At 37.7% G+C, this 72,089-nt stretch overlaps 1 protein-coding gene across 1 annotated transcript; it reads left to right on the plus strand.

Annotated features, from left to right (window-relative positions):
- Positions 1–37,758: 37,758 nt before the first annotated feature.
- LOC119086655 lies at positions 37,759–54,124 on the plus strand. Its single transcript, XM_037199175.1, has 10 exons — positions 37,759–37,884; positions 39,525–39,598; positions 43,875–43,962; positions 45,244–45,412; positions 47,792–48,219; positions 49,511–49,660; positions 50,154–50,291; positions 50,378–50,466; positions 51,497–51,689; positions 53,497–54,124. The coding sequence occupies exons 1-10, from the start codon at positions 37,819–37,821 to the stop codon at positions 53,602–53,604; spliced, it is 1,503 nt and encodes a 500-aa protein (XP_037055070.1). The 5' UTR covers positions 37,759–37,818; the 3' UTR covers positions 53,605–54,124.
- Positions 54,125–72,089: the final 17,965 nt, after the last annotated feature.

Below are 72,089 nucleotides of genomic sequence, written 5' to 3' on the forward strand. Positions count from 1 at the left end.
TATATACTAAGTTGTAACTATAACTGCTAGTCTTCAATCCCATCAAAGACCTGAGAAGGAACATAATGGTACCTGAGAAATGGTAGACGGATGCAAGCAACTTTTGGGAATCTTGCAAGAGTAGACCAAGACAGCTGGCAGCCTGGACAGTCACCTAATGTTTCTCAGCATTGTTGGTGCATTCAAATTGGCTACAGGCCTAGAATATCTGACAGACCATTTTCAGAAGCAGGATTTCTGAAAGACCATCTTACCCTGTCTTGGCAGAGTACAGTGGTCGCTTTCTTTGTGTCCCACTTGTCCAGAAAGGACAGCATTGCATTTGTACTGTCAGCCATCAAGGCAAGGGCAGTTCTTTGCCCAGTAGGCCATTTTGTGCCAAGAAGACAAACTTCCAAATGGAAATGTCTTAGAAGCCCAACATTCTCTCGGGATCAATTGGTGCAGCCAGGAGCAATTTTGTCTCACGTCAACAGAATTCTAAGTTATTTAAATGCCATATTCTCTAGGTCTATGAAGTGTTTGAAGATTACCTGCCCATCTGACCTATGTATCTGTAAATCTGGATAACCTAACTAACGTAACTATACAGATGACAGGCATAGGCGACTATAAATCTATAAATCTTATCTACTAAAATAACCTAAGGACTAAGGCTTCACGTAAATAAGGTAAACAGTCTATAAGCAAATGTATGGTGAAGAACGATGACTTCAAAATTGTGACAATACACAAGATATTTATAACAGAGGTAGGAATATATAGTGTGATATGCAATATGACAATAATCTTAAATATATATCAATATACCGAATATCCTAACAGAAGTAGAACATATATAAAGTATGACAGATATAAATTTACATTTGTATCAATATAAAAATGTTTCAAATAAGAGTAGAAATATATGTACATTATAACAAATATAGTTCTGTATTTGTATCAATATACAAATTATCTTAAACAGGAGTATAAAAATAGTTTACACTTGTATCAACATATAAGAATCTATAACAGTACAAATTACAGTGCAAATTGTCTAAGGTTGCTATCTTACTAAGTTTGTTTACTAGTATATACAATGATTTACCATCATATCTTATACCTATCCGTTCCATTTCTTCTCCCCGCCCCCCCTTTTTTTAATACTGAGTTAATATTTTCTTCCACCCCCAACCCTATAACCATCATCCATAACCCTGAGAATTATGAAACCTAAGGGAGAAGGGGCGTCGTTTTCTTAGAATTGCTTCCTGCCCTTTAGGGGGTGATGTTATCTCTGTTGGGTACTGTGAGAGAGCTCAGATAGTTAAATCTCAGTTAGACTAACTGTAGGTTCTGCAGCAAGTTTTAGAGTAATGGGTAAGATTGTCTGAAATTCTGGCAAGAAGTGTAGTATGATGATGATTACCATGGCATCATTCTGGATTGGGTAGAGTTGTTGTTGTTGGGGCCCCATCTTCCTTCTGGAGACTTCTGAGATTGCTATTGGAAAAACTTATTTGTTATCAAAAATGGGAGGTTTGGATTTAAAGAGGACATAGCATGTAAGAAAGGATTCTGAGAAATCAAGAGTAAGCATGGAGAGAATTAGAATTTAGAAGACAATGGTCCCTTTTTATTGGTTTCCTTCTGTCTCACACCAGAGGGCTCTTCTGATACGGGACTGAAGAATCTCTCAATCTTTTCTTTTAGCAATATGCTTGGGTTTAGAGAAGGAATGAGCCAAGTCCATCTCCAATGCCAGCTTGGCTATAATTGAATTGGAACCACAACTTTTCTAGATTGATAGAGAGAAAGATGTTAGACAGTGAGATTTTACCATGTGTAGATTGGTACCAATAGATTCTTCCTTTCTGCTGTAAATATCCGGATATCCAAGGCCTTATGAGTTTTGGAAGATGGGTATTTCCATTATCCTGGAAAGACAAAAACAGAACCCTACCCCACCCTTTGATTGTTAATTTTTTTTTTTACAACTTGTAGAGATGTCACATTGGTGAATGATCTTTTACTTCTCTTCATCAAGGGGGTTTTCCTGTTCGAATCAAATTTTTATTAATTTTGTTGGTATCCATAGCTTTTCTTCTCCTGCAGAAACAAAGGCAAAACCCCTTCCCCAACGTAGAACATATCCAGGTTTCCATTCTGAGGTCAGCACATCCTTGAAATAAACTGGTTGGTTTAGCTCAGGAGTTTTGTCTGTTGTCCAATGTCTCTCCGCAGCTGTTGTTCCTTTCTCATCAGCATTGAGAAAATTCAAGGTTAATAAAGCACTATGCAGTCTATTTCTAGGAGTCATTGTTACCTGTTGCTGTTTATTTAGCATATCCTTTAAAGTTCGATTGGATCTTTCTATGACTGCTTGGCCTGTGGGATTATGTGGTATACCTGTAACATGCTTTATATTGTAATAAGCAAAGAACTGTCTCATTTTATTGGAGACATATGCTGGGGCATTGTCTGTCTTAATTTGTACAGGTATTCCCATGATGGCCATAACTTCTAATAGGTGTGTAATCTCAGAATCAGCCTTTTCAGAACTCATAGGAGTTGCCCATTGAAATCCTGAATAGGTGTCAATGGTATGATGTACATACTTTAATCTTCCAAATTCTGCAAAATGAAACACATCCATCTGCCAAATTTCATTTCTTTGTATACCTTTTGTATTACTCCCTGCAGGTAATGGAGTTTGGTTATAGATGGAACAAGTAGGACATTTTTTCACAATATCCTTAGCCTGTTGCCAAGTGATGGAGAAATCCTTCTTCAAACCTTTGCTATTTACATGGTGTTTCTTATGAAATTCTGAAGCTTCTAGCACATTACCTATTAGTAACTGATCAATCTCATCATTACCTTGTGCTAAAGGTCCTGGCAGACCTGTATGGGATCTGATATGTGTTATATATATAGGATGTTCCCTTTTTCTGATGATTTCCTGCAATTGTATGAATAATGAAGTTAATTCTGTATTATCAGGAATAAATTCAGCAGTTTCAATATGTAAAACAACTCTCTCTGCATATTGAGAGTCAGTGACTATATTGAGGGGTTCTGTGAAGTCCATCAGTACCATAAGAATGGCATACAGTTCTGCCTTTTGTACAGAGCTATATGGACTTTGCACCACTTTACTTAAGTCTCCTGATTTATATCCTGCTTTCCCTGATTTATTTGCATCAGTATAGAATGTGAGGACTCCAGAAATTGGCTTTTGTCGTACAATGTGAGGAAGGACCCATTCAGTCTTCTTTATGAATTCTATTCTCTTGCTTTTGGGATAGTGGTTGTTAATCTCTCCCAAAAAGTTACTGCAGGCTCTCTGCCAGTATTCATTATCTTTCCATAGTGATGAAATTTCCTCATTAGTTAATGGTACTACAATTTCTGCTGGGTCCATTCCTGTCAACTGGCAAAGTCTTAATTTACCCTTTTGAATCAAATCAGAGATCTTTTCTATATGTCTTAAATTTCTTATTGCTGACTACAGCTGTGGGTCAGCAAGCACCTTTGCAGAGCCACAGTTTAATATGTACATGAATTAACCATTATCCTTGATAAAAATCATGGTGAAGGAAGTGGCACCTGTAGGTGAGTTGGAGAGAGAAGCTCAGGCACACAGTTCTAGGGTCAGCAATAGTTCTAGAGATCATTTTGAAATTTGAGAAAATACACTTCTGGGAAATGTGAGATTTCCTTGGTTCCTCTTTCTAGTTGGAAAGAGAATAGCTAATAAGATGAGAACCTTTAAAGTAAGGCAGTATACATTTTTTGATCATTTATGTGATACTGGAATGTAGCTGTAGTTTTCCTGGTCCTGCCTGACCCACAGTCAGGACAAATCTCTCTCACCTGCAAGTCCTGCAGCTGCTCAGACCCAACCAAGTAAACACACAGAGACTTATGTTATTTATAAACTGTATGGCCATGGCAGGCTTCTTGCTAACTATTCTTATATCTTAAATCAACCCATTTCTATTAATCTATAAGTTGCCACATGGTTTGTGGCTTACTGGGGTATCTTAATATCTTCTCATGGTGGTGGCTGGCAGCATCTCTCTGCTTCAATCTTCCACTTCTCAAAATTCTCTTTTCTGCTTGTCCCACCTATACTTCCTGCCTGGCAACTGGCCAATCAGCATTTTATTTATACAGAGTGATATCCACAGCACTGGAATTTCTGTAATTTGAGAAATCCACAGGAAGAGATAAGAAGATTGAGTGCAAGTTATATTTGATTAAATGGTGAATTTGAGCTAGATGAGACCTTTTTTCAAATAAAAAGTAAAATAAACATAAGCAGTCCAACTTACAGAGTTTTAATAACAATTTAAATAAACTGGTAAAATTTCAGTGATAAAGTTATATTTGAATTGTTTCTCTAATTGTAAACTCAATACTCTTATAAATAAGGAACTTCTAGGCTACAGAGATGGCTTAGTGGCTAAGAGTGCTTGTTATAATTCCAGAAAGACATGAATTCCTAGCACCTGTATGGTAGGGTGGCTCACAAAGACCTGAAACTTCTGGGGGTCAAATAACATATTCTGGCATCTAAGGGTATCTTCACACATGTGATGTACCCCCATACACACACACTCAAAGTTATACACACAGGCACACATATGCATGCATAATTAAAAATAAAAATAAACTTAACTCTGTCTCAAAAAATATTCCTAGGTTTTGCCTGCTCATAGCTTTGGTGGCAGACAATAGTCTGGCCTTTACAGCCAAGTTATTTCAAAATTTGACAAAGGAATTAAATATTAAAGAAAATTACATTGTATGTATAAGCACAGAGCTCAGGTCAGACAAAAAGGATGAATAAAACTCTATTTTTAAAATTTATTTATTCAATTTAATTTTACGTATGAGCCACGGATTCCCTTGTTCTTCCCCTCCCACCTCCCACCTCCCCCCGCCTCCCCCGCAGCCCACTCCCCATTCCCATTTCCTCCAGGGCAAAGACTCCTTAGAGATTGAGTTTAACCTAGTAGATTCAGTCTAGGCGCGTCCAGTCTCCTCCTCCCAGGCTGAGCCAAGTGTCCCTGTATAAGCCCCAGGTTCCAAACTGCCAGTTCATGCACTGAGGACAGGACGTGGTCCCACTGTCTGGATGCCTCCCAAGCAGATCAAGCTAATCAACTATCTTATTTATCCAGAGGGCCTGATCCAGTTGGGGTCTCCTCTGCTATTGGTTCATAGTTCATGTGTTTCCTTTCGTTGGATATTTGTCCCTGTGCTTTTTCTAACCTTGGTCTCAGCAAATCTTGCTTATAAAAACCTTCCTCTTTCTCTCCAATTGGACTCCTGGAGCTCCACCTGGGACCTAGCCGTGCATCTCTGCATCTGGTTCCCTCAGTCATTGGATGGGGTTTCTAGCACGACAGTTAGGATGTTTGGCCAGGTGGCCTTCGAATACGTCAGAGATCTATTCAGAGGGCCTGATCCAGTTGGGGGCCCCTCAGCCTTTGGTTCATAGTTCATGTGTTTACATTTGTTTGGCTATTTGTCCCTGTGCTTTATCCAACCTTGGTTTCAACAATTCTTGCTCATATAAACCCACCTCTTTCTCGCTAATTAGACTCCTGGAGCTCCACCGGGGCCTAGCCGTGGATCTCTGCATCCAGATTCCTCAGTCCTTGGATGGGGTTTCTGGCACGACTATTAAGGTGTTTGGCCATCCCATCACCAGAGTAGGTCAGTTCCGGCTGTCTCTCGATCATTGCCAGCAGTCTATTGTGGGGGTATCTTTGTGGATTTCTGTGGGCCTCTCTAGCAGTTTGTTTCTTCCTTTTCTCATGTGGTCTTCATTTACTGTGGTCTCCTATTCCTTGTTCTCCCTCTCTGTTCTTGATCCAGCTGGGATCTCCCACTCCCAGAGGCTCTCTTTACCTCGACCCTTGCCCTTCATTACTCCCACTCATGTCCAGGTTGTTCATGTAGATCTCAGCCGTTTCTCAGTCATTGGGTGATCCTCATGTCTTTCTTGGGTTCCTGTTTTCCAGGTAGCCTCCCTGGTGATGTGAGTAGCAGTCCAGTCATCCTTGTTCCACCTCTAGTATCCTCCTATGAGTGAGTAGATACCATATTTGTCTTTCTGAGTCTGGGTTATCTCACTCAGGATGATTTTTTCTAGATCCATCCATTCGCCTGAAAACCTCATGATGTCATTGTTTTTCTCTGCTGAGTAGTATTCCATTGTGTATATGTGCAACAATTTATTTATCCATTCTTCAGTTGAAGGGCATCTAGGTTGTTTCCAGGTTTTGGCTATTACAAACAATGCTGATATGAACATAGCTGAGCAAGTGCTCTTGTGGTATTATTGAGCATTTCTTGGGTATATACCCAAGAGTGGTATAGCTGGATCTTGGGGGAGATTGATTCCCAATTTTCTAAGATAGCACCATATTGATTAAAATGGATGAATAGAACTCTTACGGGGACTTATCAAATTGGTCCTAGAAACTGGTAGTGAAAACTAGGCCACCCCCCACCCTGTCTCCATGCTCAGAGATTGATGTATTTCTTGCCAGGGGGAGCTTACTCCTTTGAAGTTACATTTGGGAGATCATCTCCTATCCTTCTCAAACTCCAAGATATTCCCCAGACAGAAATTTCTAATCACTCCCCTCTCAAGTCCTTGAAGGCTTTGCAGGAAACGTGCCAAGCCATTAAATGGACCATGAAGGGAACCCTGCTATCCCTCCAAAACCACCCATCAGTTTGAGTCAGGAGACTTGATTTAGATAAAGAGGATCCCTACCTGGACTCTGGAACCTGCCTGAAAAGGACTCTACACAGTTACCCTTACAATTCCAACTGCTGTGAAAGTAGCTGGCACCATCCCTTGGATCCATCACTCTCAATTAAAGAGGGCTACTGAGGATGGTAACAGATGGACCATGGCTGGGACTTCAGACAATTAAAGACAAGATTGACCTCAGATTGTTAAGCCAGAATGCTATGCTTGCCTTGTTCTTTTTTCTGTATATGGGGATGGGAACCTACAACCTTCACTGTCCCCCAATCTATACTTGGAAATTAAGAATAACAGACACAAGGAAGTTGATAATCAATCTAACCCCAATTCCATATGGATCTTTGTTCTCTTTTGCCCAGTTTTTGGAGCTTAGTTAAACTACAACAGGGATGGTTATGAAGACTTATCTTCTGATAGAGAAAAACAGGAAATCAAGGGTGGTGATACTTTGTTTGTGATCTAACAAATAATGCTGCCTGAAGATCAGGCCACTAGTTAGCCATAGAGGCCAGAGAGTGGTGGCACATACCTTTAATCCCAGCACTTAAGATCTCACAACTTTAACCCCAGCAGTAGAGAGGTGGAAACAAGAAGTGATATGGCTGAGTGGAGAAAAGGAATATAAGGCAGGAGGAGACAGGAACTCCTTCCCTTTTGGCTGAGGAGTTGGTGAGGTAAGAGGTGGCTGTGGCTTGTTCTTTGTCTCTCTGTTCTTTCAGCATTTACCCCAATATCTGGCTCCAGGTTTTTATGAAGACCAATTAGGATTCATGCTACAATCAAGTTCTATGAATGGCCCATGAACAGACCTCCACACTGTCAGGGGCTAGGTAATAGGGGGAATTTGTGTTGTGCCAAATGGGGTTGTGGAACTGAGGCTTCCTGGAAGCATCCCAATGACTATATATATACATAAAAGAGGGGTCCATTCCAAGCACTGCAATCTAGGTAACTGTAATCCTATAACCATAATACTAAGAGATTGGGAACAATAGAGGGGTGGCTATGTTCCACTCAACACTGGAAGAACCTGGAAAATAAGACTATTATGCTACCAAAAGAGACACAGAAAATAAGTGTCCCATTCAGAGAAGGCTACCTTCTCAGGCTCCCAACACCCATGGGTCCCAACAGAGACACCTTTCCTATGATGAGGGGAAAGACCCAACCCTGACTGTCTTAGTTAGGGTTTCTATTACTGTGAAAAGATACTATGACAAAAAAGACACAAATCTAAAGGGAGCTGGAGAGACAGCTCAGTTAAAAGCACAATGTATACTTCTTAGATACCGTGGCTTACTATCTATCTGAAATATATCTATGTATATCTCGAAAACTTAACTAGTATGACTACAAGTTTGATTATCACAGATGGCTAAAAATTAATCTGTATTTCTTAATTATACATGACAATTTTAAATGAGCTACACAAACATAATACCTTAAAAAAGAGTAGAAATATACATACAGTATATCAAAATTAACTTTAAATTTGTAACAATAAACTAAAATCCATAGCAATATAAAATATTTTAAGCAAGTTGTTGCTATTTAAAAATAGATTCAATAATCTACTCTTTTATCCTATCATAGCTATATCCTATATTTGTGTATCACATCCCCCTTTCTTTTTTTAGAAAGAGATTGATTATGACCAATAACAATTTGTAACCAACAACCTAAACAAAGACACACATCCATAATTCATTTTTTTGGGAATGGGTCATAGTGTTCTAGGCTACTTCCTGCTGATAGGGGGCTCTGATAGTCTTATGGGAATACTGAGAAAGTTCAAGATAATGGTCAAGTCCTGGGAAGACCAGCTGTAACCTTTGTTGATAGGTACCATCTGTTAAGGTTCAGGAGGTCCAACTTGATCAAATATGATCCATCTTGGCCTGGAACAAATCTACAGCCTCTTGCTTCCTGTGGAAACAAAAGCAGAGCCTCTTTTCCAAAGCAACATATCCTTAGATCCAAATTTTAAAGTCAGGATACCTTTAAAATATATGTACTGATTTAACTGAGCAGCCTTTGTAATTAAATATCTTTCAGCAGTTAAGAATCCCAAAGACAACACAATCCAGATTTTCTGTGTAATAGCCATCTTTACCTGGCTTATTTTTTATATTACCTTTACTGTCTCTTTAAAGACAGTATTTTTTTAAACTTTCTATTTCTTTATATAACTGTCTATATTCCTTTTCTTCTCTCTTCCAAGCCTACATGTATTTTTACACATATTGTAAACAATTTAGAGGTTTATCCCATCTAAATCTGTCTTATTGTTAATCTATTGCTTTAAACTGCAGTCGCTAGTGTTGAAATGGCAGCTTTGGCTGCTGGCTCTGCCCACCTCCAGCTTTCCAACATGGTGAAACTACTTTTACTGCCAGCTCTAGAGGAACCATGCTCATCACTGACTCTGTGAAGCAGTGGATCTATGCTTCCATCTAACACCTTGTACCCTCCCCCTTTTTTGTCTGTACTAGCAAAAGCTATATCTACCACAAACCATGCTGTGTGGCTTGCAGACTCCACTGTGTACAGTGGCAGGGAATCCATCATGCTGCACTCAAGGCCATATGCCATGAACCTGCCATAAATTTGCCATGCTGTAGCTCAGTCCACACATCGTAGCATCTCTGTATCTTGGTGTCTCTATATCTCAGCCCACATGAGACATGAAGTAGAAAGCTGGTTTTGACTCCATTATTGTGTGTTTAAAAGCCCTTTTTAAACTCTTTTAGGACTCATGGAAATTTGAAAGCCCCACGTTGGGTGCCATTTGTTCTGCAAATTCATGTAGGCTTAGATCTTCTCTTAATGAAGCAAGGAGAATTATGTATGACTTAGGGAAGATTTGCTGTTTCTATCCCAACCAATTACAGTTAATTAGAAAAAAAAAACTTGCTATGGTCAGGGAAAATATCAAATAAAGATATAGATCAAATAACTTTCATCAGTCTCTGTTTACCTGATTCCTCCCTGGCTGACCACCTTACTGTCAGCATTAACCTGATTGACGGTTAAGTCTTATCATGATCTGGCTAATTGGGGAACTGTAGCTTGAGTTTTCTCTCTGGTTCCCATCAAGCCCTGACAGACCTTTAGCCCACTTATAAAATAAACATACAGACACTTATATCATTTAAACTGCTTGGCCATTAGTTCAGGCCTATCATTATCTAGCTCTTACTCTTATATTCAGTCCATTTTTATTAATCTATACTTTGCCATGTGGCTTGTGTTTTATTGGTACCTTACATTTTCTTGTCCTGGTGGTGGCTGCAGTCTCCCTCTCTGTCTTCCTTTTCCCTCAATTCTCTGCTCTGTTAGTCCCATCTATACTTCCTGTCTGGCTACTGGCCAATCAGTGTTTTATTTATTAACCAATCAGAGCAACACATTTGCCATACAAAACATCCCACAGCAGGGGACCCTGCATTCTCAACTGCATAGCCAATTACACCCAACAGAGAATAAACTCAATTCAACAACTTGTCCTTAGGACCAACTATGCTCCTTCTAGACTAGGATGAATCAACAATTTGACCCATGCCCATTGAAACAGTCGGGAATGTGATGGGGCAAGACAATGAAGAGGTTCCTCAATGTTGCAATTCTTGCTGAGGCCATCCACATTTAACTAGAATCTGATTTTGTTGATGAAAATCATATGAGAAACTACTCAATTCTATGAAATTTCAGGAAACACCTCTGACATACAGACTTGACTGCTCTATGGAATTTTTCTTGTGTCCAGGGACAGTTGTTTCTTCTGTTTGACACTTTAAAAGTCATTATCCTTGTTCAGGCTCAGGTCTATTCCCACTCCTGTAGTGTTTCTTATTCTGCTCTTCTTTTTGCCCTAGCCACTCTTGAACTAATTAGCTATTTATTTCCTGTACCTGTGTAGAAAGCTGTCTTGCTGCATTGACATTTCAATCTGTTGATACCTCGTATGCCACTGCTGCTCGGCTGCCTCTTCTGTAACTATCCTGCCTCTGAGGTTTATCCCTGGGTTATTATCTTATTTTATGAAAAGGAGGCAAGAATATATCACCTTAGAAAGATGGAGAAACAGTTCTGTGGTTAGTAATACTTGATGTCCTACCCTAATGAATGACCCAGAGTTGATTTCCAGTACACACATAGTGGCGAACAACAATTTATATTTCAAATTCTAGGAGATCAACACATTGTTCTGACCCCTACATATACAAGGCATACACATTGGTACACATACATACATCAGGCAAAAAACTTACATAAAATATTAATCAAAATATATACAATCACTTAAGAGATATCTTTTGTTTGGCCAGGTGTTACATACCAGGAAAGACAATAACTTATGAATGTCTGCTTAGTCATTCATTAAGCCCAACTGCTTTGGTGTATAGAACAAGTCACAAGCATTAAGGCTCATAATTTAGACCAATTACAGCATTGCCACGTACCACCAATCATTCATCAAAGATTATGTTCTGAAAAAATCACAACGTTGACACTTAGGACCAATCATAGTAATTGAAGTTTATATTTTTATACCAATCACAGTCTTGTTCTTAGCAGAAATCAGAGTCGTTTAAATTTGTGTTTTGTCCAATCACAGTCTTGGACCAATCAGAATCCATGGGTCTTATGTTCTCAACCAATCACATAGGACCTGTGCATTCTGTGGTTGCCTGGATACAGTAAAGATAAGAGCAGTTGACTTCAAGTCGGTGGTGAGGTAAGGTTAAGTCAACTGGTGCTGTGCTCTAAGGGAAAATTATTGAGTTATTTTATGTTTAATGTTGTACCTATCATTGAGACAGGGATGGTGACCTCACCAACTGTAAGCTGTGGATTTGATAATAGCGTATTTCAGTTATATCAGTTTTTAGTTTTGTCTAAACTCATGTAGTCAAGTACATACCTACCTGTGGTCTTTAAGCTTAGTTGTCTAACTTGATCTTTATAAAATACCTTTCATTTTCTCAAGTAATACTATTTATAGCACAGTTCACTATCTCTGATACCCTTGTGCCTTACATTGATAAATGGGACCAGAGTGGCTATATTTTTAAATACTGAAATGTTTTATCATGAGGGTTAAATGGAATCAAAACACATGAAGGATGACAAATGATTGATAGGTGACAAATTATTGGTCACTGATAAAAAATTGATGGTAGATTATAGACAATAGATGGTAATGTATAGATAAGAGAAGATGAAGAATTAAGGTAAAGAATAGTTGATAAATTAAAGAATGGGTGTATAGAAGAAAGAGAAATGAAAGATGGCTAGCTATATGATAGAGAAAAGCTAAGGGATAGTTGATAGATGGAAGCTAGACACAGGATAGTTTGAGGATAAATGTCAGATGAAAGACAGTCATAGTACAGCTAAAATATAGATGATGGATGACAGTTACAGGACACCTAGAAGAAAGGTGATAGATGGCAAACAGACAGAGGATAGCTAGAGGATATATAATATATAGATGTAAAATGAATTGATGGAAGATGGGCATAGACATGCTAGAGGATAAATTAGAGGTGGAAGACAGACACAGGATAGGTAGAGGAGAGGTGATACAGGAAGACTGGATAGGATATCTTGAGGATGAATGATTTATAGATAAAAGACAAAGGACAGCTAGAGGCTAGATAGATGGTAGACAGATACAGGATTGCTGGGGGAGAGATGCTACATAGATGGAAAATGATAAATGGAAAACAGTCACAGAATAGCTAAAGGATAGTTAAAAGATAGATTGAAGGAAGTTGTTTGGTAGTTATAGGATTAATGATTGATGGTAGACAGACAGGATAGGTAGAGGATAGATGATCCTTACTTGGAAGATAGACTCGGGATACCTAAAGTATTGGTGTTCCATCAATGGAAGTTAGACACAGGATAACTACAGAATAGATGCAAATATAGATACAGGATAGTTAGAAGGTATATAGTTAGACATAGGAGAGTTATAGAATGGAAATAGACAGATGGAATATAGACATAGGATATATGTATGACAGATTGCAGAAATTTGAGAGCTAGACACAGGGCAGCTAGAGGACACAAGACAGATAATAGATACAGGATAACTAGAGTATAGATGGTAGTTAAATGGAAGACAATATATGGAACAAAGACAGAATAGTTAGAAGATAAATGATAAATGAAAGATATTATATCTGAGAAGTATACAGTATATATAGGTAGTTCATTGAAAATAGATGGAATTTAGGCACAGACTAGCAAGAATATAAATGATACATTGAATGTAAGTGCAGGATAGGCAGATGATAGATTAAAGAAAAGATGATAGCTAGAAAGATAGATACAGGTTAGTAAGAGGACAGATTATTGATGTGCAATAAGTGAAAACACAGGATGGTGTGAATATAGTGGATATCTATGTAAGTATAAATCCATGACAGATGTTATATATTACATAAAATATAGGCAATAGAAGATAAATGATATATAGTAGATAGAAGGTAGGTGCTATATAGATAAATTAGACATATAAATATGATACATACATAGCACATGGAAAATACAGAGAGGATTTATATACATATAGAGACAGGTGATAGAGTTTAGACAGATTTGATTGCAAATAAATAATAGGAGATAAATAGCAGAAATATAGTGAGTGCATGAGGGAAGATAGATAATCAGTTGTTAGATGATAGAAGATAGATAATGATATTTAGAAAATAAATGGTAGACAATAGATGATGGAAATATAGATGGTAGATAATTGAGAGATGACACATGGAAGATAGATTTTAGATGAGAGAAGATGGGTTAAATGGAGGATAGAAAGTTGATATGTGATAGATAAGCACAGGTAGATGATGTAGATTGTAAAGAGATGATTACTTGATAAAACATTGGTCTGATTTAGTTTTAGAATCCATCTGTACCTGATTGCAAATGGAGTGAGAGCAACAACTAAAAATGAAGAGATAGGAATTAATAACTGATAAAAATGGCAAAGCATTCTGCCCTGCCCCCTGTTTTTAGATGATAAGAAAGAGTTGAAGGTGAAGATCTGGTAGAATATTAGAACATTTGCCTAGTATATGCAAGGCCCTGGGTTCAATTCCTAGCATCACATTCAAAATAAAGTAAATGGAAACAAACTAACCCATCTTTAAAGACAAGTATTTTCACTGTTGACCATCTTGTTGCTTGCATATAACTTCAGTGATAAGTTTAAGACCATAAATTATTGCTCACTGTTTTAGGAATGGACTATATTACAGTACAATGATTTCACAGTAAATTATTTCTTATAGGAAGGCTGCTTACTCTGATGTATAGAACAACAGTTACTACAAACTTTGCTGTAGCTGAAAGTTATCCTGTGTCCCAGCCCACCAGTAGTTGGGACAAATCTCTCCCACTTGTGTCCCAGGAGGAAACACACAGAGGCTTATATTAATTAGTCCTGCTTGGCCATTAGCTCAGGCTTATTACTGACTAGCTCTTTCTCTCAAATTATCTCATAGTTCTTATTTATGTTTATCCATGTGGCTTGGTAACTTGTCTCAGTTCTGCCTTGATATCTTCCTTCATCTGTGTCTGGCTAGCAACTCCTGACTCAACCTTTCTCTTCCCAGAAATCTCCTTGTCTGCTTATCCCACCTATACCCCCTGTCTACTGGCCAATCAACATTTTCTTTATCAACCAGAGCAACAGGTTCCCAGCATACAGAGCAATCTCACCCATCATTGCCCCTTTTCTTTCTATTTGAGGGGAAGGTTTGAATCTCAACATAGTTAAATTATATATGCCAAAATACTTATCAAGCAAGAATTATAAATATAATATCTAGTCTATTTGTATTTTGCAAAATTAAAGAAAATATTCTATCTATCCTATATTTGTGAGTCTAAAGTTTCATATCTAATTTATTTTATATTATAACCAAGGAAAATTATAATCTAGTCTTCAACTAAATCACAGACTTCAGAAGGATATAATCTTACCTAAGTAAGCAGGAAGAGCTTTGTAAGCAGTTTCCAAAAATCTAGACTTACAGAACCAGATGGCTGCCTGGACAGTCATCCAAAGTTCCTCTGCAACCTTGGGGCATCCATTTTCAGCCCATAGATGTAGTCTTTCAGGCATTTTTTCCCTCTGTGTCTTGTAGAATATCTGGCAGTTTCTTCTGTTTAGCAGAAACCTGAAGTTCTATTTTTTTCCAAAGTTCAATGTCCACCTTCCTATTGGACCTGCATGTCCAATTCATATGGCATTTTATCAAGCAGTCCAGGCAAGAACAGTTTTTTGCCCAAATGGCTAACCTTTGCCATGAAGAAGATAAACTTCATATGGCATGTCTTTGATGCCTATCCTCTTTGAAGTAAATTTGTACTGCCATGAACAGACATGATTCACTTTCCAGAGAGTCTAAGTTTTTAAAACATTTTAAATGTCATATTCTTTAGGTCTTTGAAGTGTTTGAAGATTACCTCCCTAATTGAATTATATCTATGTATACCTAGAAAACAAAATGACTATAAGTCTGCTTATCATAGAAGACTAATTATTAATCTGTATTTCTTAATTATCCATTACAATTTAAATGAATTCCATAAACATACTACCTTAAATGAGAATATATATATATATATATATATATATATATATATATATATATACATGAATAACAAAATTAACTTTAAATTTGCATCAATAAACTAAAATCCATACTAATTTAAAACATTTTTAAACAAGTTGGTCTCTAAAAGTAGATTCCATAATCTACCCTTTCACCCCGTCCTATCTACCTCATATCTCCATTTTTTCTTTGAGATAGAGATATACAATTTGTAACAAAAAACCTAAACAAAGACAAACATCCGTAATCCATTTTTGGGAATGTGGGAATTTTTTTCTAGGTTTCTTCAAGCTAATAAAGGGCACTGTATTCTTGTGGGGATATAAAGAACATTTTAGGATTACGTTCAAGTCCTGACTAGAGTAGTCTGGAAAGCTGTCTTTTCTGAACCAGTTTCCTTGAAGTTGATTTTAGATGTTGGATGATGTGGGCCATGGTGTCATTGGAGACCTTTCAGTAGAATTTGGCTGGTCAAATAATATTGGCCTGGAATCAATCCACAGGTTTTCATGTTCTGTGGAAAAAAAAGCTGAAACTCTTTCTCAAAGTAACATATCCTTAGACATAAACTTCGGAGTTCAGATACATTTAAAATATATGTGTTGGCTTAAGTCCACAGCTTTTACAATCATATGTCTTTCTGCAGTTAAAAATCCCAAAGACAATAAAATCCAGACTCTCTGTGCTCTTTGTGCTCTTTCCATCTTCACGTGACTCATTTTTTATGTTACCTTTACTTTCTCTTTAAAGACTTTATTTTTTAAAACTTTCTATTTCTTTATATAACTGCATATATTCATTTTCCTCTGTCTTTTGAAGCCTACACATATTTTTAGACACATTGTAAACCATTTAGAGTTTTATTTTATCTGAATCTGATTTATTGTGAATCTATTGTTTTAAACTGCAGTATTATTAGGTCCAAAACAGCAGCTTTGGCTACTGGCTCCACCCACCTCAGCATTTCAAAATGGCAGGGGTAATTCACCTTAAGTTCAGGGAGCCATGTTTTCTGCCATCTTTGGGAGGCAGTGGGTCCAAGCCTCCATCTAGTAGCATGTAGCCCAGAGAAATATTTTGTTTTTACTAGCAAAAGATAAATCCATCATACAGCATTCTTTGTGGCTTGGAGATGTCTCTGTGTACCATGGCAGGAATCTGCCATGCTGATTGGCTCAAGGCCCTGCACTGTAATCTTGCCACAGTCAGGGGACATATCATGTACCTAGGTACACCATGAGTGACATGAACTAGAAAGGTGCTCTTAGCTACATTTATAATCTTTTCTCAAGGTTTCTCAGGTTTTAGATGGAAACTCTTGCCACCACGTGTGGGTGCCAATTGTAGTTGAAAGTTTTCCTGTGCCTGCCTGGTCTGCAGCTGCTCAGACCCAAATAAACACACACAGGCTTATATTAGTTTTAAACTATGGCCATGGCAGGCTTCTTGCTAGCTAGGTCTTATATCTTAAATTAACCATTTCTGTAAATCTATATTTTGCCACATGGCTCATGGCATACTGTCACTTTTGTATCTTACTTCTCATGGTGGTAGCTGGCAACATGTCCTCCACTCTCCTTTCTCTCCTATCTGTTTGGATTTCCTGCCTGCATCTAAGCAGCCTTGACATAGGACAAATGGCTTTATTTATCAACCAAACAGAGTAACACATATTCACATAATATAGAAAGACATCCACTCCAACATAAGCTGTCTTCAGTGTTTTTGATCTCAGCCATTCTGACAGGTGTAAAATGGTATCTCAGAGTTGTTTTGATTTGCATTTCCCTGATGACCAAGGATGTTGAGCAATTCCTTAAATGCCTTTCAGCCATTTGAGATTCTTCTGCTAAGAATTCTCTGTTAATCTCTGTAGCCCATTTTTTAATTGGATTGTTCAGTATTTTAATGTCTAGATTTTTGAGTTCTTTGTATATTTTGGAGATCAGCCCTCTCTTAGATGAGGATAGTATGTGGAGTGAGTAGAAATTTTCTTAATGAAGTAAAATGAAAGAAAAAAAAAGAATCAGTGAAGTTATAGTTAAAATTCTATGAAAGTAAAGTTGCTCTATCTGAGCAAAGTGCAAAAAAAAAAAGAAAAGAAAAAAGAAAGATATCCAGACAGAGAAATTTGCCTACTTTTTTTTTAATGGTATAAATCTCAGAATTATAATTCTTTTTATTATCAATAAAATTAATTTTATTTATAGATCTATTTCTATGTTTTCACTTCCATTCCATTATATTTTACAAGTCTTCACTGTTTCCCACAAGCCAGATTACTGGTGCTTTAAAATAACCCTTGATAGCTAATAAGTAAAGACCCATTCCATTTCACATTCTTCTTAAATTACAATTAGGATTAGGGGCTCTTTATTTTCCATAGCTACATGAATGACAAAAACATCAAATATTATTCATAAAAAATTGGGCCAGTAATATGAATCATTTGGCTTCCATCTCGGCCATACAGAAATTGTATATGGTTGCAGAGATTTCCTTTTTTAAAAGAATTATTTATTGTATGTACAGTGTTCTGTCTGCATATATCCCTGCAGGGCAGAAGAGGGCACCATATTTCATTATAGATGGCTGTGAGGTACCATTTTGTTGCTGGGAATTGAACTCAGAACCTCTGGAGGAGCAGCCAGTGCTCTTAAACTCTCAGCCATCTTTCCATCCTGGTTGCAAAGATTTCTAAGCCTTGTACTTGGGAGATGGAGGCAGGAGGATCAAGAGTTTAAGGTCCTATAGTGAGTTTGGGGTTCAGCTAGCTTACATGGCATCCTTTGTCAAAACAAATGAATAAAACAAAAAATTAAAATTTAAAACTATCCACAGTAGTATGAAGAGCAGCAAGTGACACCCTCTAGTATTGCAACTCTTGTGCAAGCCTCTGATGTTGAGAACCTTAGCCCTATAGGTGTTTCAGTTTTTGTATGGGCCTAGGAAATAGAAAATGTTCAGCCTTCCTCTGTGGTTAGACTTGCAGCTCCAAAGCAGGCTTGGATATTGGAATGTCTCATTCCTTGGCAGCAGACATTTATAGGTCTTGTGTAGGCCTAGGAAGTAGGGGAATTTCTTAGCCATTAACACAAGCCAGCATTATAGCTCTTAGCCAAAGCCTGGAAACACCTCTGACATAAAGACTTGACTGCTCTATGGAACTTTCTGGTGTCCAGGGACAGTTGTTTCTTGTGTATGACACTTTAAAAGTCTTTATCCTTGTTCAGGCTCAGGTCTATTCCCACTCCTGTTGTGCTTCTTATTCTGCTCTTCTTTCTGCCCTAGCCACTCTTGAACTGTTCAGCTATTTATTTCCTGTAGCTGTGTAGGCATCTGCCTTGCAGCATTCACAATTCAAACTGTTGATAGCTTGGCTGTCACTGCTGTTCTGCTGCCTCTTCTGTAACTATCTTGCCTCTGAGGATTTATCCCTGGGTTAAATCCTATCTTATCTCATATTATGAAGAGGAGGCAAGAAAATATCACTTGAGGAGGAGGTTAAATGGTACTGTGGTCAGGAACACTTGTTGCCCTAGCAAACAACCCAGACTTGACTCCTACTACCCACATAGTGACAACAACTATTTGTAACTCAAGTTCTAGGAGATCCATGCAAAAATATACAAAAAATTATATATATATATACATATATATATATATATATATATTTGATTACTAAAGAGATATCTTTTATGTGGCCTGGTGTTACAAACCAGGAAAGGCAGTAACTTGTGAACGTCTCGTGAGTTACTCATTAGGCCCAACTGCTTTGGCTTGTAGAACAAGTCACAAGCATTGAGGCACATACTTTAGACTAGTCACAGCCTTGCCATTTACCAACAATCATTCATCAAGATTATGTTTTGAACAAATCACAACGCTGACAATTAGGACCAGTCTTAGTCATTGAGGTTTGTATATTTAGACCAATCACTGTCCTGCTCTTAACAGAAACCAGAGTCATTTAAATTTGTGTTTTGTCCAATCACAGCCTTTGACCAATCAGAGTTGATGGGTCTATGTTCTCAACCAATCACATAGGACCTGTGCATTCTGTGGTTGCCTGGATACAGTAAACATAAGAGCAGTTGACTTCAAGTCGGTGGTGAGGTAAGGTTAAGTCAACTGGTGCTATGCTGTAAGGGAAAAAATCTTGAGTTATTTTATGTTTAATGTTGTACCTATCATTGAGACAGGGATGGTGAACTCACTAACTGTAAACTGTGGATATGATAACAGCATATTTCAGTTATATCAGTTTTTAGTTTAGTCTGAATTCATGTAGTCAAGTACATATCTATCTGTGGTCTTTAACCTTTGTTGTCTAACTTGATCTTTATGAAATTACTTGTATTTTCTCAAGTAATACTATTTATAGCACAGATCACTATCTCTGATTCTCTTGTGCCATACATTGGCAAATAGGGCCAGACTGGCTGTATTTTTGAATTCTGACATGTTTGATCATGAGGGTTAATTGGTACCAAAGTGTATGAAGAATGGTGAATGATCAATAGGTGATAAATTATCAGTCATTGATACAAAAATAATGGTAGATTATAGACAATAGATAATAATGTATAGATAATAGAAAATGAAGAACTAAGATAAAGAATAGGTGATAAATTGAAGAATGGGGGTATAGAAGAAATAAGTGAGCTGAAATTTGGCTAGAAATATGATAGAGGATGGCTAGGGGATAGATGATAGAAAGATGGAAGACAGATAAAGGATAGTTAGAGTATAAATGACAGATGAAAGACAGACATAGTACAGCTAGAATGTAGATGTTAGATGATAGTTACAGGATACCTAGAGGAAAGATGATAGATGGAAAACTGACTGAGTATAGCTAGAGGATATATAATATATAGATGTAAAATAAGCAGATGGAAGATAGGCGTAGACATGCTAGAGGATATATTATAGGTGGAAGATAGACACAGGAGAGTTAGGGGAGAGGTGATAGAGGAAAATCAGCATAGGATATCTTGATGATGAATGATTGATAGATGAAAAAAAGACATGCAAAAGCTAGAGGCTAGATAGATGGTAGACAGACACAGGATATCTGAGGAATTGATACACAGATTGAAAATGATAAATGGAAAATAGACACAGAAGAAGATAGATGAAAGATAGGTAGAAGGAAGATATATGCTAGGTAGAGGATAAATGATTGATAGTAGACAAACATGATAGCTAGAGGATAGATGATCCACATACAGAAGATAGACACGGGTACCTAAAGTATAGGTGTTCCTTTAACGGAAGATAGACAAAGGATAACTACAGGACAGATACAAAGATAGACACAGGATAGTTAGTGGGTATATAGGTAGATAGACACAGTAGAGCTACAGAATAGAGATAGATAGATGGAATATAGACACAGGATATATGTATGATAAAATGCAGAAATTTGGGAGACAGACACAGGGTAGCTAGATGACATATGATGGTTGATAGATACAGTATAGCTAGAGAATAGATGGTAGTTAAATGGAAGATAATAAATGGAACAAAGACTTAGAATAGGTAGAGGATAGATGATAGATGAAAGATAATAGATCTGAGAGGGATGCTATATATATATATATATATATATATATATATATATATATATATATATTTGCAGTTCATCCATGATAGATGGAAATTAGACACAGGATAGCAATGATATTAATAATAAAATAATGAATGCAAGCACAGGATATGTACATGGTATATTATGATAAAAGATAATAGGTGAAGGATAGATACATATTAGTAAGAGGATTGATTATTGATGTGAAATAAGGGAAAACATAGGATGGCTTGAGTATAGTGGAAAGCTAGATGATAAGTATAAATCCATGACAGTTGTATATAGCATAAAATACAGGCAGTAGAAGATAAGTGATACATGGGAGACATAATATAGATATTGCATTAATAAATGAGAGGTACATATATTATAAATACATAGCAGATAGAAAATAGAGTAAGGATTTATATACATATATAGACAGATGATAGAGTTTAGACAGATTTGATAGAAAATAGGTGATAAGAGATATATGAGAGGAATACAGTACATGATAGAAGTTAGATAATAGGTTGATAGATAATAGATGATGGATAATGATATGTAGAAAATGAATGGTAGATAATAGATTATGGAAAGATAGGTGGTAGATATTTGAGAGATGACATATAGAAGATAGATTGTAGATGAGAGAAGATGAGATAAATAGAGGATAGAAAGTTGATAGGTGATAGATATAGCACATGTAGATGCTACAGACTGTAGAAAGATGATTACTTGACAAAATATTGGTCTGGTTTGGTTTTAGAATCCACCTATACCTGACTGAATAATGAGGCAAACTCGGCAACAATTACTGAAGAGGTAAGAATTCATAAATGTTGTAGATGGCAAAGCCTTCTGCTCTGCCCCCTGTTTTTATTTCAAATCTAGCCAAATAGACTTTCTGAGGAAAGCCTGGCTCTCTCTGGAGAAATTTGGTCTCTGTCTTGGGTTTTACATTCTTCCAGACTCAATTGCATTGGAACACTTAGTCTTAGAATTATTGTTATTAAAACAGATGAAAACAGATGTAAAGCAAAATCATTACACTCAAGCTAATTTGGGTTTACTTTAAGTAATTTCTAAACGACAGCTCCAGGCATGGTATTGGGCTGTGCTGAGGAGATATAGAAATAGATTGGTCTCTACTTTTAAGAACCTCACTGTCAAGGACAGTAACATCAAACTTCATTTCATTGTTTTAAATAGAAATTAGATTTATTTGTTTTATTGTTCATTTATTATTTATTTCAAAGCCTAGCTCATGTGACTTATCACAAAATTTACCTCAAATCCTCAATCCTCCTGCCTTCCTATCTGAGTATTGGGATTAAGGCCATTTGCTGACATATTCTGCTACAGTAGTTATTTTGTGTAAGGAATACAGTGGAATCTTAATTGATGCAAAGGTCTATCTTTCTGTGATCTTACTCCTCCTATTGAGGCACCATATGAAAAATTTGCCTGATCCTTACCCTTCATAAAGTTCACTACTTTTCTGTTGATTATGCTGTTCTTTAATTGTAGGCAGAGGAAAATACATGAAGATCTTCTCAATTTGCAGAAGAAACTTCAGAAAATAGTGGATAAGCTTGAAAATGGATGCTCTAGACAGAGATTCCAAATGCGAACTGCAAGGCGTCAGGCAACTGTTGCCTCTGCATCTACATCCTCACCTTATGATCCAAGAGGTTTGACACAGGCCCATTTTTACCATGTGCCATTGCTGACTTGAAAGCATCACAACTCTTACCATGCTTCAAGTGTCTTAGGGAACAGAGTATTAGTTGGAGGAGACCTTGAAGTACTTTTGGCTACACAGTTTGTTTCTTTTTATTTACATGACTTTGTTTTGTTTTGTTTTTTGTTTGTTTGTTTTATGTTCAATGCATAAAATATTCCCGAGGCTTGTGCAAGAATGGAGCTTACTAAAAGCATATATGGAAAATAGTAATGTTAATTTATGTGGACCTGTAAGATGATAATTATGTCATCGGGCACATTTAGTTAAGGACATGAGATGACTTTATGCTAATAAGCAGATAATCTAACTCTCCTAATCTTAAGTGAAACAACTATTTTCCTGACCACATTATTCCTCTAGGAGTTTCTCTGTTTCTATGTCCTCTCTGTAGTTAAACTTCCCTTAATATTTGTTAGGCCTTGTGTCCACTCTTTCACATTGCATTAATTCTTCTGCACTCTTCTACAATGCTATAGCTGCTACCACTCTTCATTTACTGCACTGAAGCTACACACCCTATTCTCATTGCCTCTTTAGTGAAGACACTCGAGGTATTCTTGCCCCAGAATATTCACTAAGGGCATGCTGTGAGACTCCTGCCCTAAATTCAGAATCACCCAGCACAAGAGTTGTATACCCTGAGTCTTTCTCTTTTTCTTGAGAGTAGAGGAGCTAATTCTTATGGATGCAAAGCATGGAGATAGGAGGTTGTGTTGCTGAATTGCTTTGCTGATTCATATCAAGGAGGAGGGGTGGTAGGGCTGTGAGGAGGAGGAGCAGAGGACAAGATCAAGTGTGCTGCTCACTGAGCAGACCTGGAGATTGGGAAGCAAAACAGGGACTATTGTTTTAGTTTGATGATTCTCCAGTGAAAGACCTTTGTCCAGAAATGAAAAGAGTAGAATTCCAATTTTTAGCTTGGGACTGGTAGTATGAGTCTATATATAGTTCTTGACTTGGGATATTATGGATCCTGAGTTTTGACAGAACCAAAAGGAAACCAATAACTTGGGTGATTTTCAGTTACATCATTTCTTTCTTTATAAGAATTGGAACTCCACATTTGGAGTCCTTTTTATAATATTAATTATAACTTTGGTCTTGCAACATGGCTCACTGGTTAAATGCACAAAGCATGCAAGCCTGATAACTTGAGTTCCATCCTCAGAACCCATATAAAGGTGGAAGTACAGAATCAACTCCTAAAAGTTGTCTCTGAGCTCAGCAGATGAGCTATGGAACTTGCTCTCGCCCAAAATAATTCACAAAATAATAAAATATTTTCCTAAATTATAAGTTTGAGGAATATAACATTGACTGCTAATTATCTTAATATAATACCTCTCCTTTCTTTTCTGAAAAGGAGTGTTAAATATGAGAAAAAAAATTAGCCAAAATGATGTTCCAGTCTTCAATTCCTATGAAGAATTTCATAAGACAGTTCTTCGGGTAAGGGTCCTTTTGTTTGTTGCTTACTTTACATGTGAATCACATACAATACAAGATGCACTACAGCACTTTTCTTTTCTTTTCTTTTTTTGTTTTTTTGAGACAGGGTTTCTCTGTGTAGCTTTGTGCCTTTCCTGGAACTCACTCTGTAGACCAGGCTACACTCACAGAGATCCACCTGCCTCTGCTTCCCAAGTGCTGGCATAAAAGGTATGTGCCACCATCCAGCTACTACAGCACTTTTCATAGTGTAGCTGGAAGAGCATATGCTTTCAAATAATACAAGTGTTATAACAATATATGTTCTTAGATGAAACCTAAGCCACATAGGGACATCTTATGTCCTTTCAAGCACTTTTATTAAGAACAAATTTTGGTTGTATACTGAAATTTGTGTTAAGAGGCCTCAAAATATATCGTTTGAAATCTGTCAATAGTTTTACAATGCATACTTGAACATTGTGATGTGTGCTTCTGACAGATGTTAATAACTTTCCTTCATTATTTTGACTCATGAAAAAAAGTGGACTTTTTTTTAAAAATTTCAATTGAGGCTAGGGGTGTAGTTTACTCACAACATTTGCCTAGCATATACAGAATCCTGGATTCAATACACTGACAAAAATAAAAGTAACAGGAAAGTTTTCACTAACACGTAAAGATTCTGGGACTTGTCAGTTGTTAGTTATATGCTACAAATATCTCCTCTCACATGAATCTTTGGCTAATAATACACTCAAACCAGTTTCAAACCACAAAAGTTAATAGAATATTTGAATCTACTGGTTCAGTTCTTTAATGATTATGGTATGATTCAAATTTTCTACTTTTCATGAGCCATCTTTGGTAAATTATATTTCCTAAGAATTTGTTGATCCCATCACTTTCAATTTTACTGGCATAAAATTGATGATAATATTTTCTATTCATATTTGTTATGGATGAAGCTTCTTTAATGATATCTACTTTTTGTTCTTAAGATTGTTTGTGAGCCTGGAAAGATAGTTCAGCAGTTAAGAGCACTGGTTATTCTTACAGAGGATATGAGTTTGAGTCTTAGCACCCACATGACAGCACATAACTATCTGTAACTCCAGTTTCAGGGGATCTGACACTGTCTTCTAGCCTCTTTGGGCACCAGGCACACACATGGTACACAGACATACATGCAGGAACAATCCACTCATACATATAAAACAAAAATATTTTAAAGAAGATTATGCTTTTCACTTTGCAAATCACTTCATCAGAGGTTTATTACCAGTATTGTTCTTTTCATAGAATTGATTGTTTTACTTTCATTTTTTAAGGCTCTTTTGTATCTTTACATTTTGCTCTTCACTTCCATTCTGTCTCCACAAATTTGATTATTTTAGAGATTTATTTATGTCATAAAATAGAACCTTACATTCTTCTTCTCCTCAGTGGCTTATTTCACTCACTAAAATATTTATGTGATCCATTCATGTTGTAGCTGGTGACAGAATTCTCTCTGAAGGCTGAATAATAGTTCTTACATGTTATATGACATTTTGCAGAGGCTTTTATCTGTCAGTTGCTTGGAATATGTGTTAATACTTCTCTGTGGCTAAATCAAATAGTTGAGTTAGAGAGCTATATGAAAACAAGAAGCTTGATGTCGCATTGGAAGTGTAGTTGTGAGCATAGCTGTCTTCTGTGAAATGAAGCTTATTTAGCTGCAAGTTGAAAATTGTGTCCTCTTTTAATGGCCTCTTGGCTGTATCATTTGTGAGATGGCTTCACATTGGAACTGGATTCACATGTGAGAAAGAACAATCATACTGTAAAACAGAAAGCCAGATCATGGGGAGGAATCATCAGTCTTCTTCTGTAATAACCACCTGTTAGGAACTAACCACAGTCTCATAAGAACTAAATTAATTACTAATGAAGGCAGTTTCCTCAGTGTCCTCACACTACTCTCCTGTTAAAGACTTTATCAGCTCTCCCATTGCACAATGAGGACCAAGCTTCTAATACATGAATGCTTGGAGAACTGACCATATCCTGTAGCATGAATCTTCAAAGCTCTTATTAATAAAAACACACCCGGAGCCAGTTATTGGGGTGAACGCTGAAAGATCAGAGAAACAGAACCAGCCACAGCTAACCTCACCTTGCCAATTCCTCAGCTGATTTCCTTTTCTCAGACTGGAAGCCTCTGTGTCCTCATCTGAATGGATCTCAGCTGAACTGCTGCTCAAAAGCCTAAAAGCTTAGCAGACTCTAGTTCCTGGTTTTCATACCTTTTATACCTTTCTACTTCCTGCTATCACTTCCTGGGATTAAAGGACTGTGTCACCATGCCTGGCTGTTTGCAGTGTGGCTTTGAACTTACAGAGATCCGGATGGCTCTCTGCTTCCAGAATGCTAGGATTAAAGGTATGTATGTCACCATTTTCTGGCCATGTCTGTCTAATGGCTGTTCTATTCTCTGACCCCAGATAAGTTTATTAATGTCCACAATATATTTGGGGACACAATATCACCATAATATCCAAAACATACCAGAGTGCTTCCACCTTTTGTCATTGTGAATAATGTTGCTGAGAATGAAGATGAACAGCCATTTGAGGCTCTGCTTTCAACTCTTTCTTCTGTTTGTCCAGAAGTAGAAACACTAGAGTCTATGGTGTCCTCTAATATTTTGAGGTATGGCCACACAGTTTTCTACAGCTTCTTCATTTTAACCTCTCAGTGACAATACACAGGGATTCACATTCCTTCACAATCTTCTCAAAGATTGTAGACAGAGTCTTGTCTTCAGTTCTAGCTCTTTTCCACTTGTGTTTGCTTTGATTTTTGTTACTGGGCTTGGGTACCAGGGCCTTGAGCATCTGGCAAGTACTCTACCAACATAACCACATGCCCAAGCTATCCGGTTGTGTTTTACTGTGCAATTTAACCTCTACTTTGAAGCTTTCTTTCCCTTTATGCTGAAGATAGGACCCAGGGGCTCATACATGCTAAGGAAGTGCTTTGCCACTGAACTATACTCTCAGCTCCTGAATTAATTTTTTTATGATAATTTCATTTGAAGAACCTTTGCTTATGTTCACATCTCTGCTCTGTTTAGAGTCTTGGGTTCACTCAATTTTTTTAAAATCCTTGTTATCTATGTTTCTATATTTAGCACTTTTTTTCGTGTCTTAAAACTCCATTTTTTATTTCATTCTGCATTTTCCTGTTTCTATACACTCTTCATTTATAATAGATTGCACTTCCCTGTGTTTGATATTTTGTTTTTACTATGAGATCCTTTATTTGTAACTATCTGCCTGCATGAATTCTGTGAGTCTGTTACTTAAAATAAACATTTTATTGCAGAACAGGGTTAAGGACTGCTTTGAATGACATATTAAATTGGAGTTTGAAGACTACACATGCAGTATCTGTATTGTATGTAGCCCTAAATTGAAATGCATGTGGACATCTGATTTGTGCTTCCTAAGACAGCCCATCTTTAGTTGTCCTCTTCTTAGAATTGAAACTGAGGCAGGCACACACATGTCCACATCTCCTTTGAACAATCTTTTGGCATTTTTCCATGTTCTAGATGTCACCTTTGGGGAAACCTGGCTTCACACCATGGTTTCTGACTTCCTGTACTATCTGTTAACACACCTTTGCTTTATTCCCAAGCTCTAAGTCATCTAGAGGTTTCCCAAGTCTCTAACATTTCTTTATGTCCTAATGCCCACATTCATACTAGTCTGTGGTATGTTGTTTCCCTTACTTTACTATGAGCTTGGTCCTAGTATTGAAAGCAAGTTCATTATTTTATTAGCATACATTAACTGCATGTAATAGTCAGTTTCCCTATGACATTTTCATATATTTATATAATTATTTTGATCAAATTTGCATCCTATTACCCTCTCTTGTTCCTTCCCCTTCTCACTGATCCCTTTACTCCTCCCAGCCATTCACCCTTCTACTATCATAGCTTGGAAGAAAAGGATTTCATGACACCACACTCTACCCTGAGAATTAATAGTTAACAGGAGCAAAGGAGAGCAGATCATGAGTCCTCATCTCTTCCTAAGGGTCTCTATGCAATTAATGGTTGCTAAGGGAACAAAAGACATTTTATTCTGGCTGTAGCCACTAGAAATGTACTCAAACACCTATATTGAACCCTCTACCCATGCTCCTATAAGCAGCCCTAATGGAATTTATAGAATCAAGCATGAAAACATTGTTTTAGATTAAAAAATCATTTTAAATGTTATTTATAAAGTAGTATTTGTCTGCATATTAATTCCATTACACAGAAGAAAAGTGATGGCAGTAACCAACTTTATAAGTAGATAGCTAGAATAAGCACAAATGAAAGTGCCCTTAAAAATTCCTAGCATTTAAAAATTAAATATGCTTAAATTGTGACAATCTAGACATGGAATCAAACCTTCCTAGCTTGTGCTAGAGAGTTTAGTGTTAGTTGGGTGAACATTGAAATTTGTTGTCTAAGTGACACATCTTTTGATAAATATCTCATGCTTAAGGTTAAGTAGATTCTGTGTAGAAGGCAGAAAAACAGATTTTTTTAATTAAGTATGTGCCTACTTTATAGATATATAAGTAATATACATTTTAGTATTCTGTTAAAATTATTTATGAACGTAGACATAAAGCTATCATTTTTATTATTGTTGCACTATTTGATTATGTTATTATTCTCTTTACTAGTCATTTGAAAGCATTTCAATTGTACTGAACATAGATGGAAAAATTGTTTTTATATCACAGAATGTGTCACCTCTTCTTGGCCATCAACCAGTAAGTGTTTCCACCTTCTGGGGAAAAGGGTCTTTCTGGTTTGCTCTTTGTGGGGTATTTCTTTTTTTGCTTCATATAACTCATTGATGTCCAACTATGCCCATTTAATTATGGCATCTATTGTAGGTCTAATTTTTCTGTATCTTAGTTTCTCATTTAATTAATTTTAAAAATCTTAGATATATTTCTTTATTTTTATGTGTATAAACATTTTGCCTGAATGTATGTGCACTAAATCTATGCCTGCTTGCTGTGGAGGACAGAATAGGGCATTGGGACCCTTAGAATTATAATCTCAGACAGTTGTGAGCTGTTATGTGTGTGCCAGGAACTGAATCCAGGGCCTATACAAGAGTAACAAGTGCTCTTAATAGCCAATCTATCTCTCCTACCTACCTCTCTTTTTGAAAATATTTGATAACTACTAAGTAGTTACACATAATTTTAATGTTTTAAGGTTTATTTTTAATTTTTAAATATTTTTTAGCTACTGCTGTTTACTAATTCTCAGGGAGAGAGGTAGGGTCTCATGTTTTCCCCCCCTTAGCTACTGTTAACTATCTGTAAATCATCAGGGAGGAACAGAGCCTTCAATTACTGTTAACTACCTGTAATTCCCAGGGAGAGGTAGGGTTTCATGAGAACCCACCTCCAAGATGTGATAATAGAATTGGAAGGGGTTAACTGCAAGGAGGAAAAGGGTCAGTGAGAATGAGAAATCATAAGAAAAGGTAATGGGATAATCTTCCTCAGTAAAGTCTGTGTCATTTGGTGGTGTTGTTATTCATATCTGAGTGGTTTTCACTGTATATTCCACATTACACAAAGTTGCCTTCTGAACCAGAGAGCAATAGCACTTGGGCTTGAAGCATGGGAAATCAATAAAGTTTAACAGATATACTAGAGTTATATTGAAAGTAGATTAGAAACTATTCTACAGCAAACTCCAATATTGTTCACATTTTCCTAATTAATTAAATGAAATCATTATTAGCTGAAATTAATTACTTCTTCCTACTATATGAGGACTTTTTATACTGAGAGTGCTAGCTATAATATTATTCTGATTGTTTTATGTAATTAGTCCAAAAATTTTATGCCCTGTACCATATGTGGTAACACACACACACACACACACACACACACACACACACACACACACACACGTGCACAAGCATGCACACATATATACACACATGCACACACACATACACACACATATGCACACACATGACACATAAGGTAAAGTATCTGGGTATGTGTTTTGAAGGAGAGGCCTTAAAGAATATGTACTTGATTACCTGAGACTTACGTGAATAAAAATAATAGTATTTAGTTTAGTTAGTACAGTGCTTGCCCACCATACACAAGATTCTGTTTTTGATCCCAGCACCACATAAACTGGGAAATGAAGGCTGGAAGGTGAAAATTTTAGTCATTTATGTCTATGCTAAGAATTTGAGACCAGCTTGGGATTCATGAGACAATGTCTAAAATACATAAATAAAAATATTTTTATATAAACACTAAAAGGGAATGAAATTGTGTTATGTTTTTCAGACAGGGTTGAGAAAGTATACCTAAAGCACTATTTTATTATTTTATGTGCCTTTTCAATAAATCTAATTGTTATACATTTTTTATAATCAATTAAAATCTGAGAAGCTACACAGAGTCATTCTCCTGGGTAATCCTTAAGCAAACAGACCTTTCCATACATAAAGTTCATCACGGGAAGAGTTTCTCAGGCTTTAGAAGTTTGGAGACAGGAGCTCATGACATTGATGAAGGTTGGCCTCTATTTCCATCCTGGGGCTCTTGCAGAGATTCATACCTTTCCTTGGGCCTTATCTGCTTTTCTGATGTATGTGTACTATGAAAAGAAAACATGTTTCTTGTCAAGATTCTCAGCAAATAACACTGAGCAGGGTAAATTCCTTTCTTCTTGTGGAATGACTGAGACAAAACTGTCAAACAGAATGTGTTGAAATAGCTATTCAAATTTCTCTTTTGAAAACCTTCTCATTTATTTTGCTGTTATTTCTTGCTTCATAAACCTTAAATACCTTGAACTTTCTGCCCTGTGTAATGAGAAGACTGAATGCCAGAGATAGAAAAAAATAAGATGAGTCTAATCTTTGCCTCTTTATTCTCTCCCTGCCCTTCCCTCCTTTCCTCACTCTCCTCCCAATTTCCATGTATTTGTATGCATACACTCACACATGGGTCAATGGTATGATTGCTAATGTCCACTGTTTTAGTTGGTGATTGATCATAACTCTTATTGCAGCCCAGATTGGTTTTGAACTCATGATGACCATTCTACCTTTCCTCTAAAATGAGTTCTTTATATATTTTGGAGATCAGCCCTCTGTCATATGTGGGGTTTGTGAAAATTTTTCCCATTTTGTATGCTGTCTTTTTGTCTTATTGATTCACTACAAAAGCTTCTCAGTTTCAAGAGGTTTCATTTATTAATTGTTGCTCTCAATGTTTGTGCTACTGGTGTTATATTTAGGAAGTAGTCTCCTGTGCCAATGCAATCAAAGCCATTTCCCACTTTCTCTTCTCTCAGGTTCAGTGTAACTGGATTTATGTTGAGGTCTTTGATCCACCTGGACTTGAGTTTTGTGCATAACAATAGATATGGATCTATTTGCACTCTTCTACATGTTGACATCCAGTTATTTCAGCACCATTTGTTAAAGATACTTCCTTTTTTCCATTGTATAGTTTCAGCTTCTTGTCAAAAAAACACGTGTTCTCAGGTGTACAGATTAATGTCAGTGTAATCAATTTCATTGCATTGGTCTGCATGTTGGTTTTTATACCAATTTCAAGCTGTTTTTATTACTATTGCTCTATAGTATAGCTTGAGGCAAGGGATTGGTGATGCCTTAAGAAGTTGCTTTATTGTATGGGATTGTTTTAGTTATCCTGTTTTTTTTCCATATAAAGTTGAGTATTGTTCTTTCAAAATCTATGAAGAATTGTGTTGGTATTTTGATGGGGATTGCAATGAATCTGTAGATTGCTTTTGGTAAGATTTCTGTTTTAATTATGTTGGTTCTACCTATCCATGAGCATGGGAGATCATTCCATTTTCTGATATCTTCTTCAATTTCTTTCTTCAGAGACTTAAAGTTCTTGTCATATAGGTGTTTTGTTGCTTATTTAGAGTTATCACAGGATATTTTATATTATTTGTGGCTATTGTAAAGGAAGATGTTTCTCTGATTTGTTTCTCATCCGATATACCATTTGTATGTTGGAGAAATACTGATTTTTTTAGTTAATCTTGTATCCTGCCACATTACTGAAGGTAATTCTTCCATGGTAGAGTTTTGGGGTCACTTATCCATACTATCATATCATCGGCTAATAGCAAAGGTTTGACTTCTTCCTTTCAGATTTGTATACCCTTGATCTCCTTTTGTTGCCTTATTGCTCTATCTAGAACTTCATTTACTATATTGAATAGATATGGGGAGAGTAGAGAGCCTTGTTTTGTTTCTGATTTAAGTGGAATTGCTTTGGGTTTCTCTCCATTTAATTTGATGTTGTCTGTCAGCTTGCTGTAAATTGCCTTTATTATATTTAGGTATGTTCCTTGTATTCCTGATCTCTCCAATACTCTTGCCAGATAGTTTCTCAGGTCCTGTCCGGTCCCACTGTCCCTCAGCTGCTTATAAAATAGTCATTCAGAAGTGTAATATTAAATACCAACTGCATGGCCTATGGAAGACTTATTAATAGCTAGCTATTATAACTTACTTCATTTCTATTAATCTATAAGTTGCCACATTGCCTTGGCATTACCAGTCTGCTGGCATCTTGTTTCTCCTTGGGTGGCAGATAGCATGTCCCTCTCCTCTCCTTTCTTTTCACCGTCTATCTGCTTGTATTTGCTGCCTGCCTCTAAGCTGCCTTGCCATAGGACAAGACATACCACAACACAAGAACTTTATCTGGAAAGGGTGTTGGATTTTGTTGAAGGCTTTTTTCAGTATCTAATTAGATGACATTGTGGTTTTTTTACTTCAATTTGTTTATATGATGGATTACATTGACAGAACTTTAGATTTAGAGCTGTAGTGCCTGCTTGGGGCAGGACTAGGCCCTGTGCATAAGCAAGAAAGTGTGTAGCTTGGTCTGTTTAAGGGGCCCCTCACAGTAGGATAAGTACCCATTATGGTACATGAGCTGGCATTTTGGAGCCATTACCTGTGATGGTACACCTTGTACAGCCTGGATGCATGGGTAGGGCTTGGTCCTACCTCCAATGAATGTACCATGCTATGTTGACACTCCATGGGCTCCTTTACCCTTTCAGATGATCGAATGGGGGTGTTTTGGGGTAAGGATTGGGGAAGCTGGAAGAGGGATGAGATGGGGAACTCTGGTTGGTAAGTAAAATGAATAAAATTTTCTTAAAGAAAAAAAGTTGACATACAATGTAAATTGATTTCATTCTCTCTCTCTCTCTCTCTCTCTCTCTCTCTGTGTGTGTGTGTGTGTGTGTGTGTGTGTGTGTGTGTGTGTGTGTGTCTTTTTCTTTCTTCCTTTTTGGCAAGACAAAGTAGTATTCTACAGTTCGGGCTGCCCTGAGACTCCCTATGTAGCCTGGGTTGGTTTTAGACTCAGGGCATTCCAATTGCCTTAGTGTCGTGAGTCCTGCGATTACAAGTATGAATCTACTTCTAGTTCATTAGCACATTTTGTATGCATATGACATACTTTATTCTTATTGTGCTCTTGAAAATTATAATTCATGTAATGTTCTTCTTTGAAAATGTTTACTCCCTACAGAAACATTAATTACTTCATATGTAATGTCTATAAGTAAGAATGTTCCATAGCACATTTAGTAGGATGAGTAAAAGTTGTATTTGAGACAGTTGTGGTGCAATAAAAAGAATAATCATGAGTAAAATGGAAAATAATTCTTCATCTTATAGGGAATAATGAAACTGCACTGTTTGTATATATTTAGAGAGTATCTGTGAGGTGATTGTTTAATCATTTATTGGATGAGAAAATCAATGAAATTCCAGATTAAACAGAGATAAATTAGTTCGGGTATTTGAATTATATATTCATAAAAATGAAAACATTTTTATTGAAAATAAATATTTCTTTAGGGTACTCTGGATTGAGCTTTCCCACCAAAGTGAACAAGGCCAAATTAAAATATAGAGAGGGCTTTGGACTCGAAAGTGTGAGGAAGGTACAAAATAGAAAGGATTCACATTGAAGAGTGAGAAAGTGTGGGGGTTTCCCATCCACATTCAGTTTCTTGGACACTGTGGACAAAGAGCTGAGATTTTTCCAGGCACATAGCACAAAGGGAAAGAACATATGCTGTTAATTACAGCATCGGTCGTCTCTGAGATAGCTAGGGAAGACTTCAACTGCTTGAGGGAAATAATTCACCTCCAATTCCTATCCAGAATAGATTGTAGCAAGCAGTAACTGCTGGAGGGTAATGTAAACTGAATGAAGCACAGTACCTATGGCCATAAATGATCAAGGGTAGAGCTAAATTCACTGGTGGTAAGGAGAAAGGACAGAATAATAGTATTCGTGTACAAAACAAAATCTGTTCTCTCTCTTTCTCTCCAGGAAGATATTGTCGGGAAGACTTTATTAAATATTATTCTTGATGAGGAAAAAGAAGAAGTATCTCAGAAGGTCATTCTTAATCTTCCTTTGGCAAAATCAGGTATGCTTACATGATTTTATTTTGTTTTGATTTAATTTTGAGGTTTTGAGTGACAAGTAACATTCAGCTGAGTAATTTCTTTCTTTCTTTTTTTTTCTTTTTTCTTTTTGGTTTTTCGAGACAGGGTTTCTCTGTGTAGCTTTGCGCCTTTCCTGGGACTTGCTTTGTAGCCCAGGCTGGCCTTGAACTCACAGAGATCCACCTGGCTCTGCCTCCCGAGTGCTGGGACTAAAGGCGTGCGCCACCACCGCCTGGCCAATTTCTTTCTTTCTTAACACAGTAATTTTTTGAAAAAAAAATATTAGTCACTGTAGCTGCTGATCATATATTTATTTAAGGTTATAGCTTATAGTATTAAATACTTCATTTCTAACATTTAAAATAATTCTCTCCTGTGGGGGAGTGGGGAGGAGCTCATGTGCCCTCACCCTCAGATGAGGAGCTAGGAACAGTTGATGTATACTGGGAGAGGTAAGTGGGTTTTCTTCAAGGATATGGCCCCTGGCAGGCTGATCATGATCTAGTACGGTGGTTCTCAGTCTTCCTAATTCGGTGACCCTTTAATACACTTGCTCATGTCATGGTGACCCCAACTATAAAATTATTTTCATTGCTACTTTATAACTCTAATTTTGCTACTGTTATGAATTGTATTATAAACGTCTGTGTTTTCTGATGGTCTTAGATGATGCCCGTGAAAAGGTCATTTGTCCCCCAAAGGAGTAATAGCCCATGTTTTAAGGACCAATTCTCTAACGAATGTTTGCATTCAGAAGTGTATGAGCAGCACAAATTGGAATTGTAGGGTTTTTTGGGCACAAAATTGGGAAGGAATTAGTGGAGATGAGGAGCTGGTTCTAGGAGGGGCTGGTGGGAGTGGTATATGAATATGATCAAAATACACCACATGCATATATGAAATTCTCAAAGAACTAATAAAAAATTCTTTATTGAAAAGTCATCCCAAGCCCTGTCTTTTTCTTTACTCCAAACCCTAATTACAGCAGTATTTCTCTAATTGCATTATAGATAAATTTCTAAACAGTCTTATTAAATAAGATACACAGAGCCAAATATAGAGGTGAAAGCCATAGAGATCAGAGAAATAGAAATAGGCACCAACTAACCTTAGCTCACCATGCCACTGTAGCTTCCCAAGAGAATCTGCTTCTTTTTGTCTAACCTGAGCCTTTATTGCCTTATTGTTCTGCCTTCTCATTTGCTCTTAGCCCAGCTACCTCACTTTCTCCTTACTGCCTGTCTGTACAGACCTCCAGGTCTCAGAGGTTGGCACTGGGATGAAAGGAGTATGTCACTACACTCGGCTGTGTCCTTGAACTCACAGAGACTCTGCCTGCCATGTGATTGGATTAAGGGCATGTACTACCACCCGACTTTTATTTATAGCTCTCTATGACCTCTGATCTCCAGGCAAACTTTATTAACATATGAATAAAATATCACCAAATTTCAGCACAAATAAAATACCACCACATTGCAGTAATGCTCTATAAATACCAGTGTGTTATATTCTGGGTGGTACCCTATTCTACAGATGATAGCCCTATGAGTACCATCATTCATGGAAAGAAAATTGTGTTCTTTAAAATGTTGTCCTGTGCAGGATGTGGTGGTGCCCACCTTTAATCCCAGTACTCAGAAGGCAGAAGCAGTCTTTAATCTCAATACTCAGGAGGCAGAAGCAGATCTCTGTGAATTCAAGGCCAGCCTGGTCTACAGAGAGAGTTTGAGGACAGCCAGGGCTAGATGGAGAAACCCTTCCCCAACCAAAAAAATGTTGTTTTGACTAAAGAAGACATTCATTGACTGAAATAATCCCTCTGACTATAAAATTTAATTTGTTTCATTCTCTCTTTAGTTGGCAACCTTATTGAATTTTGCTGTTATATAAGAAAAGGAAATGCTGGCCAAGATGCTCTGGATACACATGATTACAGGAACATGTACAAAGGCAGGGACACATATGAGTATGTAAAATTCATCTTGTACCTGCAGGATTCCTATGACGGTGAGCAACCCAGCTCCTGCCCATGATTTTTAAATGATGTACAGGAGTGGTGTATTCCTAATTGGTAGCATACATGTTCTTGTATTATTAGTATTTACAAAATCTTTGATACCCCTATACTGACAATTTTTGGCTACACCTATTAGACATTAAAAATAATAGTGAAATTTATAAGCTGGAGTCATAGAGAAACATGGTGGATTAGATTAATAAAGATTGGCTGTCTCCTCATACAAAACAAAATAAAATATAAAACCTATTCCTAAAGTTTAACTCACTGCCATGCTTAAAGTGAACCCCATAAATACCGAAACTTACAAATGGATTTTTTAGTTTGTAAATCATACCACAGATTGGATTAACTGGGGCCTAAAGTTCTAACATCCTATCAAAGACAAATATATAAAATATAAACACTAAAGTTCTGTACACTAATATAGGAAAAGAAGTTTATCAATTATGTAATGTGTAGTATAGGGGCTAGTGTATAATTTTTGAGATTTAAGGAAGTACAAGCTGATAAATCAACATACATAACTAAAATTAACTGCTTTGGAGCCATAAAACATCTAACGTAATCAGATGCAAACTATACTTTATGCTTTAGGTACCCAAATGCTTGTTAAGACATTTCTCATGTTTCTTGGAAGTTGAAATATCATTTAAAGACACTTGGATAGATGCATGTACATTTATACTTACACACACACACACACACACACACACACACACACACACACACACCATGTTTTTTTAGAGACTACCACAGCAATACATAGGGCAATAGCAAAAGATTGACATCAGCACAAATTCACATTTGATGTTCTGTATGAGTGTCTCATATTTTGGTGGTAACCATCTTGGGAGCTGGGTTGAAAGGGAAGGAAGACCAGGAAAATCCCATGGCTCAGAATATTGAAAAATTGCAAAAGGATGACAAATAGCATTGTGATGTGAAAATTATCTTCATCCTTGCTTATCTAGTATGTATTTTAATTTAATTGCCATGGTGTCTGTCAACCTTAGAGTCATTTGCATTTTTTGGAAACTATGGTCCAAATAGCAGAAGCATTCAGTCATCAACTCCAACGATGTTATGGGATCAGCAATACTATCTTGTGGGAACCATTTCAGTTCTTCGTACAAAACCTGAATCAGTGAGTATGCTGTCTGTTTCTCACACTTTGAAGGACTTATCATTTTCACTTTCAGCCTCTGGACATCAGTGCACAAACATTCAATACTCAGTAAAGAAAGAACAACTTGTATGTTTCTGTTAGTAAGTGAATTTCCATCTAACAACAGCTCTGTTTTTTTCTCTTGGATAGTTTTTTGTTTTGTTTTGTTTTCTGTTTTGTTTTTAGCCTCTCAAAGGAAAAGTGAGTTTTTAGAATCCAAGTGATAGGTTGAAATTCCTTTAGTTTATTCTTTCAATAACATGGGACACTTTTCATGTCCCAGATGTTGTGTTAAGTGCCAGGGGAATACATAGAGGCAGACTATAAACAAAGCATTGATATAAAATATCACAGGGATGAGAGTTGGTAGGGTATCTCTGGTGATTTGTGTTTGGATTATAGGACGCCAAAAATGATTATAAAAAAAAATGGCAATCTGCAGAGAGTGCCTTGATCCTAGTTTGGAGAGTTTGAAGAAAAAAATGATTATATGACTCAAATGAGGGGAAAATGGTAAGAGAACAGTGGAGGCAGGTAGGGGACAGATTGTACAGAACTTCACCATCTGTACTAATGTATATGGAATTTATGCTAAATGCACTAGAATGCAGAGGGGTAGTATGATATGGACTGAAATCACCAGGCTGCTTTACAGGTAGATCATGAAGCATAAAGAAACAAGAATGGAACTAACCAGATGTGGATGGCAGGTCTGGACTGATTGTAGTCATGGGGATGTAAATTCCAGGATTTGGGATGAATGGAGGCACTATCAGCAGATACAGACAGGACTAGAACATTGTAGACTGTGCAGTATTGGTGGCCCAGATGAGGAGCTCCATTTGTCCTGTGGACCATGTTTCTATTGTGATGGCAGAGTAGATGGTTCCTACATTCAATTTTAGAATAAACTACTTCTCAATATTGAAGATAGTAAGGAAAGTGGGAAAAACTGAAGGAAGTTGGTCTGATTTGATTTCCTCATGCATTCTTCCTTTGTACTAAACCTCTCGGACCTGAATTCCATTATCTGCCATGAGAATACTGTCTTCTAATATGTAGGACTCAGCCCCAAGGTCTGTTTGCTCTCCTGGGAAAGAAAAAATAAATATTTCTTGGTTCACCCATATTTCACTAGTCTCCATCATGATACCAGGAAGTATTTTTGTGATTTCCTACAGTTTTTATTTTCTGGGCCTCTAGGATATTATTTCTATATCAGTGGATCTTTTGGAATACATATCTCAAGAGAACAGAGAGATAGTGGTCAAAACAGTCTGTACAGTATGATGGAACAAAATAGTGAGAACTTGAGTCAAAGTGAAATTCATCTTCTGGATCTACTAGTGTTGAGCTAAACCATTATATGTGTATACCTCATTTCATACCTGTAAACCCAGTGTCTTTCTCACACTAACATGTGAATCAGTTGTATCTTGAATATGTAATGTATGTGATAAATATCAGGTAATATTTAGTATACAGATACATTTAAATGACAATTATGGGGCTGGTAGTGGGTGTAGCTCTACTCTGCACAAAGCTATATAGATGTGACTCTAAGAAATACCAAAATGATAATGACAAAAATGGAAACAAATATGCTAATTTTTCTTCAGAAACATCCTGTTGAAATTCAACCTACTATTATAATTATTGAATCGGATGATGACACTGATATACAGCACCGCAGGTAAGAGATATCATGGCTGTAAGTAATTAAAATCAAAGCAATTAAAAGATCATCTAAGGATTTTAATAAATCTAAAATGACCAATTTGTTGGAATGAACCTAACACATCATTTAATATAATTTATAGTTTTCCCACAGAACACAGATAATTGTCTTTTTATTTTCAATTTATTTATTTATGTTGATTTTTCGAGATAGGGTTTCTCTGTGCAGTTTTGGAGCCTTTCCTGGAACTTTGTAGACCAGGCTAGTCTCGAACTCAAAGAGATCTACCTGGCTATGCCTCTGGAGTGCTGGAATTAAAGGAATGCATACCACTGCCTGGTTTACTTTTAATTTTTAAATTTTTAATTATCATAAAATGTGTAGATTTTTCTTGCCTATCTATCTATCTATCTATCTATCTATCTTTCTATCTATCAGCATCATCAACACCATCTATCATCTATCTATCTTTATGTGTATTTGTATATACAACCACTTCCAGCTCCAGATCTGTGTATTTTAATGTATGTAAGTGATCATGTATCCAGTATCTGTTGCATTATTTTCTAGATTGGTCTAATAATTATCCTAGAATAAAGGACAGAAAAAATACAATATATACCTGAGTATGAGAGTCCAATTCTTGGAACCCAAAAGGATGGAAAGAGAGGCCTGATTCCTAAACTTTTCCTCAGTCCTTCACACAAGTAACATACATGAATGAACACATACACACATAAAAAATGAATAAATATTTTTTAAGCAATAGGAATATTGAAAAGCAGACATGACCGTAATTGAGATATAGAGTAAGAGAATCAATAGCTCAGAGTTATCCTGGCTATCCTAGAACTCACTATGTAGACCTGGCTGGCATAGAACTCACAGATATCTACCTGCCTCTGCCTCCCAATTGATATGATTAAAGGTATGGGTCACTGTGTACAGCTTACAAGGTAATTGCAAGGTAAAAAGTTGCTTTAAGATATTAAGAAAACCCTAAGCTTACCCTTTAAGACAGTTTGCCAAGCTAAGTCATTTTTTTTTTTTTTTTTTTTGGTTTTTTCGAGACAGGGTTTCTCTGTGTAGCTTTGCGCCTTTCCTGGAGCTCACTTGGTAACCCAGGCTGGCCTCGAACTCACAGAGATCCGCCTGGCTCTGCCTCCCGAGTGCTGGGATTAAAGGCGTGCGCCACCACGCCCGGCCTAAGCTAAGTCATTTTAAGATGAAAGATTAACATATGAAGTACTTGGGAGACCCAGGTACCAGGCTGTTTACTAGCTAAAAAAATTCACAGTTGAGAACAGATGGATAAAAAGTAACAATATTCTGCAGCTAAGACACCAAGTTGAGAAAAAGCCGGGGAAGACTTGATGTTTTCAGTCTTCATTGATTGGTTTAAAATGAGGTATGGGAGGAGTCTGGGTCTAGTACAGTTGTCTGTTGGGCTTGCAACCAGAAGTCCCTGAAGCTGGCCAAGAATTCATCCAAGACAGACTTTTAAATTCCACTCATCTGTAAAGACGCAATGGAGAATTCTACAGAGACTGAAAGTGGTTGCCTCTGGCCAGGTGTTGTATGTGGATGGGGACAGAGGGGAATGATTGCTAGAACAGTATAGTGTTTTTCGTTAGATAAGAAAATGTTCTTAAATTCTCTAAGGGTTGGGGATTTATCTTAGGGCTTTGCCCAGCAACCGCAAAGTCCTGATTTCAGTCATCATCAGCATGTAAAACATATGTAAATACAAAAGGACTAAAACCCTCAAGGGAACTAAAATTAATCCAATAATTGTATGAATGTGCCAAAAAACATTGAATTTAAAGCTTTTTTTTTTTTTTTCGAGACAGGGTTTCTCTGTGTAGCTTTGTGCCTTTCCTGGGATTACTTGGTAGCCCAGGCTGGCCTCGAACTCACAGAGATCCACCTGGCTCTGCCTCCCGAGTGCTGGGACTAAAGGCGTGCGCCACCACCGCCTGGCGAATTTAAAGCTTTAATTGAATTGTATGAAATGTGAATTTGATGTATAAAAGCTCTGGGGCTGGGAATGTAGTTCAGTTGATAAAGCATAAACTTGGAGGAGTTAGTAGTACATGCCTATAATATCAGACTCCAGAGGTGGGAGTAGGCAGATCAAGTTTTAAAAAACATTATGTGTCAGGTGCTTTGCCTGCATGTATGTCTGAGCACCACATGTATGCAGTTTCCATGGAGGCCAGAGTGGGGTGTGAGACACCAGGGAAGTGGAGTTACAGACAGTTGTGGGCTGCCACAAGGGTGCTGGGAAATGAAGCCCAGGCCCTCTGAAAGAGCAACCAGTATTCTTAACTGCTGAATCCTCTCTCCCACAACCAGATTACAAATGTAAGGTATTCTATGGTAACATACTAACTTTAAGGCTAGTCTGGGATACATTGAGCTCCTGCCTCCAAAAGAAAAATCAACATGGATGTGTGTGTGTGTGTATGTGTGTGTGTGTGTGTGTGTGTGTGTGTGTGTGTATGTTTGCTGTCTTAGAATTTTCTTTAAGTGTTTAGATATTATAAATAATAAATGACATTGTTTATGTTTAAATTATTTCACATTGGAAATCAAACCAGTAAGAGTAATTATTATCCAGGTGGTGGTGGCACACGCTTTTAATCCCAGCACTTGGGAGACAGAAGCAGGCAGGTCTCTGTGAGTTCAAAGCCAGCCTGGGATATAGAGTAAGTTCCAAGACAGGCTCCAAAAGCTACACAGAGAAACCCTGTCTTGAAACCCACCCCCAAAAAATAACCCAGTAATTATTCAACATTTTATGTACAAATCATATATGCAAGTGCATGCAATAACTCACTGACTGGCTTTTTTCCCCTATTTTATCTCTTCTGAATTCACTCACAATTTCCAAGGTGTCATTTACCACATTTACTGTTAGGCTATTTTGTTTGTTTGTGTTTTTTAAAGTCATATTTATTAAGATAATTCATCCTCTTATATTTTGGAGTAATGGAATTTTTCTGTTGTTTGGCCTCTCAAACTAAACTCTGTTTTTTTGTGTCTGTGTGTTTTAGAATGTTAGGGATAACCAGGCTTATACACATATTAGCTAAATGTTCTTCCACTGAATCACACTTCTAATCCTAAGACACAGTACATTTTAAAGTTAAGCATACAAAGTAATGGGTTTGCATTATGACATTTCCATACTTATATATTATTATATAAAACAGATTTTTAATATAATATCCTTATTAATTCTTTGAGAATTTCACATGATATATTTAGATAATACTCAGCCCCAGCTTTTCTTTCTAATTCTTCCGAGATCCATTCCCTCACATTCCACCCCTATGCCTCCCAACTTCTTAGCCTCTTTTTTTTTTTTTTTACATATTCCACTGAGTCTGATTTGTGCTGGCTACATACTCATGAATTTGGGGTCATCCACTAAAAAGTTGTTCAGCCTACTAATGGTCATAGTCTTAAGTAAAATTGATGCTTCCTTCCCCAGAAAACACCAACTGTCAACAGCTTCCCAAATTAGGGATAGAGGCTTATGAGCCCCTCCCCACTCCATTCTGGATTGTTGGCTGACCTGATCTTACATAGATCTCATACAGGCCATACCACTGCCATGAGTTTATGAGTGCAGTGATCCTGTCATGGTCAAGATGATACTGTTTTATCCTTGATCTCTGGTCTTACAGTCTGCTTGCCCTATCTTCAGCAATAGTCCCTAAGACTTGTGTGGCAGGGGATCATAGATTTACCATGTAGGACTAAATATTACAGTAACATTTATTCTCTGCACTTTGACCAGTTGTGAGTTTCTATATTAACCACCGAATACTGCACAAAGAAACTTCTGTGATGAGTCCCGAGAGCTACACTAATCCCTGGGCATAAAGATATTAAATTAGAGGGCAGTTTGATACTATATTATTTAGCAAAATAATGTCAAATTGATTCAACCTTGTGGCTGGTGAGCTTGTCAGCCTTGTGTCCTTTGTCAGATTTATGGTGCTAGTCATCTGTTCTTCCTCCTGTGGTGGGTCCTTCAATCAATTCAGAAATGTGTTGTTTGTCCCCATAGCATTCATGCCACTATTGCAAACATGTGCATATCTTGCCATGCCAATCATTATTGTGGTCACAATGTTCACAGCTGGTAAGACCATTGATGACTTTTCCCTTGTTCAGCCTAAATAACCCTTCCAGTACTTTGAAAGCTAGCCAGCAGAGAGGAACCTTCCTGGTCAGTACACAAAACACATTTTGATAATGATTTCTTTATGATTTTATTAAGGCTTCGAAAACGACGCAAGAGGAAGCGAATTCAAAAAAATCGCAAGGCTAAATATTTGAAAGCAAAACATCCTGTATCAGTTAAGAACGTATGTACATTGACAGCCATTACATAGAACCCTCGGCCTTTTTCCTTGTAATTCTATTATTTAGTTAATATGTTTTGCCAGCATAGAAAGACTTTCATTTTAGTAACTGTCTTGTGAGCATGGCAGTGTCCTATAGTATATTTTTTTCTTTCTGTAAGAAATGTCCATGCTTAGAATAGTCCCTGTGATAACTTAGAAAAATATCAAGCTAAACTCCTATTCAGACATCATAGAAAATTTTTATTTTTTGTATTTTGTAAAGAAAGTTTGAAAGTTGGGCATCTTGGTTTATGCATGTAATGCTAGGTATTCGGGTAATGAGGTAGGAGGATGGCTGCAAATTTCAGGCCAGCTTATGCTACATAGTGAGTTCCAGAAGAACCTGGCCTAAAAAGTGAGACCTTGTCACAAATACAAGTTTATCAAGGCTTGCTTGGATAGTCTGAGAGACTTGACACCTATGCTTGTCATGTAGCTTCCAAATACAAGTTTGCATGTGCACAAGCACCTGCACATACATATGTATACACACACATATACACATTATTTGTAGAAACAGTTCTTTTAATTTTCAATTTTAGTACATTCTAGACTGATGGTATCCTCTTTATACACCATTGCAGTGCTGAACAACAGACTGCTCTGTTCACTCTTGCAATGCTGGGCTTCCACAGAGAACAAAATCTCCCATTTGCCATATGGTCATGAGCCGCCATGTGGTTGGTGGGTATCAATCCCAGGTCCTCTGGAAGAGCAGCCAGTGTGCTTGAACACTGAGAAATCTCTCCAGTCCCCACCAAATTGCATGTTAATTTTAGAGAATTTTCTATTTAAGGCTAGTTTCTTGGTAATTTGCCTGATTCCAAGTTGAGCATCCATAAGTGGTTAAAATTAGCATTTGACTAAAACACAAGCAGCCTAAGGGAAACTGACAGCAATGGATTCCTTTACTACAGCCAAAATACTCTTACTGATACCATCCCATTTAATCAACCTAAAACATTAAACGTCTCTTACTTGGCTTTTACTTGCTTGAAGTATGCTTTGCATGTGCAGGAACTCTGGGAAAACCCACCAGTGGCTACTATCCAAAATATTTTGAAGCTTAGTACCTTACAACAATATTTTAAAGAATATATGTGGGATGTTGTGTTGACTTTTCAATTGATTGAAGTATGTTTAAAATTATATCTAAAATTTGGGTTCCTGCTTATGTTTCCATTTATTTTCACCTTATTCTATCTGGTTAGTGAAATGTGTTACCTTCTTTTGGAAATTCAGGTTGAGATTATAGATATTCAACCGGCCACTCGACAAATTCCATTTGAATTAGTTCAGATCAGGCCACCGTCTCAATCAAGTACATGCACAATAATAAGTGTAGATACAAGTGTGAGCACGACCACAAGCACTTCATCCATAGAGTTTTCAGCAGCATCATTTTCACCGGGTAGGTATAACCAGCTATTTGGATGTGGACTAAAAAAATGGAATGGCATTTGAGGTGGTTGCGAGGTTTAAAATAAAGATAGTGTTTGGTTTATAATGGTATGAAATCACAGATGTCAAGTCCAACATTGCTCATTTTCTGTGAATTTATTCAGATGATAATTTCAGAGCAATAAAGTAAGGATCTTCTCATAGATTCAAGCAATCAGGGCTCTTACACACTTTATAAATCCAAGCAAGAAATGTGCAGACTTTCCTCCTTTCTGCTGAATTAGTATTATTCAGCTGTTTTTTATTTTAATACTACAAACATTGTGGAGAACTGTCTTTGATGAAATAATGTTTTATCATTTGTGTCCGTGTAGTCTAGTCTATTGCAGCAACATACTTTCATTGTTTTTTGTTGATGTTTTGAGACAGAGTCTTGATGTATAATTCACCCTGTCTTAGAAGTCATAGCAATTCTTTTGCCTCTACTCCTGAGTGCTGGGATGACAGAAACACAAGCATGTGCTTTGCTAGGAAATTTTAATAGGAGTAGAGGCAAATAGGTTAATCCCTCAAAAATACTGTTGTTCCTTTTATGTGTTTCAATAAAGTGCTAATTACAAAATTATATAAAAAACCTGCAACACTTGAGAAAAGGATGGGTACCAATTTCCCACGTTATTGTAGAGCTTTGTATTGTGGAATTTTCAGGTATTGTGGTTAATATTTTATTTAATTATATTTTCTCAGTTCCAGATGTAGTTTTAATGTTTACATAGTTTTTAGTAATATCACTTCCACTATTTCTGTAGGTTTCATAACTCTATTTCAAACTATCCATTGAAAACAGCACAGGTGTGTGTGTGTGTGTGTGTGTGTGTGTGTGTGTGTGTGTGTGTGTGTCTATTTCTTACATTTACATGAGCAGTGATTGCTCATAACCTGCATGTCTGGATTTACCTTGTAGGTTTGTTCTGAGGAATTATATTCTTTACTGTTAAACCAACTGTGGAGAAATCCTTATAAGCTTTTACAGCTGTCCTTTCCAGTCAAAAGAACACATCAAGATATCTAGCAACAAATGTTGAAATTGAGAAACTTCTGGGTCTCATTCTATGGCTTACTGATATTTGAGTTTCTTCATTTGGTACCAGAAAATTACAAATATACTGTTAAGGTTCAAAAATGATTTGGAAATGTTTGATAGTACAAGAGTTTAGTCAAAATTCTGAACATTGAAATGATCAAGAAACTAGAATTTTGCCAAAATGACTAAAATGAAAAATCTAAAACTAATATAATGGTTGATGGGCAATTTGCTTATATCCACATCATTGTGGTGAGATGTGCATCCTCAAGTTGCCCAGAGCAGTTGGGAGGCATAATTTGGGTCACTCTGCCTGATTCTCATGTTTACATTTTGTAATTTTTTTTCATTTTGAAATAATTTTGGACTTAGAAGAAAATTTCAATGCAGAACTCAGAAGGTAGGGGTAGAAAGATCAGGTGTTCAAGGCCATTCTTACTACACAATAAGTTCAAGGCAATTCTGGAATTCATGAGATTCTGTCACAAAAAATAAAATAATTTGAGTTGAAAGAACAGTACAGGAAAAAATGAACAAAGAGAGAAATTTTAGCCATTTTATTTTGATCCCCCTAATGTCACACATTGAATAAGCAAAACACCACTGGGTTTCATTCCTATTCCTAATATGAAGCCTTTTCCACCTGGCTTCTTTCACTTAGAAATGTACAGTTAGCAACTTTGCATGTCACAAGAGAACACAATGATCCACCATTTTATTGGACTTTATGAATATACTACAGGATTTTAGTCTATCCATCAGTGGGTTGCTTTCAGGATTTTGCCGACTGTGAATAACCTTACTACAAACATTTTCCTAAAACTTGTGTGTGGAACTTTAAGTTTGCTTGGGTAAATTCCTGACTGTGAGACTACTAGGTCATATAGGAAGTATGCCAAGTGGATTTTCCAAATGATGTCATAATTCTTCATCATTGTCTTTTCTCAGCTATTAAAGCAAAGGTGTATTGCAACATCTTACAGAGTTGTAACTTATTTCAGCTTTGTTATTATAGGACACCAAATATTCTGAAGAAGAGCCCACAGAATGTTGCCATGAAAGGTTACTAACAACTGGGCTGGATTTAAGCACCAGTGTGAACTGGGAGGTGGACAGAAATTCAGACATTTTACTTGTACTTTACTTTCAAATATGAATGACTTTTAAAAATACTGTTATCCGAATGATTCCTAGCACCTGGCACATCTCATTCTTAATCATAAAATTAATCCATACTGTCCTGTTGTATAAAGCTGGCATATTTTACCATTATATTCATGCTCTCTTTTGTGCTTCCTTCCTCAGATTCTACACTTGGACAGGGCTCTATGATAGATCCAAAGTACTTTCAAGATCCCGTGGACATAGAATTTGAAGTAGCTCCAGAATTTCTTCTCAGTGACAGCGAGGAAGAAGAGGCTTCTCCAGAACGAGAATGCAGTAATGAGAATGTGAAGAAAGCCTTGGAAGAGGCAATGGGCTCTAATCCCAAAGACCATGTTTTTCATGAAGTGCCCGGTCCTTCAGATGAACATTCCTGTGTGACAGTAGAACAAAATGAAGTTAAGAACGGCCCTAAAATCCAAGAACCCATTGTGGACCAAGGAAAAGAACATCAAAAGATAGTTGAGACAGCCCCAAAGTGTCCAAGCACAGTAGTACGGCCTACGCACCCAAAGGCACTGGTGGAACCTATGGTGCGCAGAGATTTGCCACCCAGTGTTATAACTGAGGTACATCTGAAAGTCTTTCAAATTTCATTTTTCTTTTTGTTTGGACCTCTAAAATCATTGATATTAAATTCATTGTTTGCTCAGGTTTGCTTTATAGAAAGCATGATCTCTATTTTTCAAAAACATATATAACTGTGATGTACTAGCTTTTCAGAAACAGATGAGAAGAAGCCTTGAACCTTTACAAACTGGGAGGTTGAATGTTCTTTGAGGTATACCACACACCCCTGTTTCTCATACTGTTAAATATACAAGGATGTTAAATACTGGTGAGAAATTTTGAAGTAAGTGGGAAATTGAGCTGCTCTGAAAACACAGCATTTCTAAGGGTCCTGCTTTTCATCAGTTGTGAGGCAATGCTAACCATCTCAAGAAAAGACAGCTTTCTTGACAACTCATCCCACCCTTGCCCTCAGCACATACCACAAGAAGCTATGTTTCTCCTCTTCTGATCTTCTCTCCTTGAGATTGTGGACATAACCATGGATTTGGATAATCATCTTTTATACTGGATAGAATTCTTAAATATACAGGATGAATAGGTTAGGAAATGAGCTTTGTATCAGTAATGTAGAAATATGTGTACCTATTACTGACCCCCAAAGCAGATCTCCTTATGCAGTGCCCTAAGCAATGAAAAGCTAACATACAGGCATTTCTGTTTAGTCCCAGTAGTGTGACAATAGCAAATTCCTGAGCCTCAATTTTTCCATTTTTGAAAAGGCCTTCTTGCCTTTCAGGGATTTCTGGAGTACCATGAAATTTCTTTGAACTATTTAGGAAATCTATGTGAATCCATTTATCCTTTGAAAAATGCCTATACCCCCCAAAAAAAGAAGCTGGGTGGCAGTAGTGCACCCTTTAATCCCAGCACATTGGAGGCAGAACCAAATGATCTCTATGAGTTTGATACCAGCTTGGTCTACAGATAGAGTTCCAAGAAGGGACCAAAACTACACAGAGAAACTCTTTCTCAAAAAACAAACAAACAAACAAAAATTCCTTATGCTAAAATGTCTTTGGTTTTTTCTTCTTTTTTTGGATTAAGAGACAATTAAACTCTTAATGCAGTTATGGTTTAAAAATTCCTAAAATAATGAGTGATGTTCTGAAATCTGCCTGTGTACAAGAGCTGAGGAGAGCCCAGCCAGCTCTTAGCAGGAGGCAGTGCAGCTTCGAAATATTTGGGCTTGGGTAAAAAATACTTTTCCATGTTCACTGTGTTCTGTACACTAAGGAAAACCATTAACTAAAGCAAGAACTTTGTAATTTTGTGTCCTTCCAATTACAGCCAACTAGACCACGTTATTTCCGGCGTCCACTTTTGGGGGAAAGGTTTGCCCAACTCTGTGGCCCACAAGTGAGGACACAGGTCTATGATTTGAGTATAACTAGATCCTTCAATGAAGAACCAACTTCTTATAGAGAGATTGAAGAGGAGGTATGGAATGTCCATTTTACTTTTTATAACTGAAATGCAATTCCACTTGCATAAGAAGTTTGATTGGCTTCTTTTACCTGTCTTAGCCTACCCCATAGGCTGCAATTGAGTTGACCCAAAGCATTAAAAATATCTGTAATAAGTAGATCTGTATACAGGCTAAATGATATACACATGCTTGTGCAGGTGTTCTGGATTCTCAACAGTCTGTAACCCAATGGCATTCCTGTAGACACCCACAAAGGTTTCCTAGTAAGATTTGAGCATGCTTTCCTCCTTATAGAAACCTTTTAAAAGGTGGGAGTTGGCCTCCCACACATGTCTGTGACTAGAGTGCTGCCAAAGCAGCCAGTAGTTCCCATAGCCCAGTACGAACACAGACCAGACATTCATTATTTTGGGATTCATTTGAATATTGTTCATTTCTAGCGGGGGTGATTTTTCAGACATCATAGTAGATTTATATTTGTTTCTGATGCGTCAAAACCTGCAGGAAAGGGAACGACAACAACGTGAATATGAGTTGGCTCAACGTATTGAGATGCTTCGCAATTTACCATACGAACGGCCTATGGCACAGCAACAGATGGGGCAAAGACAAGAAAATCGGGTATATCAGCCACGAGATCAGGTACAGGAGTAGTCAGAGCCTAAGATGTTGATAAGAGGATGAGTGGCATACTGTATTGTTTTACAATAACTGTTGGTTTTGTGCAGGTGGTAACCCTTACTAATGACCTGGGACGATTTCCCATTGATTCCTTTGGAAATGATAATTCTGCATACTCACGAAATGAGACACAGAGGTAAGAGACAGACAGATTGGGGAAAAGGGGGGAGGCCATTTCTTTTCCCCTGTTCCTGCCTATATAGTGGGGTTTCAGGATCTGTTGATGAAATGGAGGGTCTTCCACACAGAAAGGCTAGATAAGACAGCCTAAAAGCTAGAGATTTCACATACAAACCTTGAAGTCATTTGGGCTTCATTGCTCAAATCTAGACTCTCAGCACAGGGTGTTTGCAAAGAAGTCTTTAGTGACCACAGCTGAGTAACTTCAGAATTTCATGTCCATTTTTCAGCTTCTTTGGAATGAAGGCATTGACCATGAAAACCATGGAAGTAGATGTAAAATGTTTGTTACATTCTGTGAACAGGCAACAGCATAAAAAGGCTAAACATGGATCATGTAGTATGACGACATATATACATTCTAGCCCAATAATAATGTCTCTCACTTCAAATACCAGAGAGAAAAGGCTCCTCCTAGCATGTAGTTAAGATCTAATATGTGCTTTTAAATGAATGCTGTCTTACTGAAACAGAGTCTCTAAAAGCTATGGGGATTTTCATCTGCCCTTACACGTAGTGAAGTAGGTCAGTGTCATGTTTTGTAACGTTTCTCATCATCACAGCCTACCTTAAGAAGGATTAAAATGAAGATTCAGGGTCTTTGGTAAGGCTTTGCAATCCATATCATTCTCTGAATTGCCCAAACTTTTGGTTGTGGAAGAGAGCTGGACTTGATGTTAGGAAATATGCCTTGCAGGTAGGTATTACTCAGCCACCAGATCCCTGAGGTAGTTATTTTTAGCCAGATGGAATGGCATCTATAAGGCCACAGAGAGCACAGTCATGGTGAAACTCTTTATGTGATACAAAAGAAATCAGGTGAGACAAGTGACTTGACTGTAATTTATCTCAGCATCTGTGTTCCCTTTACATTGGCAAGTTCTTATACTGAAAACAAACATGCACGAAACACTCAAGACCAGGAGAATTTCTCATGGTCCATCATTTTTGACCTATGTCACTGATCCAAATTTCTTCTTTTGCAGATTTTGTGATAATAATGCCAATCGTACTCCTCCACTGCTGTATCGCCCATTGGCAAGGTCACGTCAAACAACACCACTGCCATATCAACAAGCAGCAGAGACATATCAACCTCTCGCAGCAACCAATCACCCATCAGCAGCAGTGTCAAGTCACCCATCTGCAAGTTCACAACACCCATTAACAATGTCACAGGTAAGTGATCCCATATCATCTGAAAGTCTTGACTCAAACACACCTGGACAGGGGATCTCAGAAAATTTCATGTAGCTATGGATGAAATAATAATTTTCACAATGTTATGAGCCACATTACAGAACAACATAATTTACTAAGGGTCAACAACCCTTGGCTTTACAGACAAAAAAAATGGACATGATAGAGATATTCTATAGTTTTTTACTTTTGGAGCAAGAGGGTTTCTGTGCCTCTTTTTCATAAGGAGGGCACCTCAGGAATATGCACTGTGTTTGAAATACAGACTAGAAAGCATTATCATTTTGAAGAAAGTTATACATGTGATGGTAGAACTTAGTGCTGAGTAAAATCATTGTCTACTTGGATCCTTGAATAACTAAGCTCCATATATGATTCTTAAATACAACCTAACTTTCAGTCTTCCACAGCATAGATTACCTAATAAAAGTGAGACACAAAACTCATTTTTAATGCCAAACTCATTGCTGAGTCCAGATTGCTTTCTGGATTTACAGATCTTATGATCCTCCAATGCAGTCTAGGTCCTACCTTGGGGGTGTCTCATTATATTGAGAAAATTCATAAATTTCACTTGGCTGATTGTGCTTTAACATAAAGCATTTATGAGGTGCCTTATGTTAGACAGGGCATACACACTTGGGGGCCATCTGTTGGTGCTGGGATTGCAGTATAAAAGCTAGTCCAGATGACAATAACACAGAAGAATTAGCCCCTCATGTAAAGTCCCAGCTAGCCCTATGAGGATCAGAAATATAAAATCTGACAAATTAATAACCCATACAAAAATGTTTTCATCCTACAACACAATCTACCATAAACAAAGATAGTAATCAAAAGAATGATTATATACTGTAAATGTTTAGAAATTCTAACCAGCTTAATGCGTGATATTTTCAAACACATGCCATGACCAACTGAACCATCAGTGTCATTAGAAATTGGGTCCCGATGAGGGACTGCCTATATAGAGATCAAAATGAGCAAATGATCTGATGGGGCTTTTAGCAAAGTAGACTTCAATAGTACCCCATTTCTTGCCTTTTACCAAAACAATGACGCCCTTGAATGGGGCACTAATAGTGAGAGTTGTCACCAAGTTGATTTGATAGTGCAGGCCAGTGAAGGTAGGGATTCAGATAGCTCATTTTAAGAGAATTAGAGTAGGAGCATTAAGGGCTTCACCGTGAGGCCACACTGAATCAGCTCTCTGCCTTCTGGTCATTCCTGCTCTGACTGCCGTGGTCTTCAGCTGTCTGCACAGATTGGAGCCCAGTACCTACTCCACTTTTTTCTTACTCATCTCATTAGGTTCCACTTACTGGGTCCTATTTCATTTCAAAATAGAGTAAAAAAAATTCCTACAACAGACCTCTTGGTAACACTGCCTTTGTGCTTGTCCTTCTCCACTCCCTGGTGGGAGCTGACACCTCTTCTTCCACTCTGGAAATGTAGAAATGCAGGGCCAAGCCTAAAGGTGGACTTTGCCTAGGCCTGGTTGCACAAAGGTTGAGGGCCAGACACACATGCTTCAGCATAAAAGGCAATTTTGAGGTCTCAGGACTGCCATTAAGCCAAGAAGAAACTGGAAGAAGAAATAGGACAGTCTTCATGTCTTTCCCAGTTCTCTCTCACCTACTATCACCCTGTAAGCCCCTACTTGCAAAGGAATTTGTCAGTTGTTCCCTACACTGAAATAAAAGGATCCTCCCATAGCCACACAAAGGGCCAAAGAAGTATAGCAAAATATTTCACTCTATCATCCCCCCCCTCTTTTTTTCTTCAGCTTGCCTCTTCTAACGCCCAAAGAGAGAATGGGCCATGCTTGAATCCACCTGGTCAAGAAAATTCTGGTTGTTCTCAGGCTGAAGAGAACATTGATCCTCATCCATGAGGGGAAGATGAGGCAGAAGACAGACCACCATGGTCTGTGTGGGAAAGGGACATACAAAATGGGCAGAGTCCCTTTCTGGGAGAGGGAGGGTGGGTTATTTTTTTCTCTATTCAAAATTGAGTTTCTAATGATTTTTAAAGCATAATCAGTTTATTGGAAATGATGCTACAGAAGCAAACTGTCACATCCGACTTTGGGTGTGATAACAAGTATTCACTGGCCCCTGCTTGCCGCAAGCTATTTCATGAGGCAAGCTGACTTCAATGGACAAATGTTCAGGGGACTTTTTTGCCACAATAAAAAATGCCACATAAGTTTGAAATATAGAAAAAGCCACTCCACCATGTCCTTTTCCCACATTCTGGGGTCTTAATCTTGATTTATTCTTACCTCCCTTCTGTAGCCCTATAACCCTGTTACATTGGGTAACATATGTGAAATAGGTTTCCAATTGTGAGAAATTAATATCTGCTCAAAATAATGTACATCTTTGCTTAATAAACACTGTGCTTTACTGTAAGTCTTGTGTCTGTGTGGTTGACTTTGAGATCATAGGGGTATTACTGACTTGGTGGACCCCTGCATATGTCCTGATGAAGAACCCATGTTCTAGAGCTAAACATCTCACACAGTGACTGATCCTAGCATATAATCCTATTTGCCAAACTTACAGATATCAGTGGCAGCTGCTACCCTCCTGTGTGGCTATGAATATAGGCTCCCTCTCTGTCTGCAGCCTTTTTGTTTGTTTGGTTTGCCTTTGTGTGTCTGTGTGTTGTCTCTATCTTAGTTTTTAAGACAGAGTCTACCACTGAACCTAGAGCCCACAATTAGACTAGACTGGCTGGGCAGTGTGCTCCAGGTATCATCTCCCTAGCACTACAGCCTAAAAGGTGTTCTTGCTCATTGTTCTAGCACCAAGAACATATCCCCTATTGTCCACACAGTGGTGGAAGTAGGAGGAGATGGTATTGGTGCAATTATTAAGCTACTCTTTGTAGTTAAAAGGGAGATTTATTTTGTGGGGTAACATACAAGTGAAGGGATTGGTTACAGGGTCTGAGAAAGGTGTAGCACATTCCGGCAGTGTTCTCTGGAGAACTCTGCTTGATCTACTTCCAGAGTCCAGGGTCCAGGAACCAAGAGAGCTGGCCCATCTGGATCTCGGGTCTTCAGGGTCCTCTCTTGGCCTTATAAGAGTAACAGTTACCAAAGCCTCAATGGGGGTTGGAACTTCCAGATCAAAGCTAGAATGGCTTCCCACTACAGGTTGGGGCATGGATAGTCCTGCCAGAAATCATCCCATGTCTTTTGTAAGGCAAGGAACTATAATCATAAGAAAGCAAAGGAAAGAGCCAAGGGTGTTATGACATATCTCGGGCCACATGATTTATACTAGGGTGTTATAAAAGGAATGTTTGTTTGCTCCTAAATTCATCAGAAGCCATAACCTCCAATGTGATGGATTTGGAGATGAGGTCTTTCAGAGGTGATTACGGTCCTGAGGCAGCAGGAGGATGGTAGAGGCATATGAGCTTTTGATAGGTACTCAACTGCCCTGGTGCCAGCGTGACTTTAAAGTTTACTCAGTGGCTTTCTGGACAGCCATAGTTCTTACAATCATAGGTAAGCTCTGCATTTGGAAAGTCATTTTAGTTTTTGGTCTTCAGCTGGAGAACAGGATATTAGAGAACAGAGCACTTTCCTCACAGAGCATAGGACTGCTGGATAAAGCTGTGAGACTGAACAAACATAGGGAGAGGCATGGGAATCCCAGGAGCCTGGAGGACACCTGTGTGGGTGACTGCTTGAAATTACTTTTTAAGATGTTGCTGTTCTTGATGGCAACCTCCTTGAGCAGCCCTGGAATGGCTGAGTACAGTGGCCCTCACATTGTTAGGTAGATAAGTAATGTTGACATGGCAGAGTTTCCTGGTTTGTCTCTTTCCCTCACTTTATATGCTCAGCCCATACCAGTTGGGGTGAAGTAGAATCACAGAAAAGTTCTCTAGAGCTTGTGAGTAAAGGTTCCACAGCTGGAGCTAGCCTAATATGCTGTTCAAGGAGCCCCACTGCCCCACCACTGATATACACCACAGGAATGGTTGTCAGAGCCTGTAGATTGGAGTGACTGAATAGGAAACACCAGACCTCAGCCTTCCCACACACTACAAAACACAGTAGTCAGTAGCCTGAGTTTCAAAGCAGGCATCTATGATTCCTTCTCAGGGGCTTCTCTGCTCCTAGCAATGATATCAATAAGGTGGCCCCAACATGAAGCACCTTACTAGAACCCTATGAGACCTGGGAGGCTAGAGTCAGTTTGAGTTTTTTTATATTCTCAGCATGAGACCAAGTTCAACTCACTTATCTGGGAAGGCTCTGGAGTTGAATATCTGTGTGGCTTGTGGAGATAAAGGAGGAAACACACCAGAGTTTCTAGACAGTCACTCAAACAACACATCTGCTTATTCCCATGTAGACATGAGAAGGCTTGACCTATATGCAATGCAACATTCCATTCACAGGCTTATAGCTGCATATTCAAACATTTATAAACATTCCTATTCCCAAATGCATTTTACAATAAAGAAGAGTGTTATTCAAACTATCAGCCTCAGTCCATATCCTTTCTCAACACTTCACACAACACCACACAGCACCAGCTAATACCCAGGAGTATATATTGAGCAATTTATTAAATTGTGTCTTGACAACAAAAGGGAAAGTATCCTTGGAATATTCTAGCATGTGAGCACTGTTCATCCTGATTGATCTGTTCACTTATTGTACAGTAATCACCATCCCAACTACTGTGATCTTAAGACATCTGAAGACTTCCACCTGAGGCCCTGGTGCACTCCAAGGGAATGCTTCACTCCCTCTACCTAATGGGATTCTAATACTATCTGATCAATTCCTGTGCTGAGTGTTTGTGCATCCTACTGAAAATCCTTACCCCAGGCTCTTTGGCATATGACTTCTGTGTAAATGAAGCAAGAGCCTGCTAGTTTGATGGAGGATTTATTGGTGTGGTCAGAAGTCACACCTTGTCCTAGCTGAATTAGGATGCTATCTGCTACCCTGATTACACAGCACCACTGAGTGCCCCCTAGAATTTAAACCTCAAACTACATTCACCAATGTTAACAGAGGGATACTGGGAGAGGAACAGTTGGTTTTCCTGGGATTCAGCTTCTCATAGACTGTCCATGTTCCAGGGAATGTTCCTACACTCATACACATGCTGGCTGAAATATAGAGACTCTGGGTTTTTTAATGGGTACATGAAATTGTGGGGATTGGTTGTAGGAAGGGAAATGTCAGGAGTTAGAGGGGAGGAAGTAGGGCAGTTTAGATGTAACCATCTTTTAAAATAAGAAACACACAGCTGAATGCAGAGTTAAAAATCCTAAGAGGTCAGATCAGTAGCTAATTGCTAAAAATCTTACCCTTCACTGCTGCTGCTGTCCCCCTCAGAAAGAGAACTACTTACTATGTGTCTGTCTTCTTATAGACTTTCTATTCTGCCTTCTCATTGGTTGTAAACCCAACCACATGACCTCCTCATCACTGCACAACTGTACAGACCTCCAGATCTTCTATGGCTGGTATTGAGATTAAAGGTGTGTGTCTCCATGGTGGTGGTATCCTTGAACACACAGAGATCTGACTGTTATGTGATTGGGATTAAGGGATCGTGCTACCACTGCCAGACTTCTGTTATGGCTTTTTATTAGCTCTGATCCCCAGGCAACTTTATTAACATACAAATAAAATCACATTTCAGTACAAATAAAATATCACCATAGGGCAGTGTGATCGAAATATATTTTATTCATTTTCAAACATCAAATTAAATAATAACTCTCAGGTTCAGAGCTAGTGTCAGATTAAATATGACACAGGTTTTGTTAAATGTTGGACTTTTCAGCATTAATGGGTAAGCAAGGCACTGCTGCATGATCATCTTTTCCTATTCAGCGCAATCCAAGTTCTCCTTATTGTTCCTATCATTTCCGTTTCTCTGTAGGTGTATCTTTCTTCTCATCATATAATCTGCCCTCAGATCAATGAAGCAATTGGGTTTGATACAAAAATTCTACACCTTTTCTCTTCATCCCTTGCCAATATTCTAAACAGTAGGAAGTTCCTGCCCTCTTGTTTGTGAATATCACAATGCAGAAGTCAGGTGAGAAGAATCCCTGTCTCTCTCAGAGGATGCTTGACTCTCTTCAACATCTAATGTATGTGCATCATTGCCTCTACTAAACTGCCTCACAACTGGTAGAAGTTGGATCAGCTCTTAGATGTGCCCATAACTCCCACAACTCAAGGCCTTGCAGAACTTAACTGGCTTTCCACAAATATTCAAGGTGAATGTCTTCAAGAATTCTGTGCTTAGTTGACACCAGTAAAATGTTTCACAAAGAAAATCAGTTGCTTGAGACAAGAGCAAGTGGGAAATCAAGACTGTCTGGAACCACTGCATAGAAGCTGAGAGGATGTGGCAAGAAAGTGTTCCAACTATACTCAGTCTATCTAGCTCAAGTGTACTTAGCCAGTAAATGGGCAGCCCTTCCTGCTTCCACCTCCATCCATGTTCTGGCTTCTGTGATAGCTACATTCTGAAAAAAAAACAGGGAGGTAATTGGTAGATGAGACAACTCAACACACTACCAACATTTTGGTGGCTCCAATTAGCTTCTGTACATTAATCCACAGCACACACATGTCCTGCCACTGGAGAGAGATGGGGGTGATGAATGGGTAAGAGGCTGACAATGACAATTAAATGCCAAAATGCCTGAGACTTCTGGAGCCATGGATGTTTCCTGCCCAAGAGTCAAAGGGTAATTAACCACATAGTTATCTTGTTGATGAAACAAAAGCCACAACACTATAGAATCAAAACATGTCAAGTGCAGAGAGGCAAAAGACAGCAGACAGGACAGACAAATTGCAGTATTTAGAACAGTGAATTCAAGTGTTTGTGCAATCCAAGTTCCAGCCTGTGGGGCAGGTAGTTGGGAGAGGATCTAGAAATTCATATGACTTGGTATGGGGTGTGACTTCAGCAAGGAAATAGGCTCTAGTTTTTAGGTGACAACCAGTGTCATGGGATGATTTAAACCTGAGCCTTTGGGCATATGGTCTGCTAGGCAAGTCTGTGTGGGATACTTGTTCACAGTAAATTCCCCAAGACAGGTTTCCTGGCCTAGTGGTACTCTTCTATTCCACCTTCTTCACCTGCCAATGGTCAGTGTCCACCAATGTCCATCTGAGATTTACAGTAGAGAACCAAGGCAATACTTTGATTTTTCAACTGAACACATGTGATGACCTTTGTTGACTCATGGGATTGCAGGAGTAAGGAAAACACAGTTGCTTGACAGCAAGGGATTCTTCTGTACTCCAAAGCTCCCCAGGATCCTGGAAACAAGGAATAAATGAACAAATTAGTCATCTCTAAGTCAGCCTGTGGCCCTGTCCTGAGCACTTATGAAGGCACAGAGCAGGCACTGAGCCTGTGCAGGGATGAGCATGTTGGAAGACTAGCCCTTCCTAAGTGATTGCACTTCTCTATTTTCTTAGTCTAGGTGGGTCTTTTTCTTGTTTCTCTGTTCTGATCACTGTATATTCTTCTCACAGGAACAGCCCTTCTCAGCCTCTCAATCACCAAGATAATACTCAGATATCGATCTGACTCTTCCTTTTCCTCCTATTTATGACCTAGGACAACAGTTCTCAACCTATGTGTCATGACCCCACTGGGGGTCAAATGACCCTTTCACAGGGGTCACCTAAGATCATCAGAAAACACAGATATGTACATTGTGATTCATAGTAGTAGCAAAATTACACTTATTAAGTAGCAATGAAAACAATTTTATGGTTTGAAGTCACCATAATATGAAGAACTGTATTAAAAGGTCACAACATTAGGAAGGTTAAAAACACTGATTAAGAACTTGCTTGTTTGTCGCATCTCCTGAGATGCATGAAGGAACAGGTAAAGAATAAGTGAATGAGTCCCAGTCTTGGGGAAAATGCCTGATGACTTTTTAAGACCAGCATATAAATTGCATTTCCTCTAACACCAATGTCCCACAGTGTGGGGCACCCCCCCCCCCAAATAAAAACACTCAGTATCTGTTTCCTGTGGTTACTTTAATGTTGTAGTCCTGCCCAACACACACACATGGACCTGGAAGGATGCCAAGATGTGTAAATGAAGAAGGATTTTCTTATTTCTTAAAGCTCATAGTTTCTTTTGTTCTTCCCTACCACACCACACCACACATCAGCCATTGTGTGGTGTCAGCAATGGCTCCAGTTTAGTTATTTCCATGCACCTTCAAGTTCTAAGGATGCTTATAGGGGGCAGCAGGGCTACAGATGCTCTAGAAACAAGAGCCCCAAGCCAGGTGGGGCATAGTCAGACTCATTCCTTGTCAACTTTGGCCCCCTGGTGCACCTTTGCGGTATTGCAGTTATTCAGTGACCTCTCTCCTGATCTCTTCTGTTAACATTTCCTGTATGTTCTGTTTTCAGCCTTTCAGACATTCTAGTGCCTCACGATAGTTGCTGCTTTGCTCTTCTTGCCTGTGCTCCAGTTGATTAGAAAGAAAGTAGCCGATTTTGGATGAACCTATCCCTCTGCTCTCAGAGTCTCATACCTCAAGAGGGAATCACAAAATTTGATGAACTAATCATATACCCTATAGGCTCACAACCTCAAGCAGTCTCATCTAGACACTCTTCCCTGCTCAAGATGTTCATGTTTTATATCATGCCAGTTTGCTTTCTTCTCCAGCTCCCCATGCCTTCCCCTTCTTATATTCAATGTAGAAGTCAGAAGGATGGAACAGAAATTGCTTCAGAATCTCTTCAATGGGGATTCTTTTGCCTTCCTCTGTATCCAACCTTTCCCCATGCTAAAATAGAAGTTTCTTTCTTAACAGTGATACAGTTACATATGTTCTGGATCAGATCTCATCCCATTCTATTTATAATTCTCCCTGCAGAATCATGAAATCCCCCTTTCTACTTAATCAATCCTATCAGCATGCAAGCATGGTGTTAATATCCCTCACCTTAAAATGTATTATTCCTTGACTTCTGTGTGTTCCCCTCTAGCAAGCACCACAGGTTCCTGCTCCATTTCTAAGCCCTTGTCTTCATCTAATTCTGTCTCCCTGCCCAGAATACTCAACACACATGTGCTGCCTTGTGCCTACCACTCCACAGAAACAGCTCTTGTCAAAGAGATTGAAAATTAGCAGGTTGCCAAATCTCCCTCTCACTCCCATGTTCTATGGCTCTTGGCAATGCTGGTTCATTTGCCATCCATTACCTCTTCTGGCTTCTTCATTGCCTCCCATTCCCTCTTCAGCAAAGGAAGAGCAACAAGGAGATGCTTGTGAGACACATCTCAATATTGAAGGGCATATGCCTGGGTACTTAGTTTTACCCATATTGTTTTACACCCTAGATAACCTCATACACACACACACACACACACACACACACACACACACACACACACACACCTTTACTTAATAAAGACTAATACTTGTAACTCTTTACATTTTAACCCTAAATTATAAATATCTGCATGGTCTTTCAGTTCTAATCTGCATGGAATTGAACTTCAACATCTGCCATTATCCTGCATCTTTCAGTGGACAGACCTGCCAGCTTTCTAGTTGCATTAGCTAGAAATATGGTGTCATGTTTAATAATATCTTTACCACATGTCTGTGTAAAATACTAAGTGCCAGTATGTGGAAATTTGGCCTTATTTAAAAATCAGGCCACTGTATCTCTACAGCATTCCTCTATCCACAGTGTAATTCCTGAAGACCCACAGCATATTCATGAAATCTTGGCCATTATTTGCTATAAAGTCAGTATGGTTTTACTGACCCCAAAGCTTCATTTTGTTGAAATTTTTTCCCCATTGTGAAGTATAAAGGGTGGAAACCTAATCTGAATATGGTGTTTAGGTGAAGGGACTTTGTGAGCTGAGTAGAATTAGATAAACTCATCAGGGTTCAAACTGTTCATGAATATTATGATTTTATAAGGAAGATTGTGATATGCTCAAATGTGACCACTCCCCACCTCTTACCAATTCATCGCTTCACTTCACTGCCTTGAGACTCTGCCAGGAAGTTTAGCATTCATGTTCTTACCTTTGCATAAAAAAATGTGGCCAGAATCAGACATTTTCCTTGTAACTTACCCTTGGTGGTATTTTGTTTTCAACAACAGAAATTGGAGCAAGTTCAGTTCCTATCACCCTGTTGAGTGACTCATACCTGCCTGTAACTCTAGCTCCAGGGAATCTGACACTCTTTTCCAGGCTATACTCTCACATCTGTATGTATATGTGCATGCACACACACACACACACACACACACACACACACACTTACTTATACATAAATACATGAAATTAATGAGGACTATGTGGGTTCAGTTCCTTAATAGTCCCCTCCCAGGTTCTGGGAAGAATCTACAACCAGCTGATATGTAATCTTTGATGACAGGACATGAATCTACATACATGAAACTTGTTAGTCCATACATGCGGTGATTTTTTATTTGTGGTGAAATGTAATTTTATTTGTATGTTAATTAAGTTGCCTAGGGATCAGAGCCATGAGCAAGCCATTTAGCAGAAGTCTGGTACTGGTAGCACATACCCTTAATCTGATCACATGTCAGGCAGAATCTCTATGTGTTCAAGGACACAGCCAAGCAGTGACCCAAACCTTTAATGTCAGTACGAACCATAAAGACCTGGAGGTCTGTATAGACAGCCGGTGACAAGGAAGTCATGTGGTTGGGGTTAAAACCAATGAGAAGGCAGAACAGAAAGGCAATAAAAAACAGGACACAGGAAGTAGGTCTCTCTCTCAGGGGAAGGATGCCAGCGAGTAGTAAGATAAGGCGGTCTTAGCTCTTGGCTACTTCTCAATCTCTGGGCTTTTAACTCTTTATTTTGCTCTGTGTTTCTTATTTAATAAGTCCATTTAGAATTACATTTACATTTGGTGCCCATGTGGCAAGAATTTATTAAAAACCGTTGGTGGTTACAGCCCGACTTGGCCCCTGCTCGGCTGGAGGTTACAGGCCCCAGGCCAGGCCAGAGCTATGTGTCCAGCTGCACATGCTAAGTGCTACACTCAACCGTAGCTCCAGAAGCTACATGCAGTTGCAGCTGGAGCAGCTTGCAGCTGAATCACCAGCTCACATGGTTGGAGCTTAAGGAAGCCTCTGGAGCTCAGGCTCGAATTGGCTAAAGTGGGAGCACGTGGCTGGATTTAAGCTTTTAGCCAGAATACATGGCTACGCTTTCTCTCTTTTTTTTTCTTTCTCTCTCTCTCTTTGGATTCCCATCTCAGAAGCTAGGTAGCTGGTTTGAAATTCCCTCTGATTTATACTGTTCTATGAAGACTTGGTAAGTCAATTAAGATATCAGCTGTTTTAAAGGGAAAAACTACTTAAAAGAGGAAAATTTTTCCACATTAAAAAAAATAGGTATTATCTGTACAATAGAAGAAAACTGGTCTTTGTTTGATAAAATTTTAGGCAGTCTGAAAATGGAACAATTATATGAGAAGATTAATGTTGATGGGATGTACATTGCACCAATTATGCATATTATTACTTTACTTATTCTTATTTTACAATTTAAAATGATAGTCACTTTAAGTGCCAGGATAAAAGCTATAGAAAAAACTATTAAAATGAATTATAGAGAAATTCAGACCCAGACAGAAGAATTTAAGGGTGAAATTATTTCAGGATTAGATTATAAGGTTATAGAAAGAAATCCTGTTTTCAAACAATCAAACTTAATTTATCTGGTAACTGTACAGCAGCTACCTGGTCAAGTGAACGTATAAAATAATTGAACTCCAATTGAAATGTTAGATTTAAAAGTTTAAGGAGGTTGTAGTATCTTATGGCATGCATTTCCCATTTGTAAAGCAAATGATAAACTCCTGGTCAACTGGTAATAAGATTATTCCTCAGGACTAGAAAAAGCTGGCAAATGTCCTGGAACCGGGGACACAGCTTCAGTGGTGCATGTAGTTCAGGGATGAGGCTAAAACCATAGAAAGTCAGTGGAGGCCTAGAGGTGTGGAAATCTCCCAGGATCAGCTTCTTGGAGAAGGCCAATATGTTGAAATACAAAGACAATATTTATATGATAACTAGACCCTAATTCTATGTCAAATGGCAGCCATGAATGCATAGGGCAGAACTGAGGAAGCAGGAAAGAAAATGAGTCATTCACAAAAGTTATACAGGGCCCAAAAGAATCTTTCACAGATTACTCACAAAGACTGACATCAGCAGTAAACCGAATAGTCCCAAATTCAGAAGATAGGCAGATAATAATTGAATCTTTGGCTTTTGAGAATGTGAATGCAGCATGCAAGACAATAATCAGGCCATTAAAGGCAAGATCTGCACCTTTGGAAGATTGGATTAGAGACACAATTAATGTTGAGTCTCATGACCATGATGATATGTGGATAGGAGAAGCAATGTCAAGAGTTTTGAGGAATGTCAGATGTTTTGGATGTGGAAAGCAAGGTCATTTGAAAAGGGACTATAAACAGGGCATTCCTAGAAACAATGTTTCTTCAAGGAACAATGGCAACAGAATGCCCCTTCCTTCTGGAGTATGCAGAAGGTGTGGTAAGAGTAAACACTGGACCAACAAATGTAGATCAGCAAGGGAGAGACAAGGTAATCCTTTGCCTCAGTTGGGAAACTCCCAGCAGGGCCTCAGGCAAATCCAGTTCAGACATCTCCTGCAGTCATAGAAGAAACCCCTACTTAGGGCAATTAAATAACCAAATGCCTATTGGAATAAACCAGGCTGCTCAGGGTGATGGAACAACTGAGACAGAGAGAATAGAAAACTCAGGAGAAACCGTAAAGAAAAATTTTTGGCAAACTTCTATAAATGAACAAAGAGCAAAATTAACAATAAGAATAAATGATATTTTCTGGTCTGGTCTGGTAGTCACAGGTGCTAATGTGACCATAATTGCACCAGAATTTTGGCATCCAACTTGGTCTCTTCAAGAGGTAAACATTCAGGTGTTAGGGATTGGAGCATTATCTCAAGTGAAACAGAGTGCAAGATGGCTCTAATGTATAGGTCCAGAAGGACAGAGAGGAAAATTAAAACCATATGTGGCTAACATAGCAATGAACTTATGGGATTAAGACATGTTACAACAATGGAACACTCAGATTAACACCCACCCAACCTCAGAAAGAAATCATAAACTAACACATGTATCTGAGAGAAATACTAGAAGGTATTATTCTAATGAGTTGGTCACCAGCCATCCAGATTGTATAAGAAGAGGACACAACAACCGATGATCTTCCAAAGACACCAATAGTTAACAGACAAGCCTGTAAGGGTTCAGCAATGGCCTTTAACAGCAGAGAAACTCCAGGCTTTAGAAGAGATGGTACAAGAGCAGTTAAATGCTGAGCATATTGAAGAATCAACCAGCCCTTGGAATTCTCCTATATCTGTTATTAAAAAGAAATCTGGTAAATGGAGAATGGTAACAGACCTCAGAGCAATTAACAAAGTAATTCAGCCAATGGGCTCTCTACAGCACAGAATTCCTTTGCCTACTCTGATACCTAAAGGGTGGCCTCCTATAGTTATTGATTTAAAAGAATGTTTCTTTTCAATACCATTACAAGAAAAAAGCAGAGAAAGTTTTGCCTTCACGGTGCCTGCTTATAATAATTCTCAACCAGTTAAGAGATATCAATGGAGGGTCCTCTCATAGCGATTGTTAAATAGCCCAACCCTGTGCCAATATTTTGTACAATAGCCATTGGAAATGATATGTAAAAAAAATTCCTAAATCCAAAATTTATCATTATATGGATGACATTTTACTAGCTGACTCAAATGCAGATACTTTAGAAAGAATGTTTGAAGACATAAAGAACAAATTGATCCTGAAAAGATACAAAGAGGATATTCTATTGATTATTTAGGATATAAAATAGAGCTACAAAAAATTAGACCCCAAAAGGTGCAAATTAGGAGAGATGGACTACAGACTCTTAATGACTGTCAAATATTATTTGGAGACATTTCTCATCTACAAACTATGGTTGGAGTAAAAAATGATGAACTGAATAATTGTTCAAAACCTTAGAAGGTGATAAGAACATAAATAGTCCAAGAGAATTATCATGTGAAGCTGAGAAAGAAGTGGCCTTGGTAGAAAAGAAAGTACATGAAGGGCACATGAATCATATTGATGCAAAGCTGGATTGCATTTTGGATATTTTACTGTACTCTAGGCATTCTCCTACAGGAATATTAATGCAGAGGGAAGATATTATATTGGAATAGATATTTTTACCAAATAAACCAAATAAAAAATTAAAACTTATGTGGAAAAAAAATCTCTGACTTGATTTGGAAAGGAAAATTGAGACTCCGTCAATTAGCATGAATAGACCCAGCAGAAATTGTCATACCTTTAACTAAAGAAGACATTGAAAAATTATGGACAGAAAATGAACCTTGGCAAAGAGCTTGCAGTAATTTTTTGGGAGAAATTAACAGCAAATATCCAAAAAGTGATAGAATTGATCTTATAAGGAGAACTGATTGGATCTTGCCTTGAATTGTATGGAAAAAACTCATAATTGGAGTTCATACATTTTATACTGATGCCAACAAACAGGGAAAGGCAGGTTACAAATCAGAAAATTTAAGTAAAGTGGTTCAAAGTCCTTATAATTCAGTTAAAAAATCAGAATTGTATGCTATTCTGTTGGTATTAATGGATTTTTCAGAACCTCTCAACATAGTAACTGACACTCAGTATGCTGAAAGAGTAGTATTGCATACTGAGACTGCAGAATTTATCCCTGATGCTTCAGAATTGACTTCACTGTTTATTCAATTAGAAGATACAATCAGGAAAAGGAGTCATCCTATATATATATATATAAAACTCACATCCGACTGGTTTGCCAGGCCCTTTAGCACAAGGTAATGATGAGATGGATAAATTTTTTATAGGAAATGTGCTGGAGGCCTCAGAATTTCATAAAAAAAATCATGTCAATAGTAAAGATTTAAAAAAGGATTTTTTCTATAACCTGGCAACAAGGCAAAGAAATAGTAAAGAAATGTCCTACTTGTTCCTTCTACAATCAAATGCCATTACCAGCAGGATGTAACCCAAAAGGTACTCAGAGGAATGAAGTCTGGCAGATGGATGTGTTTCACTTTGCAGAATTTCAAAAATTGAAATATGTACACCATACCATCGATACTTATTCAGGATTTCAATGGGCAACTGCTTTGAGTTCTGAAAAGGCTGATTCTATAATCACTCATTTGCTAGAAGTTATGGCCATCATGGGTATACCTTCACAAATCAAAACTGACAATGCTCCATCATATGTCTCTGTTAAAATGAAACAGTTTTTTTTTGTTTATTACAATATAAAGCATATTACAGGCGTACCACATAATTCTACAGGTCATGCAGTTATAGAAAGATCAAACAGAACTCTAAAGGATATGCTAAATAAACAGAAATGGGTAACAAAAACCCCCAGAAGTAGACTGCATAATGTTCTATTAACTTTGAATTTTCTCACTGCCAATGAGAAAGAAACAACAGCTGCAGAGAGACATTGGATAATAGAAAAAACTATAGAATTAAATAAATCAGCCTATATACTTTAAGGATTGCTGACCTCAGAATGGAAACCAGGGTATGTGTTACGTTGGGGATGAGGTTTTGCTTTTATTTTTACAGGAGAAGATAAGCTGTGTGTACCATCAAAATTGATAAAGGTTCGATTTGAACAAGAGAGAACTCTTAATTAGAGGAGGTGATAGTTCATCAACCAACATGAACATCCAATTTAAACTAACTTATACCAGTAACATATACCTTTTCATTTAATCAGATAATAACTTGCCAAAAAGAAACCTCCCCAAAATTAGTCTTGAGGAAACGTTTTTGTTTTTGTCTTTTAGGAGAATTAAGGTTAAGGAATCTGAAGAACACTGGGAAAATGAGACAACTGAAGAAAAGGGACAAATCATCTATCCCAGGAAACAGTGAAATGGCGTGTGGTTATATCATCTAAAAAATTTTATAAGTCTTCCTAAATGTTTGTTTCTGCTTTTCTCTAAAGACATTCAACACTATTGCTCTTCTAAAAGTCCCAATTCAATAAAAATTTAAAGCTGACTTTGGAATTGGAGAATGGCTCCCTCCTTCTTTAAACTCAAGCATATTGTTAAAAGGAAAATGCAAACTCCCTATATCATGCCAGAAGAAAAGAGCCATCTTCAGCTATGGGACAGGAGAAAAGCCAAATTAATTAAGGGACTATTCTATTACTAATCTCAAATCTTTGATTCTATTCTGATTCTTTAAACTTTTCTTAAAGTATGAATTTTATATCAAAATTTACAAGATTAATATAGATATAGATATAGATATAGATATACATTTTAAACTTTGTTAAGATATGAATGCTCATATAGAGTACTAACTAATTCTAGAAGAAAAATGTCTTCAATTAGCTGCATATATAGGTCTTTGTGTTCAAGTCTCTTATCAGTTTTCTTCAAGAAATCACAGCCAGGCCTAACAACAACTGAAGTCTCCAGGAAGAAGATGGGGCCCCACAACAACAACAATTCTACATGGACAGTAATAATATCATTAACCTGACAAACACCATCTACAGATCAGCTTTGAAGTACAAAGTGCTCAGAGCAATTTTGAGAGGGCTAACTGAGATGATCCAGTCTAAAAGACTACTTGAATAAGGACTTGAGATAAACCATGAACTTTGGCATTATACACAGACTGGATAGCGAAGAATATAGTTACCTTTCCTATAATTTTACAATTAATCTAAAATTTTTCCTTTCAGGATAAAGATACCTTCACCTTTTTAAGAATATGACGCCCACATTCCCAAAGAGGTGGTGTGGGGTAGGTGGTTTTTTAGTCTTTTTAATGGGTTTTGGGTCTGGGATAATTTTCATTGTTTAGGGGGGTTGGTTATAAGTTGTTGTCTAGGGTTAGGAAGAAAGGCTAAGCAAAGGAGATTAGATTTAAGGTTCTTTTTTTTTAAAAAAAAAAGAAGAAAAGAAAAGAAAAAGACAATTACTAGTTTTAAATAATTATATTAAATTGGATGGTTTTATATTGTATACAAATTATATATATTGAAATTGATATTGTTAGAAAATGTTATGTATATTTCTAATTGTACTTATACCATTCATTTAAAAATGTAATGCAATTTTCTGATCCTTGAATGTTATTATTACCAACTATTAGGATATAAAGAAATGAAAGTTAGTAGTTAGACATTATAATAGAACTCATAGTCATATTAGGTATGTTTTCAAGATTGAGCAGATATATTTTAGATAGACAAGTCATCTTCAAACCCTTCAATGATCTAAAGAATATGGCATTTAAAATGTTTTAATAACTTAGAAACTATTTCTTTTTTGTTATGACTATGAGACATGTTGGCTCCTGGCAGTACCAATCTACTTCAGAGAAAATATGGACATTGAAGAAACTGCATATAGAGTTAACTTTCATTGTGGCAAAAGTTAGCCACTGTACAACAAAGTATCCTTGAATCAACTGCTGACAAACCGGACAGACAGGACATGAAACAAAGGACTACTGATTCTTGCTAAAACAAGTGTGGTTATGGCTTTATCCAAAGGCATCTTCTGAGGCCAGAACAATATGGCACCATCCCTGAAGTGGCCTTCACAATCTGGAAAAGGTACAGTGCCATTTTCTTCAATGGCAGCTGAACAGGCAGTGGGCCGATGGCTTCTGATGTGCAATGGAACAGCAGCTGAAACAGTTATTCTTGAAGAGTAACTGAGCTCACGCCTCTCAATAGTAGACTGGCATTTAATAGAAGGGATGTGAAGAAGAATGGGATGCTGAGATGCAGCCACATATACACAGCCAAGAAGAATGGACATCTGAATTAAAAAACATCAACAATTTCCAGAATTTAAAATCCTGAATCATGACATGATACTAGTGGAATTCAGGTCTTTCTGGTACATGGACTGCTCTCACCCAATGTGAGGTCAAACTATTGATCTTGTGTAGATCCTACTTCACAAGTGAGTCTGTCAGATATGCTAAGCCTATAGGCTGAAGATGATGCCCCAACACTGTGGAGAAACCTCAGGTGACTGTCCAGGAAGCTAGCTGTTTCTCTCAACACACAATTTTTTTGGCAGCTGCTTGCATACGCTTTCTGTTTTTATTTTTTATTAGGTAATATTATTTTCCTTCTTTGATCTCTGAGGGATTTGAAGATTAATTAGTTATAGTTGAAGATTAATTAGGATAGAAAGTGAATTAGATACATTTTGGACTTACCAAAATAGGAGAGATAATGGAATTATTTTCTCTGAATTTGTCAAATACAAATGGACTAGACATTGTTTAGTAATTTATTACTTTTATATATTGTATATAGTTATTGTACTTTTGTACATAGTTTTTCTTATGTTAGTTATATCCTTTTTCCTTTTTTCTTTTTATTAAATAGAATAGGGGAAATATAGTGATATTTTATTTTATACTTAAATGTGATTTGTATGTAAATAAATAAAGTTGCCTGGGGGTCAGAGCTATTAGAGCCACAGCAAAACCTGCTTGGGGGTGGTGCATGCCTTTAATCCCAGCACTTGGTAGGCAGAGCTAGATAGATCTCTGTGTGTTCAAGGACAGAGCCAGCATTGGAGACACATGCCTTTAATCTCAATACCAACCATTGAAGACCTGGAGTTCTATACAGACACGCAGTGACTAGGAGTTCATGGGTTTTTTCTGCTTATTATCAGTGGACTACAAAGGTTACAGATGGAAATATAGGGGATGTAAGGAATGTGGTTGGGAGACAGTGTGTGACATGTCTCCCTGGACTCAATATCTTCCTACATAGCTGACCGTGTAGGAAGAGGGCCAATGCTAAGAGGTGAAATGAAAGCACAGTGAATGAGGAACAGGTACTGCCACTTCCCACTGACTTGTTGACCTTCGGAAATAAACTGAAATCCCTGAACTCTGTTTCCCTTATGTGTGAAATGAGGAAGGTAATATTTTTCATCAGGCTTGACTGAAGTTGCCTTTCCCTCATTGTAAAGTTATCATACTTTAGGATGAATAAGTAAATCACCAAATATAGTCTTATGAGTTCTAATTTTTGAAGAAAGTTTTGATTGAAAATAAATTGGTAGTTTCCAAGGCTTGTTTAATATAGTTTAATAGCATTGCTGTCTACTTGAAAAGTGTAGATATTTTAGTCTTTCTCACCAATTAAATGTCTTTAATATGCCTTATATGACTAACAGAAGATGTGTGCATTCAAGGTGATAAAATGTCATCCTGAATTATCTCTACAATTGTAAAAGAAATTCTAGAGTCATACTGAGATTTGGAAGACAATTTTTGTTTACTTGAGCAGAGGTCTTTAAATATTTGTGTATATCTCCTTTCTATAAAAAGTTGCTGTTTGAGAATGCACAGAGAATTTTGTAATTTTGTGTGGTGATTACCTTCTGTCAATAGCACTGTAAATACTTAGAGCTTTTAAAATACATTTTTTTTAACTAGAATAATACCCAAAATGTATCCATCTCCGTATTCTGCTTTTTTGAGATCCTCTCTGCTTTTACTTACAATTCTTTGTAAATGTTTTAAACATTTCCTGGCCATTTTTGCACATTGAGTCCATAGAGTTCTCCTCTTCTTGGTATTCTGGCTGAGCATGGTGGCTCTCATTCATTGGACAAATCACAACATCTGCCTGGGATTCAGGCTACCCAAGAGCAATGGCCGGTGTCCTTGAGCCGGAGAGCACTAACTAGTAACCATTGCCTTACACTTCAGAGACTGGAGAAGAAAAGCCCCTGTCTCTGTCTGTTTCTCTCTGTCTCCCTGTCTCTTTTAGTTCTCTCTCTCTCTCTCTCTCTCTCTCTCTCTCTCTCTCTCTCTCTCTCTCTCTCTCTCTCTCTTTCATGATTGACACTAACAAGAAGCACTTGTGGCATTTTCAAATTCATTTTCCCAGAATATGTTTGTTACATTGCTTGTCTTTTTTGTTTGTTTGTTTTGTTCTTTGAGACAAGGATCCTCTGTGCAGCCTTGACTCTCCTAGAACTAGCTCTGTAGACCAGGCTGCCCTCTAACTCACAGAAATCCAACTGCCTCTGCCCCCCCCCCCCGCAACTGCTGGGATTAAAGGCTTGTGCTACCACCACCCAGCCATTGCTTGTCTTTTAATTCATCTTTTCTCAGTGTCAACATTACATCCAGCCCCTTGAGAGCTGAAACTTTTCTCAGTGAGCCTCCCTGCACCTGTGCTCCTGATTTTTTATCTAG

This window comes from Peromyscus leucopus, chromosome X, assembly GCF_004664715.2.
Source record: "Peromyscus leucopus breed LL Stock chromosome X, UCI_PerLeu_2.1, whole genome shotgun sequence".
NCBI lineage: Eukaryota > Metazoa > Chordata > Mammalia > Rodentia > Cricetidae > Peromyscus > Peromyscus leucopus.

Bases quoted from the DNA above. Each gene is read 5' to 3' on its own strand.
- LOC119086655 (XM_037199175.1), top strand. From the start codon at position 37,819: ATGTTATGGGATCAGCAATACTATCTTGTGGGAACCATTTCAGTTCTT. The intron at 39,599-43,874 runs GTAAGAGATATC...GATTTTATTAAG, and splicing joins ACTGATATACAGCACCGCAG to GCTTCGAAAACGACGCAAGA. The intron at 50,467-51,496 runs GTAAGAGACAGA...CTTCTTTTGCAG, and splicing joins TCACGAAATGAGACACAGAG to ATTTTGTGATAATAATGCCA.